Raw genomic sequence first — 66,855 nt, 5'->3', positions numbered from 1 at the left:
AGGCTCATAGCAGAGGAGCCTGATGTGGGGCGATCCCATAACGCCGGGATCACGCCCTGAGCCGAAGGCAGACGCTTAACCGCTCTGCCACCCAGGCGCCCCTTCTCCCACTCCTCTTGCTTGTGTTCCCTCTCTCGCTGGCTGTCTCTATCTCTGTTGAATAAATAAATAAAACCTTTAAAAAAAAAAAAGAAAAGAAAAAAGAAAAGAAAAGAAAAGAAAAGAAAAGAAAAGAAAAGACAAGACATATGTGTGTTTACTAGCCTGCATCGGGGTGGATTCCCATAAGTGAAATTTCTGGATCAGAGTGACTCCACATTAAACAAGTTGTTACTGCCTAATTGTCCTCCAAAAAGACTGGAGTGATTTTCGCTCTCCCCAGAGAACCTTAAAAGCACCTGTTTCCCCACAATCTCACCAATACTGAGTAGTAGCAATCGTTAACATCTTTACTAATCTGATGAGTGGAAAATGGAATCTCCCTGTTTGAATTTGAACTGACTTTTTTTTTTGAATTGTTGTTTCTAGTTTTCTCATTGTTCATCTGTTACTAGACTTTGAATTTCTTCTTTTATCTTGTGCAAGCATTTGCATCCTTCCTAATAATAATCTAAAATGACTCTTTAAAACTCTGCTGATCTCACCTTTGAGCTTAGGTAGATTTTGCTGAGAAATAGGAATTCTTTTTGCTGTCATTCTGCCAAAAGAACAGAGGACTCATTTTCCATATCTCCTTGTAGTCACCTCCTTATTCGTCCTTCCCAGCCCATCCTAGAACCCCTCCAGCGCTCCATTGTCGAAGACGAACCGTTCTAGAACACGTCATTAATGCCTGCCTGTTATGGACTTTCATCACAGTTTCCAGGGTGGCTGTGACTCAGCCCCAGTCCCTGAAGTCTGAGGCTGTCCACATGGACAGCACTCATTCCCTGGCACAAACCTGCCTGAGGCCAGCAAAAGTTCTGGCTGTGCCTTTCCCCCACTTCTCCTCTGCTTCTGGTTGCCCCTTTAACTCATAAAGCTCTTATACAAATGAAACATCCACCAACATGAACCATTCAAACTACAAAGTTATCCTGTGAAAATACAGTGTTTGTTTAAGCTCTGTGCCTCTTTAGAAATATCCACACATAAACATGTGTGTATTTGCTAATAGATTTTTTTCTTAAATTGCAACTGGCGGTCAATTATACACAGTGTTCTGGACCTTGCTATTATTTTTAATTAACAACATATTTCCAAGATCTTTCCATATCAGCATACACAGATCTGTATTTCGTTTTGCATGGCCACATAGTGCTCCATTGATGTGTTATTATTTATTAATCTATCTAGTCCCATATCAATAGAATTTGGGTTGTTTCCTCTTTTTTGCCACTACAAACAATGATCTATGGCTTACATCCTTGAACAAACACCCTTGTGGGTCTGTGGGGATAAGCCACAGTAAATTCCAAGAGCTGGAATTGCAGGTCAAAGAAAATATGTGCTTTAACTCTGATAGATATTGCCACCTTGCTGTCTGAAGGGGCTGTGCCAATTTACCCTCCTGGCAGTGACTGAAATAGGGTGTTCCCCTGTCCTCTTCCCCAACACCCAGCTTTGCTACACGTCTTAACCTCCTCCTGTCCGATAGGTGAAGATGGCATCTCACTGTAATCTTAACTGGCATTTCTGTCATTATGGTTGAGGGATGTATTTCAAACGTTCAGGCGTCATTTCTATTTTTCTGTGAACTACTTATGTCCTTTATGAACTATCCTATTGGTGGCCAGTCTTCATCTTACTGATTTCTAAGAGTTCTTCACATAGGAAGGAAATTAGTTTTACATAACTTGTTATGTATGATATCATAATTTCCCCCAGTTTATTGCGTCTTCTGTTTGTAGGCATTTATTATCTATGTATTGCCCTTATAGACTCTGCCTCCGCCTTATAGCCGGGTAGCATTTCCACACACAGCTGTGGGTGTGCAAGAGTTGATCTTGTTAATATGTCATCCTCATGTCTGCATTCAGTTCCCATCCCCCTACGGTCACAGACACTTCATCTCATCATCTCAGAGACCAGCTGGTCCTTTCATCCTCCCAAAATTCCTGGGATGGTCCTGGGTTCAGGGGGGCTTACTCAGTACATGAGGGGACGCTGGAGGCCCTACGACCCTCCAGGCCAGCTGTCCACGTGGCATCGACTGCGATTCCCTGTCTGGTCACTTTGGGCTGTCACTTCTTGTCCACCAGATCCCTCCACGGCTGCTCTGTCCTCCATGCTCTTGCTCTACCAAGGGCACGGGACCCTTTCCACCGCCCCCAGCGCTGCAGGCGCCCCTCTGCCTGACACACCACAGCCATTTCTAACCTAGACCGTTACCACTTCCTCTGGGCTCATCCTGGGAAACAGGCAAGGCTCCTTTCCCAGGACCCCACCGACATCCACATACATCTCAAGACACCCCCACCTCTGTCCTCTTCTCAGGCCCAGGGACTCTATCTGGTTGGCGAGGTTGACGAGCCTTGCTGTCCGTCGTCAAGGAGCGCCCACATCTATTCCTACGTCTTCCATTCCTCTAAGGACGAGTAATTCTGGAGCTCGGAGGTCAGCAAGACTTTCTTTCTATACTTTTTCTTCTCTTTCTGTTTTCACATCCCTTCCCTGAAGCAGGGCACTCTGAATGGCCAGAAATGGGTGTGTGTGGTTCCTGGGGAGGGAGAGGTCAAAGCTTCTCAGAAACCCCAGGAGGAGAGCAGCCAGGCCGTAAACTTTGTGACCTTCCCAAGCCTCTGGCAGCCAGGTCTCAGCCACGCCCCCCACTGCTGGGGGCCTGTCCTCTCTCAGGCCCTCCCTGATACCGTCTGAGGCTGCTATGGGTTGAGGGCCTGCCTGTGCCCCCTTTGCAGGTGGGGGCTGGTCCTTCTTGCTGTCCGCCGTGGCATCCGGCCCCATGGGCCTTGCACATCTGGGTGCTTCGTCAGGATGTATGGCTCTGCAGCGCCTGCTGGTTTTAACAAGCCAGCCTGTCCTTGTCCTTGGTGCTCTCCACGAAGGCCAGGAAGGTGGGCATCAGGGAGGGGGGTTCTTAGGATGTCCCCCAAATGGCCTCCTCGGCTTCTGCTTTCTCCTGAAAGCTTTCCTTAACTGACCCCAAGAAGCCAGGGGGAAAATGTCACCTCCAGAGAGCACTGTCTGCAATGGGGCCTCCCCACCCAAGGTGGTCTCCCCTGGCCTCCATCCCTGCTTTGCTGGTGCTCCTTCACGCTAGGGGCCTGGATAGCGTGAAATGACCTCAGACCTCGGGTCCTCAGGAGGCGATGCTGGAGGCAGGAGCGGGAGAGGAGGTGCCAGACCCCAGTCTTCAATTGAACACAACTGAATTCATTCCTCATGGGGTTTTCATCCCATCCCTACTGCACCCAGTTCCATCTTTACTTTGCCTCTTGCTAAATAAAAACTCTGCCTTTAAGCCCTCTGTTCATGAGGACAAGGTCCTTTCTGGGAGGTCCCACATTTCCTAGAAGTGGAGACGGCAATATAACCCAGTGAGCTGCACAGTGAGAGCGTCCTCCTTGCTCGGGACACTCTCACCCTGTTTCTCCTTCTCTTTGTCCTTCCCGGGCAGGGCCAACTCTCAGGACAGTTGCACACACACCTTTAGCTGGTCTCCAGTCCTCCAGCCATTTCTAATTGTCCCCTCCAACATCCTCCAGGGACTCAGCCTACAACCTGACCTGGTTTTACTCATGCTGTTACCCCACATCTCTCCCCATTACAGCCGGGCCTCGCTGCCTCTGGTCCTTCCATGTTCATTAATCTTTTCCTCGGTAGCATCTCCAAACAGCACCACCCACCAGCCAGCACGCCTGCGGACCACAGGCCGAACTCTGGGAAGTGTACGAAGTCAGGCAGATTTAGGGTTGGGAGGAGGGTCCAGCCAGCCCCACCTCTGGCATTGACTGGCTGGTCCCTTGACTTCCCTGAACCTCTTTCTTCATCAGGAAAATGGTGGGGAAAAACAAACAAACAAACAAACAAACAAACAAACAAACAAGCAATGCTTACCTCACAGGGTGGCAAGGGCTCCACAGGCATCATGTGTATATTTCTAAAACATGTGCTCTTAGTAGCAATGCGACGTGAAAAGCCCTTTTCTTAATTGACCCAGCCCCATCTAGCATCCATCTGGAGTCCTATATATATATATTTTTTTTTTTTGAGAGTGTGTTTCTCTACCATTTTCTTTTCCTTTTGTCTACAATTCCTTTTTTACCTGGAAGGTGGTGTTGGCGGAGGCAGGGTCAGGGAGGAGAAGCCACACAGCGTCGGGGTGGAAAGATAAATAGGCTAGCAGCGGCCACGCCTCCTAGAGCAGCTGCCAGCACATTCAGCTGGGACTGAATGGAGTTTGGAAACCTGGTGCTGAGCTCCTCACCTCTGAAGATGCCGGTCAGGTTCCCGGACCTGCAGGTGCAATGTGGGTGCCCCCCATGAGCCCGTGTTAGGAAGGCAACCCTACCTATAGATGCCACGGGTCCATCGACGCCCTCTTCCTTTACTTTGTGTCATTATGGTTTGTCACATCTGGAGCACAGGCCTCCAGGGTGGGTGCTGGGTCCCGAGGCATGAGCCGGTGTCACTGCAGAGCCAGAGGGGAAGGAACAGGTAGTCTCCAAAGAAGGGCAAGTCAGGAACCCAGAGGCCTAGAAGGCCCTGAAGTCACAGCGGTGGTTGGCACCCGTTTCAAGGATGCAGAGCGGGAGATGCAGGATAATGAGCTAGGAAAGGAAACAGGAGGTTAGAAGCAAACTGTAGCTATCTGTCCAGCAGAAGATTGAACACAGTTTCCATCACTGTGGGAAGGCCCGATTACATAGGGGTATCTGTACAAGGGAAAGCTGAACAGAAGGATGAGAATTGCATTATTTATTGATGTGAAATGATATCCAAGATCTATTATTAAGTGAAAAAAAGCAAGATGCAAACAGCGTACAAAATAAGCTACCATTCATGTTTTTAATTATATGTGTTTGCTTGAATATGCATACAATGTCTCTGGAGAAATTCACCAAGAAACCATTTCAAGGAGCTCATGTTTAATGGGTCTGGCATTTCAGTTGGGATAGATGAGAAAGTTCTGGAGATGGATGGTGGCGAAGATTGCACAACAACGTGAATATATTTAATGCCGCAGAACTGTACACTTAAACATGGTTAAAATGGCAAACTTTATATTATGTATATTTAACCACAATAAAAATACCCCCAAATATTTCATAAGTTGCCTGTGGGGAGAGCAGGGTGTTCAAGAGAGAGAGACAGAGAGACAGAGAGAGGAAGGGGACTTTTTACTATATCCTTTTGTACCCACTTAAATCTTTTCAAAAAATAAGAAAAATTAAAAATAAAAGCAGCAGCAGACTAATAAGGCCCAAAGACATTTTGGATACCTGTGAGGCAGTCCAGGGCTGTGGCTGGTTCATTTACAAAGGGAACGACTGACACAGATGTAAAGGCGGGAAAGAGAGCATGGGGCCGGGGCCACAGCTCGGGGTCCAAAGCAACAGCACTCATCCTACTTCCTGGAATCTGGAGGCAGAGAACCAGTGGAAGAGGCTGCCTGACCCTGGAAGGAAGGCCACGGCCAGCCTGGGGGGACCCGGTGGGAGAGGGTCAAGGAGTTAACCTGACTTCCATCTTTTCCCTCCCTTTCATCTCCCCTGGGCTCCCTGTGGGCCAATAGCTAAAGGCAGTCGGAGGGCAAGGGTGCCTGTCAGCATAGGGTCAGTCACGGGGCTCAGCTTCCTCTGGACACCGTGCGGGGGGCAAAGAGTGGGGAGAGGATCTGGTGAGACACAGGGACCGTCTCTGAGACTGCTTGCAAGCCGAGGGCCAGCCTGCTGGGACCCTGTGAGCCCAGCTCCATTACTACCTGGGTGTCCTTAGGTATCCTGATCTGTAACACGGGTAATAATGGTACCTCTCGGGGCGCCTGCGTGGCTCAGTTGGTAAAGTGTCCCCCTTCAGCTCAGGTCATCATCCCGGGGTCCTGGGATCGAGTCCCGCTTCCAGCCCAGTGGGGAGTCTGCTTCTCCCTCTCCCCCTGCTGGTGCTTGTTCTGTCTCTCTCTCTCTCTCTCTCTCGTGTTCACTCTCCCTCTCTCTCAAATAAATAAATAAAATCTTAAAAAAAAATAATGGTGCCTCTCTTAGAGGCTGTTAGAATTAAATTTGTTCATATCCATGTCAGGTGCTCAGAAGCGTGCCATGCACGTGGGAACCCCAGCCATGTGACTTGTGCCTGTTACTTATTACAGCCTGCTGTGTGAGGCCCAAAGCTTCCCTTGGTTCCTCCCGAGGCTGGAAGCGAGGGAGCAGGCCCGTCCTGAGAGCAGGAGGGGGAGGCCGCCCCTGCGAGTCTCAAATACCTACTAACCCAGCACCTCTCGCGGTCAGCCCTCTGCTGGGCCCACCGTGTCCACTGCCATGAACCCCTCAGCACACAGGGCAGCTGGATGGAATCTTCTTGCCTTACAGCTGAGGAGCCTGCAGCTCAGAAGGGGAAGCCCCAGCCCAAGGCCACACAGCTAAGGAGAGTGACTCCTAGCTGGCATTCACCACGACAGACTTCCCAGCGGCTAAGCCTTTCTTGAGAAACTCAGAGCCCAAGAAAAGGTTCACACATTGCAGTATAAAAAAAATCAGAATGAAAAGAAGCCTCTATTTACAGATATTCTCTGAGCTTCTCAGCACGTATAGAGAGGGCAAATTCTCACTTAAAAATATTATGGGCAGTGGAGAAGAGTCCATTAAAAGTGTCAAAAATGTTGAATTTATTAACTTTAAAATGCAACTTTAAAGGGGATTGTGGGTAATTTTATGAAAAAATAAAAATAATAAGCCTGGGTTGAAAGTAATGCATTTTTTCGGAAAAATATCAATGATATGGTATTTAGAGACCTAAAAAAGTGATTGAAGTACAAGAGAAATATTAAAGTGATTATAGCACCAAGAATAATATTTTCTTTTGTTATTTATTTTTTAAATATTGGGATAATCAATATAAGTTTTGTTTTTGCTCTAATGTACATGTTATCTTTTAAAATAATTTTATTTTTGAAAATTGTTTTGAAATGCATTACTTTGTAAGGGCACCAATATAATTAAAAAGTTTTTTAGTCAAACGATACTTTAAAAAATTTAAAGGTCCAAGGCCAACCCAGAAGTCAACATCTGTCAATGGACATATGGGTTACCTCCTTGCTCCTTGTCCCTGTCCCTTCACAAAATAAGAGATGATTTTCATCCCTATCACCCTCCATTCGTGGTAAATACAAATGAGTGAATGAGTGGATGGACAAATAGTATATTTGAAGGACAAATAGACCAATGAAAAGAAGTGCCGGCAATGAGCTTGAGAAGCCAGTTTGGGCTACGTGGGAAAAGCTTTGACACGAGGCTGGAGAGAGGATTTTACCCAAGAGGTGGTTCCGTGCCACTGGGGCTTGGGACAGGAAAGTGATGTGACTCAGGCTTTAAGGAGATTTATCTCAAGGAGGGGTGAGGGGGGTTTAGAGAAGCGACTGGTGTCAGGGTCACCATTTGGGGGCTCATGGTGACAGCATCTTTGGGAGGGCCTGGAGAGAAAAGGAAGGAAGGCTGAGAGGTGGTAAAGAGAACTGGTCAGTGCCCAAGCTGGGTGCCCAGGAGAGGGAGGGGCTGGAGAGAAGCTGGCCCCTTTGGCAGCACCAGGGAAGTCAGGCAGTGGGGAGGAAGGCTTTCTGTCTGCGTCACAGTTACACAACCTGCCTCCCAAGGGCAGGGGTGGTATTGGGATTCGTTCTTAAGTCAAGACCTACGTCTGAGGCTCAACGTCTCCCTCGTGCCCAGAATGGAGGACACCAAGGCCAGTGTCCCACACCTCCTCGGATTCTGGCCCTGTTTCTTTCTTTAAAAAAAAAAAAAAAAGATTGATGTATTTATTTGAGAGAGAGAGAGAGAGAACACACGCACACGTGGGGGGAGGGGGAGAGAGAATCTCAAGCAGACTCCACACTGAACACAGAGCCTGCCATGGGGCTTGATCTCACGCCCCCGAGATCATGACCTGAGCTGAAACCAAGAGTCGGACGCTCAGCCATCTGAGCCGCTCAGGCGGCCCTGGCCCCGTTTCTGAGGTGAGGTTCTGACCTCCCCAGTGGCTGATGGGAGGCACTGCATCCTTCATTACAGTCCCCGAGACTTCTCCCAAACAGGCAGACCCTGGCCAGAAAGTCCAACCGGACATGCTTGGATATCCCTCAGCCTATTTCCAGGATACCCAGTGGATAACTTCTCAACAACCTGAGACCATCTGTGCTGAATCCTGAGGGGCTGAGACAACACAAGAACAGAAGATTCTAAACCATCTCTCCCTTGCTCTCTCCAGTCCTGCCTTGAATGTTAAAGTTCAAACTGAACTGGACATAAGGGAGAAGTTAGACCAACCATAAGGGAAGTGCTAGCCCCTCCCATTCATGTGCGTAGAAAGGCGTGCTGGTAAGGAGGCCAAAGCGCCACAGACCGGAAGTTTCTGATTCTTGTCTGCAAAGGCCAGTGCTGGGCAGATGGGATCTTTATCAATAAGAATGTAGATCAAGGAGTCAGCGGACTCTTGCAGCGTCACAGGGACGACTTACGATGCCTATGATCCCCAGACTGTTCCTCACACCTGGGTAAGAGAAGGGGCAGGGGTCAAGTTCCTAGCCCAAAACAGCCTCGGTGGTAAGACCCTCTCTGGAATCAAATGGCCATTTTCAAATTTTCAAATGCAACTCCTGAGTGATCCCTGCCTGTTCCTGGTGGAGAAGACAGGGCTAGGCCAGAGGCTCAAAGACACATTGGCACCTCTGGCCTTTCCTTCATTCAACACCTATTTATTGGACATCCCCTGGCTCTGCCTGACTTCCAGAGTTCCAGCAGAGGCTGGAATCACTCCAGGGGCAAGGCTGATGGATTGTCAAATGTCTGTCCAGCTCACCTTGGCCACAGGAGCCCAGGACCAGCAGCAAGTAGGTGGAAGCCAGGCAGCTTGTGCGGAAGGGGGCGATGGCCAGTGGAGGCCTTGGGACATGCACGGGGCAGGGGGGGACCTTGAAGTCCTGGGCAGCAGGTTCCTCAAAAGCAGAAGTACTTGAAACACCATGTGGGACAGCTGAGGCCCTGTGGCCAGCCCCCGACAGCCCAGGACGTCTCTGTTGTGGAAAGCCCCGGCCAGCACGGGCAGCTGCTGACTGCAGATGCCCAGAGAGGCAGCTCCTGCCACAACCCTGCACAGTGCCCGGGATGGCTGGGGGCAAGGGGCTTAGGGACCAAGGGGGACAAGGAGGCGACTCTGGGGACACAGCCATTCCAAGGGCTCCCCTGTGCTCCGGGCCCCAACTCAAAGCTCAAGCCCCCCCATCCTGGCTCTGTTCCCCTCTTCTCCTTTCCTGGGCTCTGCCTTTCCCCCAGTGAGGGCAGGCTGGGAGGCTTGCCTGCCCCGAGGAGCTGCCAACAAGCTGGAGAAGACAAGGGCTTGGCAAACACACAGTGTCGCCTCTGTGGGAGCAGCAGGGCTAATTATGTTCAGCTGGCGGCAGCAGTGGCCGGGAGTTTCCCAGCTTGCTTGCCTCGCCTCCTTCTGTGTGGTAAACACTGGGGGAGGTGTGAGGACAGAGGGTGGGGGGGTGCGGGCGGGAGCCCAAGTCAGGCCTTGACGGGGAGCCAGGTGGGACAGCCCAGCCAATGCTGGCTCCAACTAGGACCTTGACTTAGAATCCCCCGATGCGGGGCCGGCTCAGTGCCCCCAGGGTCCAGGGGCCTCATGAGGGGCTCCAAGTTTTGCCCAGCTGGGATACGGTAGAGCCCAAACAGGATGGAATGCTCGGGGAAGGCCCAGAGAATGTACTTGTCTGTCTGGTGGAGAAGGTACTTGTCTTTCCTTTTCCTACAAATCTTGGGGACTTTCCTGGGGTCGAGGCTGCTGTGCACACCCGTGCAGGTGTCGGTCGAGGCATGAGTGGGGACTAACCCAGATGGTGTTGGGTTGTGTCCATCGAGACGATGGATCACCTTATTCCACCTCACACAAACGCCCCGTGCTGGCTGGTATCTGGTGCCCACCAGGCCAGGGTCAGAGGGAGCCGTTCATCAGAGATGAGCCCTGTACTTTGGGGTAGTTGCTGGCCTTGGGAGCCCTTCCCCTGAGGATGGGGTGCCACTGTCAGGACTGCGCATCTGACCTGGCACGTCAGGGCGTCGGGCAGCCCAGGAGGAGACCCGCAGTTCTGTGGAGTAGCCTGAGCCCCCCCACCCCCGCGGCTGAGAAAGCCCAGACCCCTCTCCTCCTCCCCAGACTGTTGGCTTCCACATCCTTCCCGGCCTGTGTTCCAACTTTTGCCTTCATGGCAGAGTCACCTCTAAACCAATCAGATTTCATCCCCAGGGGCTCGAGTCACGCAGAAGTGGTGTGAGCAGTGAGCCTGGGGAACGGAGGCCAAGAGTCAGCCTGGCACCTGCCCTTGATCTGAAAAACACAGACCAGGAGAGGAAATTACCTGTCAAGTGAGTACATGGGGGCAGGACCAATGATTAAATTTCACATCTGTTACATAATTCACAAGAATGTTCAGATTTACAAAAAGTGATGTCAAGGCCCTATGCACGAGGTTAGCAAACGTTACTGCAACACCTCCTGGGTCTCACTCAGCACTGTTTCTGAAGTCTCAGTAAGGAAGCAGTTGTGCTGTGTTGCCACTCACGTACGTCCTGGTGGGTAAAACAGACCAAAACATCGAGAAAACAATGAACAAAGTAATTGCAAGTTGCAGTAAGCACTCGGGAGCACTCAGCATGCCAAGTGGAGACCAACGGGCCCACCACGTGAGTGTCAACAGTGGGTGGACTGAGCTGGGCTCCCTTCACTTCTAAAGTAAGATCATAGAACAGCCACCCAAATCATCGTCGACGTAGAACAAGGCTGAACGACCTCCAGACCACAGAGCCAAATGCAGAAGCAGCGACTTGCGTGCACAGTGGCTCCAGGCTGCAGCTGCTCCCAGGGGAGAGGCTGCAGGGAGCCCGTGAGTGCTGAAAGGAGGCCTCACGCATGGGCCATGAGAGCCAGGCCACCACCTAAGGCCTCCCTCCGGGGGATCAGACAGCACCCAGGGAAAGGACACGTTCCCAGTGCTCCAGGGTACCCTCCCCCCCGCCCCCCCGCCGCCTCTGCGGCTCCCATGGGGTTTTCCCAGGCTGTTGGCCTGGCCAGAGTCCCGTAGGGCAAGGTCCAGGCAGGGTTACAGGGCGGGGGCTCTAGGGAGGGGCCCCCAGCAGGACAGGCTGCTTCTTCTCAGGCCCAGCCACTCATTCCTCTGCAGAGAGCTCCAGGATACGGAGAAATGCTGCTTATACTGAGTATCGGGCCGTTAACACAGAAATCCAGGGAGGAGGAGCTGGCTAGGGAAGAGGAAACAGTCTTCGGATAGAATTGTCCCTGGTCTGGGTCTGGCCTGAGTGTGCGGGGCAATGGTTCTCAAATTTGAGAGGCAGAGGGCCCTGTTAGCATGAAAACTCCATGTCCTTCTTCCTCTCCTTTGAGATCAGAATGTCTAGCATGGGACCTGTGAACATGCAATTTTAACAACCACCCAGGCAATTCTGATGTGGGCAGCCCTTGGGTCCAGAGCTCAGCCCTGCAAGTTGGGCCTGTATGGCACAGAAGCCACCAGGAAGGCTGGGAATTGGTGGCCTTCTATGTGGCGTGGCAGTTCCAGAGTGCCCAGGACTTTTCCTGTGGTCCGTACCAGTCCCCCCACCCTATTCCCCCACAAGGTCTCAGAAGGGGGTCTTCTTGCTGGTGTTCCCACGTGCTCAACCCGTGCTCCACCAAAGACACACTAAAGGCTCAAGGGCCCCCTCCCCCATATTTTCAATCATGCTTCTTCCACAAGAAAAACAGCCCTGAGCAAAGCAAACATGAGGATTTGGGGTGGCCTCGGTCTGGCACTCCAAACTTGAGATGCATTTTACCTTCCCGTAAGTCCTTGGCCCCCCAGCACTCACAGCTGATGGTGATGTTGTCCGTGGACAAAGACGAATATTCCACAAGAAAGGCTTGAAACCCGCAAGCAACAGAGAGAGCTCATAGCTGCTAAGAACCTGGAAGCATCAAGGCATTACTTCTCTGCTCACCCCCACAGCTGGCAGGGGTGAGCATCCCGGTTGGTGGGAAGATTAGGAGGGGATGGAGAGGCCCAAGGAGGACCTCAGGTAGGGCAAGGATACTGCCCTCAACTGGCCACCCCTCTCCAGTGTCGGAGGCTGACGGAGCAGAGGCACGTGGTGCATGCCTGAGAGCAGATGGGCCTCGTTGCACAAACTCTAGGGCCTCAATTAAGATTCTTACTCACCTGCAACCCACTGTTTCCTAAATCCTGAACTGCGGCCCTGGGGAGGGGGTGCTGACCTTAAGGCCCTTGCTGGGAGGCTAGGCAGAACGAGGCTTCTGTTAGGACTTAACCAAACTGTACCAGTATTTCAATAGCCTTTGTGGGAGGCATAGCTTTTGCCCTGATAATTCTCTCCCCTTCCCAGCCCCAATCCTGGCTCTGGCCTGTGGCTCTTCATCCCATGAGAGCTGCCAAGTTGGGGGTTAAGAGGGGCTGCCCTGCCCAAATAGGAGATAGGCTGCTAGAGTCCCAAACTCCTCCCTGGCTCCTGCCTGGTGAGATCCACATCGCTGACCACAATGAACACATTTAGCAGCCTAATACCATCCACATGAGCAAATTCCACCTTGAAATCATAAGGCAAGTTTACTTTGACTTGCTTCTTATTAGGCCTTATACCTCATTTGGTCTACACCCTAATTTGGAGGGCTCAGTGTGAAAATGGGGAAGCTTTGACTGCCTAATTATTCTTCTGTTTTAAAGGTGAATTCTGTACTTTATTTTTTAAACTTTATTTATTTGAGAGAGAGAGAAAGCATGAACAGGGAGAGGGAGAAGAAGAAGCCCCCCGCCCCCCGGCTGCTGAGCAGGGAGCTTGACGCAGGGGCTCCATCCCAGGACCCTGAGATCACGACCTGAGCTGAAGGCAGACACTTAACTGACTGAGCCACCCAGGTGCCCTTGCCTTATTATTCTTAACTGCCATTGTCTGCTCCCTCCCATCTGTCAGTTTTAGGCCATTCCAGAAAGCTGAGCCCTCTCATATCTATGTCTTCTACTGGCCTCAAGGGAGACTCTGGGCTCCATTTTGCAGGTGCCCGATGCTGTGAGACTTGAAATTGGGGGCTGGGTGAGAACAGGATGAACCGTGCTGGCTTTCACAAGACAAGGCTGCCTGCGTACCCAGGAAAGACTCCGTGGCCTTTGAATTCCAAACAGACCTGGCTTTGAATCATCATCTACCACCTGTGTGACCTTGAGGACGTCACTAATCATTCTGAGCCTCAGAATCCCATCTGTCAAATCGGCATGGCAGTATCTACCTCATAAGGCTGCTCTTGGGGCAGTCAGCGGAGGTGGCGTTTACCTGAAGCACCCATCTGAGGACCTGGCACACAGTCAGTGGGTACTCCTGCCACTTGGCCTTAATTCGGAGTGAGCGCCCCTAGAACCTCCATTCCTTTCCTGAGCACTCATGACCTGATCACGAGAGGCAGCAGCAGCGGCCAGAGGAGGAGGGTTGGCCGCTATGACTGTGTGGCCCACACCAGGGCCTGGTCCCCAGACAGCCAGACAGCCGGCCCTCCTGTGTGTCCCTGCATTAGCCACTAGCCGGGTCTGTGGGATGGACAGGTGTTTGTCCACAGGTCTTCACTTTCTGCACCGGACAGGACAGTTTAAATGAAACAGAGTTAGAAGCTAACCGGGAACACAAACTTTATACAAACCATTTTTATATATTAAACAGACAAAAAGGACCTCAGAGCATCTGAGGGTTTTGTGTGCCCTTCCTCTGGTTTGGGCTCTGTTCCCTTAGCAAAGCCAAGGCTTTGTCTGGTTCCCACGTGGCCCTGCTCAGAGTTGCTGGCCCCATGGGGGCGGCCGCAGAGGGCACTGGGGGACACAGGCCTGTCTCGTCCTCCTTTCCCAGGTCTCCTGGAGACACACTGCAGTTGCCTGAACCGTCCCAGGAACACATTTGCATTATTTTGTGGCAACAAGCAAATTTCCTGGAGGGGGTTTTTGGAAGAGCTGGGAGCCTTCCAGAGCGAAAGCTGAAGGAAACAGGAGAGCAGGAGGCCAGAAAGAAACAGGCCTGGGCAGAGGCAGAGGCCGCAGGCAGCCAGGGGGAAATGCAGCTTGGCCTGAGCACGGGGCTGAGGGATCTCAGGGGCTCTGAACCCCTCCTCCACCCTTCTGAGCTGCAGGGGGAAAAGAGGTCCTGAGCAGGCCCAGGCACCGCCTCTACCCCCCATGCTGACCTGCAGGAAGGCTTGCCCAACCCAGGCCTGTGTCAGTGGCAGGGTGGTGATCTAAGGAGGAGCCAACCAGGCGGTGAGATGGAAAATCCCCACAGTGCTCCCGCACGTGAGGCAGCAGCTGGGGTGGGGGCACAGGGTCCTCACTGCGAGAGGGGGGAATCCAACTTCGGGGGTTGGCAGGGCGGCCGAGGGGGCGATGGCAGCTGGACAACTTCAAGGAGAAGGGAATGGAGACCTGGCCTTTGACCTTCCCCTTTGTTCTTGCGTCCTGGGAACTGCCTGACTCTGGGCTTCAGGTTCCTGTGCGCTGGGTGGGACAGGGAGGCCATTAGGAAATGAGAGAAGACAAACCTGTTTTCTGAATATAAAGAAGGTCCGACCATGGTCCAAAATAGGCTGGGAATCTGAAAAAAAACCCAGGCCATATCGGTTTAAAGAAATCAAGCAGCCTTCCACAAGCATATAAGTCACTATTAAAGGTCAGATGCAGGCACTCTAAAGTTCAACCAATCCGTCAGGCGTCAGGCGTTGCTGGGCCTTGGGCCTTGAGGAACCCCCCCTATAGGACCCCTGCTGTGTGGTTCACAGTCACTCATTCAGTCCTTGGTCGGTAAGGGCCCGTAAGCAGGAGGAAATGCGTGATGCCGTACAGAGCCACGTCGAAATGCTCCTGACCGATGTGCTCTCTCAGTTTCCCCCAAGAAGCCAGGCTAGGCACGCTGTTCCAAAGCCCTGGGGATGCCGGTGTTTTCTGTCCAGTCAGTCTCCAGAGCGGGAGCCTCAAGGTCCCTCGACACCAGGAAGATGAGGAGGAACTGGGTGTCAGGGGGTGTGTCCCCACTGTGGGGAGGCTACAGGAGGCCCGACCAAGGGAAGAAGGAAGGAAGCCATACGAGCTAGGACTTCCCCACCTCAAGGCCTACAATCTGGCTCCAATCACCTGATAAGCAAGTTGCTTTGTTAGCTAACCTACAGTTGTCTATAGGTGATAAAGCCACGAGGAAGTTGCAAAATCCCTCCCACACGAGCGGGCTTCAAGAGGCCTTGTTCTTTCCACGAGGATGTGAAGAGAAGGTGGAAGAGCCCTGGATGTTCCGTAGGGGCCTGCTTGCTTCAGGACCCTGAGTGTGGCCCAGAGCTATAGGGAGGAACTTGGGAGCACAGGAGGATTTCCCGTCTCTCCTCCCCCTCTCCTGGCCTCCGAGGGCTTCTCCACCTCTGCCTCTCCCTCCATAACTGGCCTTGACTCACACACTCTCTGGGTGAGGCACCTGCCTTCTGGCCTCCCTCCATCTGTTCTGCTGTCATCCTCAGGCAACCCGGGGTGAGGAGCCCCTGGGAAGGCAGGCTCTGGGTAGGGGCCAGAGCCTGACAGCTCTGTGCTGGGGGCCAGCTAACCCAGGACCATCAGGGCTCTTGAGGACTCTGCAGGCCCCGAGGAGCGGAGGTGGGAGGAGATCCGAGCCCAGGTTCCCCTCAGTGCTCTGGGAGACTGCTTGGACTCACGCAAGGGTCAGAAGCTGCTTGCTTCCTGATGCCATCTTGTGTGCTCTTCCAGGACGAGAAGGTGCAAGCCAGGACAGGCCTGGCCCCAAAGACCAGGGACCCCCATGGGAAAAGTTAGAGCCTATGGATGTCATGATCAAGTGAGCAGTGGAGGTTCCCAGGAAGGAACCTCTTCACCCGGAAGGAACCTCTTCACCCGGAAAGAAGTGGGAGGTTGGCTCCCAGCCTGAGCCATGAGCCTTGTGCTAGTGACATAGGCTGCATCTGCTCGGCTCTGGCTGGGGAGAGAGACTTTTTAACAGCAGGCTGGCTCCTGCCCTACCCACCGCACTACTTGGGTGAAAACATTCCCAGGAAATCGTATTTTGGAAGGTCGGGATGTCTAGAAACTTGAAAGCACGTAAGAGCCATTCTGGAAGAGCTACACTATCCCCTGCTGATAGATGGCACCCACCGTCCCTCTAGCACTTCAAATGCATGATGTCGCTTATCCTCACAGCGTCCCTTCTGAGATGGATCCCATGATTACATCATTTTACAGAAGAGAAAACTGAGGCTGTAAATCACTGTGTAGCCATCAGGGGCTGTTGGCCACATTTTCAGCGGGACCCTCCCCACGCCCAGTTTTGCTCTGTTGTCTGGGGTCGGGTTCCTGTGACCCCCTCCATGGAAAGCACCCCCCCAAGGCCATCAGCTCCACCCCCCCACACACACACACTTTGGGTAAGGGAGGCCTGGTACTGGGGTTTTTCAGAAATGTGAAATCAGCCGTGAGCACCTGCAGCCCTTCCTGCTTTAGAAGAAACTGCACAATGTTCTGTTTTACAACGACGTTTTGTTTTTTAAGAAGACAGAGAAAAAGGAAAGAAAAAAAACCCAGAAGGGATCTCCACGTAGTTTGTGGTAGGAAAGGAGCGCACTAAGCTTATGACAAATGAGAGTTTTTCAATGCGTCTTCTCACCAATCATGGGCAGGTTGGGGCTGGTCCTGGGGTGGGGGAGGTGCCCCAACAAAGCCCATCTGGAAGGGGGCCCGGCGGCTGGCTTGGCACAAATGCCTTCATGCCCGATCTGCTTCTGCGAAGGGGCAAACCCCTACCCTGCTGGATGGAGACGGGCTGCGAAGCTGCCACAAATATCTCCACGACAGTTCTCTTGCAGGAGCTGCTCTCCGAGAGAGAAGGGAGGGACCAAAGCCTGAGCCCTTGGAGAGAGTTAGCATGTTGCTTTGATCCTCACTGTGTCCCCAGGCCCTAAAGCTGGGTCTGGCTTGTAGAAGGGGTCAAAAATAGTTGCTGATAAATAAGAAGAACTAAGAGAACTTTCCCTGCATTGACAGGAGACGGTGCAATGTCATGACCCCGGGCCCCTCCTGAAGCAGAGTTCTCAGGGGGCTGCTGGGCACAGAGGCACAGAGAAGACGGTAGGCCACTCAAGTCACTCCAAAAGTCTCTACAGCCATTCTAGTAGGATCGATGAGCTACTTCTCTGGAGGGGGTGATTTTGTCCCGTTGCGTCCTTCTAAGACTTAGAGCTTGACTGCCGTCACTTAAGAAATGCCAGCATGGCCATCCTCAGAGAAGCTTTTTTGCCTTCGCTCTTGGTGAGAACTTCTATAAGCTCCCCAAAACATGGGCCCACCAGGCCTCTGGAGGCAACCCAAGCGGGATGGCCCTAGTTATACCGACCCAGGCAAACCCAGCTCTGATGGTGCTTATCAACTTGAGAGCTAGGACCCGTTGACAGCCAAGGTTCTGCCTCGATCCCTGGAAAACCCCAGCTTGGCCAGGCCCTCTGCGGCTGTTAGCTGGGGCTCCCCCCGATGCATCCCTACTCTGCCCAGGGAAACCAGGTCTTTCCTGTTCTGCTGCTTCTCCTTTTTGTCTTCATTCCAGTCCCGAGTAGAGGCTTAATCACTGTAGCTCTGGGTAAAAGCGACACGACTGGGTTCACGCTCTGAGCTTGGCAGGTCAGCTCGTGCAGTAAGGCCCGATGCCGATGTCTGCGTGAGAGCTGTCTAATGCAGTCTTCTTGTGGGGACTTCTCCGAAGGGGCCTCAAAAGTGTCACCAGAGTTTCTGCAGCACCACTTGCCTTCTGGGACAAGGGCACGTTCTCCTCCCCTACGTGTGCATTTCCCCGTATTCCCTTCATGTCCCGGTGGATCTTGACCCCTTCCCCGGGGAGCCCCAGGATGTGGCGGCAAGCTGGACTGCCGAGACGGCTTATTGTTAGACATTTGCATTTTTGGTCCCCTTGCCTGGCTTTCGGACCCAAGGATGAGGTCAGCAGAAGCACAAATGACATGAACCTAAGGCACGGGGGTCACTTCCTGGACACCCTCTTGACTCCCCAGCACACTCGTAAGCTGCCCACTGACCAGGAAAGGAGTCGAGAGGAGATGAGCCCCAAATACATTGGCCCTGTGATCATGCCTCCTGCGATATATAAATGCACCACACGAATGCAACAGCCTACAGCTGCTTCCTGACCCGTGGCAGCCACTGGGCCTACCGGGGAGTGCCGCAAAATACACACGTCCAGAGCAGCATCCCGGGAACCCCGGATTTGATCGATCGAGGTTGGCGGCCAGGCTTGCGTCCTTCAAAAAAGTTCCCCTGGTGTTTCTGATGTGAAACCTGGGCTAAGAATGGCTAAATCAGACACTGCAGTTTAAAAATGTCCAGTGCTCCCCCTCATGAGGTACGGACATAGGAAAGTGGTAATACAGAGAATTCAACACCACCCTGAGCACAGTGATTTCCTTCTGGCAGAAGGGTCAGTGGGCAAATGGGTGTTTTTTGTTACCCAGGTGGTTCTTCCTGAGTCAGAAGCATGAGTTGGCCCCGTGCTTCAGCCAAGGCTAAGGTGAGGCAAATTCCTGGGGCTAGAGGGGAGGTCTGATGGGCAAAAGGCGAGCAGGGTGAGATTGGGCACCAGGGAGATGTAGGTTGCTTTCCCCTGCGTGTGTTGTGTGTAGCAGCGATGACTGCCCAGGAAATGTGAACACATTTCATGCATGCTCAGAATTTGGGCCACCCGGGGTAGGGCTTATCTGTGGCCCCGAACTGAGGAAAGCAAGTGCCTCACATAAAGTTTAAACAAGGGCCTTGACCAGTACGTGACTAGCTGAGCAAGGCCCATCTCCGGGTGGTGCTACTATAGGCTGTGCAAACACTTCTAAAAGGGGTAAGACTATCCATACCCTCACCTTGGGTCTCTCATTGGAAAAATTGGGGCCTATTTGCTCATTAAAAAACTGAAAACTTTAATCAGTTTACTTTAAAAATCCATGCTTTCCAGGATTGGTGTTTAGAATTCAGAAGTTAATTTTTGCCTGGTTCTGTAAGTAATACATAATCCATTTAAAAAATGTGGAAAATAACATTGAAGTATAAGAAATGAGAAAAATTATTCATAACCGGTATGAACATTTTGGAATCTCTCTTGAAATTTTCTCCATGCATTTAAAAAAATCAATAGACTTTATTTTTTAGAACAATTTTAGATTTACAGAAAGATTCAGTGATTGTGCTGAGAGTTCCCATATAACCCCGTCTCCAACCACACGCATACCGGCTTTCCCTATTATGAATATCTTGCATTAGCGTGGTACATTTATTACAATTAATAAACTAATCTCTTCAAAAAGCCAACTGGTAATGAGGACCAGCTGAAAAAAGACACTACCTACGCCAAAGAATTTCCTTTAATAGGAGCTATAATAAAAACCCCTTATCAAGTTGCTTTATATATTCACCTTCTGTGTTGTACATTTCTATGGGTTTTGACAAATTCATAATGTCATGCATTCGCCATTACTGTATCAAACTAGTTTGACCACCCTAAACCTGTCACTGATCCTTACCCTCCTCCACTCTCCCTCACCCCTGTTCCAAATTCCCAGTAACCACTGATATTTTTACTGCCTCTACAGCTTTGCCTGTTCCAGAATGTCTTATAGTTGGAATCATACAGTATGTAGTCTTTCCGAATTGGCTTCTTTGACTTAAAATATGCACTTAATGTTCCTCCACGTCTTTTCATCACTTGATAGCTCGTTTCTTTTTACAGCTGAATAATATTCCATTGTCGGGATGTACCACAGTTTGTTTTCCATCCACTTACTGAAGGACATCTTGCTTCCAGTTTTGGGTAATTACAAATAAAGCTGCTAAAAACATTTGTGTGTAGGTTTTTGTGTGGGCATAAGCTGGATCTTACAGTAAGACGGTATTTACTTTTATAAGAACCTGCCAAACTGTCTTCCAAACAGTCTCACCAGTTCCTGCTGCCCTGTATCCTCACCAGCATTTCATATTGTTAATTTGTTTCAAACCATTCTAATAGATATGTAGTGGTATCACATTCTTGTTTTAATTTGCAACTCCTGATGATATATGGCGTTGGACAACCTTTCATATGCTTATTTGCCATCTGTATTTCTTCTTTGGTGAGATGTCTGTTAAGATCTTTTGTCAATTTTTAAACTGGGTGCTTTCCTATGGTTGAGTTGTGGCGTTTTTTGGGGGGCAGAGTGGTGCTGAGCCAATTTGGGGCTCAACCTCACAACTCTGTGATCATGACCTGAGCCGAAACCAAGAGTCGGAGGCTTAATGGACTGAGCCACGCAGGTGCCCTGGTTATTGTTGAGTTTTAAGAATTCTTTATATATTTTGGATTTAAGTTTTTTACCATATGTGAGTGTGCAAATATTTTCTCCCAGTTTGTGGCTTGTCTTTTCATTCTCTTAAGTGTCTTCACAGAGCAGAACATTTCAATTGTAATGAAGTTTAGTTTATCAATTTTTCCTTTCATGAATTATGCTTTTGGTGTTGTATCCAAAGGCTCGTTGACAAACCCAAAGTTACCTAGATTTTCTCTTATGTTATTGTGTAAAAATGTTATAGTTTGGTGTTTTACATCAAGTCTATGATCCATTTGGAGTTAGTTTTGGTGATAGGTGAAGATCTGTGTCTAGATTCATGTTTTGCATGTGAATGTCCAGTTATTACAGCACCATTTGTCAAAAAGACTACTTTTTCTCCATTGAATTGCTGTTGCTCCTTTTTCCAAAGATCAGTTGGTTATATATATGTGGGGTTCGATTTCTGGGATTTCCATTCTGTTCTATTAATCGATTTATCTATTCTTTCACCAATATCATACTGTCTTGACTACTGCAGGTAGTAAGTACTTTTTCTTTAATAAAAAAGATTTTATTTATTGAGAGACAGACTGAGCGAGAGAGAGAGCACACAAGCAGGGTCAGAGGGAGAGGGAGAAGCAGGCTCCCCTGCTAAGCAGGGGGCCCACGCAGGGCTTGATCCCAGGATCCTGGGATCATGACCTGAACTGAAGGCAGATGCTTAATCGACTAAGCCACCCAGGTGCCCCTGTAGGTAGCAAGTCTTGAAGTCAGGTAGTATCAGTCCTTTGACTTTGTTCTTCTCTGGTATTGTTGGATATTTTGGGTCTTTTGACTCTCCATATAAGCTTTAGAATCAGTTTGTCAATATCCACAAAATTACTTGCTGGGATTTTGATTGGGATTGTGTGGAATCTATAGATTAAGTTGGGAAGAATTGACATCTTGACAATATTGACTCTTCCTTTCCATTTATTTAAACCTTTCATCAAAGTTTTATGGTTATGGATCTAGTACACATTTTATTAGATTTCTAAGTATTTCATTTTTGAGGTTGTTCGTGTAAGTGGTAGTGTTGTGGTTTTGTTTTGTTTTTTGTTTTGTATTGTTTTAAGTAGGCTCCACGCCCAGTGTGGAGCCCAATGCAGGGCTTGAACTCAAACCCTGAGATTGAGACTTGAGCTGAAATCGAGTCAGGCACTTAACTGACTGAGCCACCCAGGCACCCTTTGTGTTGTGCTTTTAATTTCAAATTCCATTTTTCATTGCTGGTGTATAGGAAAGCAACTGACTTTTGTATATTAACCCATATCTGCAACATTCCTATAAACACTTACTAGTACCAGGAGTTTTTTCTCCATTCATTGTTCATACTATTGTCATAGACTTTGTAAACAATCTTATACCCTGTTTTTTTCTCAATTATGTCATAAACATTTTTCAATGTCATTAAAATTTTTTTCAAAAGATATTATTTATTAGAGAGAGAGAGAGCATGAGCGGGGAGGAGAGGGAGAAGCAGGCTCAGCAGGGAGCCTGATTCGGGGCTCGATCCCTGGGACCCAGGATCATGACCTGAGCCAAAGGCAAATACTTAACCAACTGAGCCACTCAGGCACCCCTAAAATTTTTTAAACACTTTTAATGCCAGCAAAATAGTTTATGAGCTATGATTAGTTAACACGTTAGTTAACAGATCCAACTTTAACCTCTTCATGCATGTTCCTTATTAAACATACAGAAGAGTATAAAGAAAAAAATGCAATGTGCTCATAATTCTACCATAAATAACCAAATTATTTTCCACCAGACATAACTACAGTTCACGTTCTATTATTTTCCTTCTCCTGTTTTTTTTCTGCCACTGGTTCTCCTTTCTTGGGAAATAGCCTTCTTTGAATATCTGATGAAACTATGGGTCTCTCCCAGGAAATTAAGACATGCGCTAAATTTTGCATAGTTTCAGAGTTCTAGAGGCCTCTATGGTCCACCCCAGAAATGCCCCACAAGAGGCTGAGACAGGGCTATGCTTATGGCTGCCCTAGGTATTGGATGGTTACATGTACCAAGTGTGCATCCCTTCTGGTAACACCCCTACCTGCTTGCCTGCCTCCGGTGGCACCAGGGTGAGGGCTATCCTCCCGCTTCCTCCTACTCATCCTTCTCTGCTGGGGTGGCCTCCTCATCTCTCCTTAGCTACAGGCGTTTTGACAGCCACCAGCGGATGCAGCTCGTGGCTCTCCTGTTGCAGGTGAGTCGGGCCTTGTCCCCCGCTCCGGCCCTGCAATTAACAACAACGACAAAAAGGCTGTGACATTTATCAACCAGCTTCAGCTGGCATTATTTACACCACACTTCCAGGCCGTGTTAGGCCTGCAGACCCAGCAGGCTTTCCTGACCTTGCAGAAGGCCTGAGGCTTCAGAGAAGCCCCTGAGACAGAGAGAGAAGCGGTGAGGGGGGATATTGTCGGCAGGAGTCATAACACTTTTTGGTCACAAGAAGTGTCTGCTGTAGGGATCACACTGGATATTTTGTGTCCTATTTCTTATATAATACTACATTATAATTGTTTTCCATATCATTAAACATTCACCACAAGAGGGATTTTAATATTCCACAATATTGGATGCAATGTTATTTATTGTTATACATAAAAATAACTGTAACGTAATCCTGCATCTCTAAAAAACACCCCAGGATAAATTCTTACAAATAGAACTTTGTTGTTGTTGTTGCATATTCCCAAGTTGCACTCCAGAAAGATTGAATGTTTATCCTTCCACCAGCAGAAGGAATAACTTGATGATAATATACTATCATCATTCCTTCAGGCAACAAAAAATTTTTGTGTACTTGAAATGTACCAAGTACATTACGTATTTTAGTTTTAATGTAAACATTTTACTAATTTGATAGAAAACATAGTATCCTGTAATTTGCATCTTAAAATTACTGAGATTAACCATTTTTTCAAGTCTATTGACTAGAACATTTTCATGACCTGTGTTGTTACTATTATACTGTTGTTGGTATTTTCTTACTATTTGAACTTTGTTTATGGTGGATGTTTTGTTGTTGGTAAAACTTTAAATTTGTATGTGGCAAATATATAGATTTTTTTCCCTTCATGATTTTATTTCTTAGAAAGTACTTCACCATCTGGAGATCCTTTTAAACCTAAAAATCCCCCCTCACTTTTTCGTTTTTTTTCTCTCTTTAAAAGATTTTTAAAAATGATCTCTGGACACCTGGCTGGCTCATTGAGTATGCAATGACTCTTGGTCTTGGGGTCATGAGTTCAAGTCCCATACTGGGTGTAGTTTGCTTAAAAAGTGTGTGTGTGTGTGTGTGTGTGTGTGTGATTTCTCTCTAAGCCACCTGGATTTTATTCTGATGTAAGATGAGGAACATTTTTTTCCCCAATATAGTCATTCCTCATCCCCAAACCCCCAGTTTCCCCATCAACCTGTGGTGCTAATTTTATCATATATTAAATTCTCATATATGCTAAAGTCTGTTTCTGGGCAATTACAAGTTTCAAAAAACTTTCCTCTAGCATTCTGACTCAAATTACTTAAAACCTATATATTACTTTGGAAAAAGAACCGACTTTACAATACTCAGTACTCCAATTCAGGAGCAGGAGGTCTCTCAGCCAAGTTTTTTAGTTCCATCATATAAGTTCAGTATTTCCAGTGAGAATTACTCCTAGAGACTTTAATTTTTTTTGTTGCTGATGTGACTACAACTATCCCTGAGAAAGTTATAGTCACAATAGCAGCAGCAACAAAATATATACAGAATATAGAGAATATTCCCTCCGTTAAACTGGGTGTATTTGATGTATTATATAATTACTTTATAGGGAAGATATATATATATATATATATATATATATACACACACACACACATATAGATACATGTATATATATGTATACATGTGTGTATATATATATATATATATATCCTATTTTTGAAGCAGTTATTCTTGGTATAGAGTAATAATATTTTTTAGTATTCTGAATCTAGCTACCTTACTGATAGTGGGGAGGAGAGAACTTGACAAAAGTGATTGTAGATTTCACCTAATGCCCTAACAGAAGATGTCCCGAGGTCAGAGTTGTGGGTCTACTCCTGTCACCAATGCTTGTTGATCCTGGACAAATTAATTTACTGAGCTCAGTTTCTTCATTTGCAGTAGGGAACTATTGATAGTATAGGTCTATGATCCTTTATCCAGAAGCCTTGGGGCATTCAATTTGGAATTTACTGTTTTGGATTTTAGGAAGGTAATAAGGTAATGAATTACATAACTCTTCCACTGGAGTCTAGTAGCACCTTATAATTAAACAACTTAACATTTCTGCAGAGATAAAGTGATATAAACAAAGAGTATATATAAATGGCTTCACAATAGTTCAGGCCACATTTTGAGGCTAAATGAGTTTTAACAGCTTCCTAAATTTGTGGGCACATGATTAGGGGCCTGAACTCAACTTAACTTTAAACTCAGAACAGTTCAAAGGTTATTGTATGGAAGATAGGGCCTGCCTCAACACAGGCTAATACTTCATCAGGCAATTCTCTTGCCTTCTTTTTAGGTGAACAGTCTAAACAGCAAATTATAATTCTTCTTTCTGATAACTTTTAATTCACTTTGTTTTAGCTGATTTTCTGAAATGTAAAATAAATGGAAGAGTCATTCTGGGATCACATCTGATTTCAGTGGAACTGCCTCACATGAATTCACCATTATTTTAGCTGTTAAGATTCTTCTTCTGTTTTGGAAATGCAGTAGAGGGTCAGAACATATTTAATTCTAGCATTACGTTTTAAGGGAGATCCTGAATATCCTTAACATGGTAATTTGGTTGTGGCACAAATCTGAACCTTAGATTTGGGATCTAATGAAGGAGAAAAGTACCTGGTTTGTTGTTCCCTTACAGCCTAAATGGTCCAAAGCAGTTTCTTCATTGAAAATGGGTACCAAGAGAAGCTGGGTGTCTATCCAAATAGCTTCACATTCATGAGTGTCTCAACATATGCCTTTAAATGCCAATATTCACCTGTATTCTTTTATTTCTTACTAGTTTTCCCAAATGCCTTTTGAGTTTTAACATTTTTTTCTTAGCATTTGTGCAAGATTTCTGCATTAACTCTTAAGTATCCTAGACTGTGTTAAAAACACACATAAAAACAGAATTAGAGTGATTTATAATGGTCATACTTAAATTATTTCCATTTCTTCCAGTACTTTTTTTTTCTTTTTTAAGATTTTACTCATTTGACAGAGAGCAAAAGCAAGGGGTGCAGGGAGGGAGAGGGAGAAGCAGGCTCCCTGCTGAGCAGAGAGCCCGATGTGGGGCTCGACCCCAGGATCATGACCTGAGCCGAGGGCAGACACCCAACTGACTGAGCCACCCAGGAGTCCCTCTTCCAGTACTTTTAAGCATAGTTTATCCAATCTAATACACTTACTTAGAACTATTTTATATTTCAGGTGCCCGGCTGGCTCAGTCAGTAACAGCATGACTCTTGATTTCGGGGTTGTGAGTTCGAGCCCCATGTTGAGTGTAGAGATTAAAAATAAAATCTCTCAAAAAACCCATTAATTCATCTAGATCTTGCAAAATGTAGAAACTTATTTTTCTAACAAATGAAGTAATTTTCATTTTCTATCACTAGAAGGTATTTTCTTGCAGAAAAACCAAGTTATTTGCTAATCTCTCATCTATGACTCCACAGTGGTAAAATCACTCAAGGCTCCAAGGGTATAGATGTCTATTCAGGGGAGTAGGGCCGGAGTCTACGCAGACCCTACTTTCAAAATGGCAATACCTTTACAGAGTCTAGTGGATATGGATGGGTAATCTGACCAGCAGCCCCTGAACTGGAAGAACCTTGCTTCCCCTTTAGGACACTTTACAACCAATGACTCAGCTCTGAAGAGGATGTGGTTGGTGAAGTTTCCTGCTTTTAGTGGTCACAAGTTCACACGGCCTTCCTTTTGTTGGGCTGGTGGCTATAGAAACAGGAGCAAGTGACTCCAGGGATTTGTATTAGACCAGCAGCCACATTTACCTGTGTGAGGTCAGCCCATCTCACCCAGGGCAAATGAGGACATGAAATGTATCAAACTTAGAAATTCCAAGATTTATGGATCATCTATAACAATTAGTGGTTCAGGTCAACACTCTCTAAAATAAATAACTAAATCTTTAAAAAAATATTTTAAAACCTTAATTCTGTTCATTAATAATTACTTGGAATATACTCTTTTTCCCTGACCATTGTTTATAGTGGCATCACTACTACAGACCAATTCCTTAAAGTCTGCTTTAAATAATCTTCAGGCAGCATAGAAAATACATATATCCTACTTTTCAAGCCCTATTGTTTCTCAAAGGTAACTGCAATTTTTGCTCTTAAAAATACTGGATCTTATGGAGCACAGATTAAATGTGTATCTCAAAACCACTGAATAATAATAATGCCAATCTTTTCACTATAGTTAAAACCTCTGACAGCACTTGGAGTCAGGAATATCCCATTTAAATGAACGAAGAATTGCAAAATAAAGGACTTGCCTTACACACCAGCTTACAGTCAGAGCAAGTTTTGAAACCAGGGTTTTTCACGTGCCATTTATTAGTTAGGCCATATAGCTATAGTTTAAACTTCTGCCTGTCAGTTCCTGAAGCCAAGGAAGCTTGGATCTCTGTCAACAAAATGAGTAAAGCTACAATGGGGGGATGGTGAAGATTTAACAGTCTGCATGCACCAGAGGCTTACTACTCAAAACTAGAGGTGAAATTAAGACAGGATGCGATTATTTTCCAAAAGCACTGTTTTTATTTATACAGAGTCCTAACCACTTCAGCGGCAGGGCAGGAGTGGGAGAGGTTCCTTTTTCAATCCAGGGGCCTCCATAATGTTGGTCTGTTGTTACCAAACACACAGGCAAGTGGCGTCATGGATTTGGTAAACTAACTACAATGTTTAGTCTCTCTCTGCTAGGGCAACAAGGTGAGCATCAATCTCTGCTTCTGAAAGAATCCTAGAAAGCAAGGGGGAAAAACCCACAACCATTTTACTTTTTGAAAATGTTTTATTATGTAAAATTGCAAACACACACGAAAGTAGAATAGATAGTAATGAATTCCTGCGTACTTAACACCCAATTTCAACAATTATCAATAATTTATAGCTACTATTTTAAAAATCTGTATACCCACCACTCATCCCTTCATATTATTTTGAAAGAATTCCCCAATATGTTATCAACTTCATCTATACAAAAAAACATTACTTCTTTGACATCAGATCAAAAATTAGGTCTTCTGAAAATAAGCCCTTTTAGTTGCCGCTATGATAGAAAATAATTAAATATAAAGCCAACTATACACAATGTATTCTATTTTAGCTCCTATGTCAAAATGCCTTTACACCTCGTATAACTCAAGTTTCTATCGGTTGAGACAAGAACGCACTTCATAATGAACACGTGACATTTTCTCCAAAGAAATCAAATGCTCGGCAACCTTTAATGTGACCTACCACTGCTGGACTTCTAACAGTGAAATTTGTCAAAGTGACATTTTTTAGTGCAGACTGGGGCAATGTAAGTAGTTTATACAGTAGTTGTTGATGCTTATGTTATATATTATAGTTATTATTTAAGCATACTTATTATCACCAAATTTATAAATGATACCAGAACTTTTTGAAGATACAGGTTCTTTGGTTTTTTACCTAATTTAACGAATAGATGGAAATAAAAATGTTAAAAGCTATCAGAGGGTCTCAGAATAGAAAAGAAAAAAGAATCTGCAAGTCCTTTAAGCATATTTATAAACTGCTCCTGCTAAAATAGTGCTGCTAAAACAAAAAATACAACTATTTTCTACAGGGGAAAAAGAAAAAAAGAGGATTCACAATTTTTTTTTAATTCTATGAATTTTTCTTACATTGTTCATATTTACATCACTCACCTGCAGGCAACAAAAAGAGTATATTGGGGGGGAAAAAGCATAGTAACAAAAAACTCTTCAAGCCCCAGTTAAGCTTAGTTTACCACCTTTCCGCCCACCTCTAACCAGGACCAAGTGTCTGTCTAACTGTGACCTAGGAGCAGATACAAATAATAGTTAACATGCCTTCCAGCACTTCCCTGCATCTATGGATTTAACTGCAGTATTTTTCACAAGCACATCCAGGTTTCTGGTAAGTAAACTGCCTTGAAGGGTTCTGGGAGGATTAAGTGAGATGGTATATGTTAAGCACCCCATACAGACTTGACTCATGGGAGGTACAAGGTTGATTCGCAGGAGTTAGTCACTTAGTGAGAACAGACAAACATCCAGCATCTGCAATTCAATTAGCTGTATTCAAAATTTGGGGTTTCCAAAGATCTCCAAATAGGGTCTGATGTAGGTCAGTATTTCATACTGCTCTTCAAAGCTCCACTTAACCACTAAATAATCAAAGCTCCGCCTCAAAAAACTAAAAACTACTACTCTGGGAGATGAGTTTCTCTTGGCCTTTGGCTAGTAAAGGGAAAACACTTAGGTTTCCTTTACTCCTAACGTAGAAAAGCTTATTTTATGTTGCCTTTGATATAGATATAAAATCACTCTGAAATGAGAAGAAAAGCAGTTGTCTGTCTTAAAGGGACTTGCAGTTAAGTTTTAAAACGGATTTCTCCGGTGTTGAAGGAAAAAACTGTAAATGTAGTTCAAAAAAATACTTTCCCCCCAAATTGTAGGACAAATGGACCCACACACCTATACCTTTCTAGGCTGCAATATATCTCTTGGCAAACTTCTTTAAGCACTTGGCCGATAATATAACTCACCTGAATTTAGGGTTTTCAACTGTAACTACTCCAACTTCTATTTCTGAAGGTTTGAAATCAATTGATAGAACAGTAGATAGGCATGTAATTGCAGTCTGAAAAAAGTACCAACATTAAAATTGTATTTTTCAGAGATTCCAAGATTTTCTCATTCCAAGCTTATTCAAATCATGAGTTAACCATAAGCTATTCATTTCTGCTTCATGTTTCAGCGATGCACTTCTATAGTCACGTGTTACTAGCAGATTGCTTAATTCTAGTATGTTGCCTGCCAATGAGAAGAAACTTGCTTGTATGAATTCAAGTCATAGAATGAAAGGGGTCCATCAAACAAAACAGGATGATTTACAAACAACAGTCTGTTTGCTTGATGACTACTACATGCTAGGGACTATGCTAAGCACTTGGGGTGAGAAGGGGGAGAGGATCAACACGAATGACACAGTTTTCCTCCAAGGAAAATTCACAGTAATAACAATTTAAGAATGTATTTAAGTGGCTTTGTATCTGATGTGATCAATTACTTATGTAATTATGAACTGCAAGTAAAAAAGACCTTTTAGAAACATTTAACCAGGGCACAGTACCTCCCAGATGAGAACTAGCTCTATATCTCCTGTTAGTATAAATAATACTGCCAACCAAACATAAAAGTACTAGATAGCATTTTTCTTTTGTCATTTATCAGAATCACGTTGTTAGTCTTTAAATGGCTGTATCTCAGATCCCCCTTTCCAAAATCCACTAAAATTTTTGTTTTTAACTTCTTGGCAGTAAATAAGAGGCTTTCTTAGTCTAAGGTTACTAAATATTTGTGTAAGAATTTTAGTTTGTTGTGTCTATTTAAAATGTCCCAATCGTAATGAATAATCCCCTTAAGATCCCTGCATTAAGGGAGCTCTACTTTTCATCCTAGACAGAATTTCTCTGCCAAGTTATCCTATGAGCATATACTCTTTCACCCAGATGTTTGTTTCTCTGAGAATTTGTTATGTGGCTGTTTTTCCTTTAGGGCTATAAGGGTAACATTACTGAATTCTTTTCACTTTTGCTACCAGGAAGCATAAGCCTATTTTGAGTCACAACCATGCAGGTCTTAGGCCCTAGTCTTGATTCTTCTTTGTGGTTACATCTTCCCATTTTGTATGTGTTTTGTTGAAGGCAATCTCAAATACATTATGAAATGAGATAGGGAATTAAGTGAATAAAAACAGTCTTCATTGTTCCCATGTCAGCTGAATGACACCAATTCTACTATGAAGCTGACAAACCTGGTTCATTTGATAAAACCCAGGAATAGCCTTTATAAATTTTCAATTATACAATAATCTTCACTATTCTATATAGTATTAAAAAAAAAAGTCAGCTCCTTTTGGCTAACTTACTTCCACTGTCTGTTCAAATGTCCAATCAAATTTCTTCTTCACTTTTTTTTCAAGGAAGCTGGTTGACTCCGTTTGTTTAACTCCTGCTGCAGTGGCTTTAAATCCACAGTAGTAACCTGCAGGATCACACTTGTACACCTGAGGGCCTTGTTCTTCATCTATACCAATTAAAATCATACCTAAAAAGAAAGAACCTCAATAAATATTTTATACTTTTGTACAACACAATTTCTTCTCTCTTAGTATTGTCATAAAGCTGTTGTTAATCATTATTCTGGCCATATATTTTAGGATATGTATTTGGCTTTAAAAGAAAGTGATGAAATACAGGTTATTACTACAGAAAAATTGGGTAAACAAGAAACTTCCATTTCACCAAAGGTTTATCACAGGTATTTTTAAAATTTGAACTATCATAAGTATAATTTACAATTTTCTAATCCTTACTACTACCCACAGCATGTTCCTTTGATCCCTTGAGATACTACCAAATAAATATGGAAAGCATATTTTTCATACATTTATTTTATTTGACAGAGATAGAGACAGCCAGCGAGAGAGGGAACACAAGCAGGGGGAGTGGGAGAGGAAGAAGCAGGCTCATAACGGAGGAGCCTGACGCGGGGCTCGATCCCATAACACCGGGATCACGCCCTGAGCCGAAGGCAGACGCTTAACCGCTGTGCCACCCAGGCGCCCCCATACATTTATTTTAGAAAAAATAATATATAATAGCATGTTAAATATTCTGTTGTAGGTTGACTTACTTTAGAACCTCAGTAATTCTTTAATTTATTTGACCATGGAAGACTTTTTTCCTTTTTAAATTTAAGAGCCTACGGTTCTTAAGAATTTAGAGTTCCAGGGAACTAAAAGTGTATGGAATACACCTTGGGAATACTGGCACCAAGTGAAATACAGAGGCTACTTCCCTAACTTCACACTGCCCATCTCTGATACTGCTGGTATACAGTCCCCCAGTAGTCAAGAGAAACCAAATTCTAAATTCTATACATATAATTTTGTTATTACAAGTCTAATCATTTGTTATAATGATATATAATTAAAATAAATACCACCACCAAACTTCTTTCTACTCAGCAAAGCAGGTAGTAAAGTATTTAAAGAATGGCTTAACTCCTGCTTTCTTCTATTTCTAGACTGAACCTTTTACATAAAGGCATGCATCATTTTATAGCGTGTTGCACTCCAAGGATACTGTTTGTTGCTGTTTTTTTTAAACAAAGGTTTGTAACCACCCTGTGTTGAGCAAGTCTATTTTTCCAATAGTGTTTGCTCACTTTGTGTCTGTGTCACATTTTGGTAATTCCTAGAATATTTCAAACTTTTTCATTATTATTATACATGTTATGGTGATCTATGATCAGTGATTATGACGTGCTGAAAGCTTAGATATTAGCATCTTTAGCAATAAAGTATTTCAAAATTAAGGTATGTATGTTACTTTTTTTGATATAATGCTATTGCGCACTTAATAGATTATACTGTAAACCTAACTTTTATATGCACTGGGAAACCAAAAAATTCATTTGGCTCACTATAGTGTGACATTAGCATTATCGCAGCAGTCTCTACTGAACCTTCAATATCTCCAAGATACGCTTGTAGTGTCCCCTCTTTAAAGATTCAGTATTAACCAAACCAAATACTTAATGCACTTTTATAGATGTTTTATAGAGTCTACTAATGAGGAATTTTCAACCTTATTTAACTGACAAACACTATGATAGTGATCAGGTATCTGTATTTTATTCAAAAGGTTATGTCACCCTGTAATTTTCTTTACATGTTTTTCTTGATACACACAAAGTACATGGCAACACAAAAGAGGTATCTATTTACTGCTTGGGGAGAACAAACACTTCTCTACTTTGGGTCTTGCAAGATGAATAGGTTTCATAGGTGATAAAGACATGAAGGGTAATCAAGGCAAAAGGAACAACATGTACAAAGGCATCAAGACATGAAAGGTAATGGTACAGCCAGGCGATGACAAAAGACCCACATACTACTGGCACTCCGGGTGAGGAAGGAAAGCAGGACTTGAAAGAGGCTGCTTGGGAATAAGCTATCAGGGGCCCTGCACATCATATTAAGGAGTTTGGAATTTACATTATATCCGATGAGGAATCAGTTTTTCTAGGGAGCAACAATCAAAATTTTATTTAAAAATGTTAACTCATGAGCAACACGGAAGACTGACGAGTAAACAGTGAGAAGAGAGAGAAGAGACAAATAAATTAGGTGGCAAAGGTAAGATACGATGAAGAAGGAAGAGATTCTGAAGTCAGGCTCAATGACTAACCAGGTGACCAGGGAAGATGGGGTGAGCACAGGAAAGAGAAATTGAGGATGAAAGTAGGAAATTAGCAAAGATTTCAAGTCTGAAGTATCTGCAGGATGTGGAGGAAGGGATTGGGCTAATGCTAATGTGGCAGCGACTGGCCGTATATAGGTAGTAAATGAAAGCATGAACTCGAGGGGGAGATCACCCAGACAGAACCAAGAGGGAGAGAATGACCACAGAGAAAACCTGGTGAGCAAAAACATTTAAAGGAAAAGCAGAAGAGGATGAGAGTGAGGAAGAAAATCACTGAAGAAACTGAGGGAGCATTCTTATATGGGAGTTCAAAAATAGGGTCAGATGCTGAAGAAAATTCATTACATTGATTGCTTTAATTCTCATAAATGACATGACACAGAAACAAATGTGCTGAATTTTTTTAGGCTAATGTACTACATTAAATCTAAAAGCAGTAAATCTCATCTCTCTCCCAAGAGAATTTTACTTTTTTTTTTTTAAAAGATTTTATTTATTTACTTGACAGAGAGAGACAGCCAGCAAGAGAGGGAACACAAGCAGGAGGAGTGGGAGAGGAAGAATCAGGCTTATAGCGGGGGAGCCTGATGTGGGGCTCGATCCCATAACGCTGGGATCACGCCCTGAGCCGAAGGCAGACGCTTAACGACTGCGCCACCCAGGCACCCCAAGAGAATTTTACTTATTTTTAAAAATGTAATGTATTCTAGAAATATGAATCATAGGAATGTGTGTGAGCCTGATTCTTTAGGGTGGTCAAAAAGAAAAAAAAAAAGCTACATTGTTAAGATGCCTAATTTAGGCATTTCCATTGAAAGTGTAATCTGGAATTGCAGTAAAACCCCCATTACAACAGCCTAACATTAACAGTGACTTGGATCTTTCAAATCACCCATCCTTAAAAGAAATATTTTGATGACAAGTCTAATAGCATCTAAATCTTAAAAGATAATGCCTAAAATACTATTGTGAAACCTACCCTTCATTGCTGATTATAAAGAGTTCCTCACCTTAATTTCCAAACCACATGTTCAGAACCCAAGTGTTATTGCAATAACTTTATTCATGTTCTCTAAAAAAAAAAACAAAACCATCTAATTCATCAATTCTTTGGGAGCCTTCTTAGCATACTTACAACAACCAAGAGGCCTCATTTCAGCATTCTGTGTGTAGACCTGAGAAATATCAGCAATTCTTTTGCACAGCATGTCCACAGGAATCTCATAGCCATACTTGTATTTCCAATTAGCTGCCTCATAGCGTGCCCTCTGTACCTGGGATCTGCTGTCAGCTTACAGCATAAAAAACACAAGTTTATTACTTTAGAGGAAAGAGTGAACCTCAAAATCAGACAATTTTCAATTTTCCATATATATATATTTATATAAATATATAAAATCTCCACTACGACTTAACAAAAGCGGAAGTGGTCCACTATAGCTTTTTCAATCACTAATGAATAGTCAATGACTCAGCAATAAGTACATGACAAAAAAGGAGAACATTTTTAAAAGATGGAGTTCTACACACAGCACTGTACTTTCATGCTGAGCCCTGTATCAGCTGCCAAAATAGTTTCTGCAGGTGTCTAATAATTCCCAAAAGAACAAGTTTTAAGGAGAGAGAATAACGTTTCTCTTGATCTTTTCTGTAGGCTTGAATTTTCCCTTGATTTCAGAAAATAGAAACCCAAAGAAATTTTCATAATTCTCATTTACTTTTAACAGTGTCATTATTACCAGGTTTGAAATATACTGACTTACATCTCCTTAAACTATTAACTATATGTGAAATAAATGTCTACGAGAGGGGCCTCAGCCCAGTTTCCCTGACAGCAGCACAGAGATCTAATTCTATTACACTTATGATTTCAAAAAAGCTTAAAATACTCTGAATATACTGATATCAGCCTTTGAAGACTACAAATCTACTCCTATTATCTGCAAATCAGGCTCTAAAGAGAGCCTCTTAAAATTAATACTAAACTCAAAAATAATTTGAAGAAAATAATAAATCTAAGCAGACATCGAGCCAATTACCTGTCATTCCTGTCATCACACAGCCAATGTTTTCAGTTATCTTGAATAAGTGAGTCACTGTGCTGGAGTCCAATAATTTGTCCTAATGAACAAAATAAATCCAGATAACTTATTAAAAATCAGAGGTCCCTGGTGCAAGGATTAAAAAATACTATAAAATTATAGCAATAAACTATATAATAAATGTTTTCTGTTCATTTTATAGGTAAAACCAGTTTTTAAAAAAGGCAGGGAGGAGACTCTGTCTTCTTTTTAGATGACAGGTTTCCTGTGGGCAAGAACTATAGCTCACCAAAGCCTGTTTCAAGGTCCCTGAAGACAAAAGACCTAGAATTCCCATTGTGCTTTTTTTTTTTTTTAAAGATTTTATTTATTTATTCAACAGAGATAGAGACAGCCAGCGAAAGAGGGGACACAAGCAGGGGGAGTGGGAGAGGAAGAAGCAGGCTCATAGCAGAAGAGCCTGATGTGGGGCTCGATCCCATAACGCCGGGATCACGCCCTGAGCCGAAGGCAGACGCTTAACCGCTGTGCCACCCAGGCGCCCCAAAAAAGACTGAATTTTTTTTTTTTTAAAGATTTTATTTTATTTATGTGACAGAGAGACAGCCAGTGAGAGAAGGTACACAGTGGGGAGTGGGAGAGGAAGAAGCAGGCTCCCAGCGGAGGAGCCCGATGTGGGACTCGATCCCGGAACGCCGGGACCACGCCCTGAGCCGAAGGCAGACACTTAACGACTGCGCTACCCAGGCGCCCCCCCCATTGTGCTTTTAATCATATCACAGAGTTTAATATATTAACTCTGTCTACTCAGCTAAACCGTCCATAGCTGCTCAGTAAATACCTGTTGAATGAAACAGGAAAGCAGAGGCAAAGCAAGAATAATGTCAATGTATATAGGTAGTCATATATCTTTGTACAAACTCGTAAAAAAATCCTTGCATTATATTCCATAACAACTGGCTATCTGGCAGTATTACTTACAGGTACTTTCTTCTGTGTGACAATTACCGCACAGTCTTTCCCTCTGACAGCTACCGATGTAAGGCCACCCTGGTTAATAGCCTTAAAAGCATATTCTGGAAAACAGAATAGTGTTTTTAAAAGGTGGAATAGATTATTAGATTCATGCAACGGCATAAAAGCAGTCATTAAAAAGAATGAGCTAGAGCTGTATGAACCAATATGGAATGTGGTCCAAGACACGCAAAGTCAAAATAATAATAATAATGACAATAATAAATCATAGTTAAACTAACTCCATTTCTTTCCATTTTAGTATACTGTAATCATTTTCATCAGGCTCAAGTATCAAATTTCCAATAAAGTTTTAATTAATTTATCATATCAAATCTTTATCAATTACATCTTATCATTTTAAAAGTCTGTTTTGCGGCCAGTATTTCTACCAAATCTGGTTTTCCTGGGTCAAATTTAGTTGCTCTGAATTTTCACAAGATTTACTACTTCTGTTAATTTTGGCCAGTAACTAGTTTGACTATATGCGATTTTAAATGATGTTAGATTATTGTGCATTGTTTTTTTTCTCCCTACCAAGTTGAAATTTTCTGGATCATGGTCTTTCCAATCTTCATGATACCTAAAACAAGGATCCTTGAGTTTGTCTATGACAAACTTCAGCTTGTGCACTTCTAGCTGCTGTCAGACCGCGCCCTAGGTTAAAACAGATGAATCAAAGTGCTAGCATGCAAACAAACTCCTTTGGCACCATGCAGTTTAGCTGACAATGACTGGCTCTGGAGAGCAGAATTACAGATGAGACTACTCCTTTCTATGCCATGTATTTCTATACTATTTACATCTAATATAAACATATATTTTGTAATTATAAAAACAGGAGCAGAAATTAATATATACTCACTACAGAAAATATGGGGAATATAGAAGATGATGTAAAAGAAAAAAATGCTCATAACTCCAATCACTATCTACATTTTGACAAAACAGACGTTTAAAAAATTCTGTCAAGTATTACTCTGGGCATTGGGTCCAAAGCCTGGCCTCATAATCTCTTCAAAAAGCCAACTGGTAATGAGGACCAGCTGAAAAAAGATACTACCTACGTCAAAGAATTTCCTTTAATAGGAGCTATAATAAAAACCCCTTATCAAGTATTTCTAAAATACAGCCATATTTTGAAGACAGAAAAGTAGAGTAAAACGACTCTACTGTAAGGGAAATCCTCAAATTTAGCTTAGATTTAACTAGATTATAATAGCTTATTTTTACCATGCCCTCACATCAAAGATAACTTCTAAAATATAATGTTTCAAAATGCTTCTCAGTTCTGTTTCTCATATGGCCAAAAAGCCTCTACTAGATCAAACCTCCACAGCTAAAATCTGTAAACTCTAAACAAAACAACTACCTGAAGGCACCAGAAAGTGGCCAAAGGTAGGTAGATTCTAGAGGGGAGACTACACTTGGAAGTGCAGGCCCTTGTCAGGGCTAAACACCCATAGAAAATTGACTCTCTTTGGCATGAAGAACTAGAAAACAGTTTGGGGGTAACTACAGCTGCAGGAAAATAAGGGAAGGAAAGGAGAGAGCCAGAGACGGAGAGCTCCAACCTATATATAATATCTGGGTGATTCCATAACTATCATGCACACATGCACAAGACAGACTCCAGGCAGCTTAGCTAAGGATAAGAGAAAGTGAGATTTGAGCTGCCACCCAAATTAACTGCCTGCTAGAATAAATCAACACTCTTTGGAGGAATATAGCAGAATCCAAGGCAACAACTTTGTTAAATATCAATGGACAAAATATTCTAATTAAAAGCAGAAACTGTCAGAATAGATAAAAAAGCAAGACTCAAACATATGGTATCTATCACAGACACAGTTTAATAAATGGATGGAATAAAGAGTACCATATAAACAGTAAGCATCAGAAAGTTGAAGGGACTATATTAATATCAGACAAAGTATAAACTTCAAGGCAATATATCAGAGATAAAGAAGGACATTTCAAAAGTAGAAAAATCAATTCATAAGGAAGATATAACAATCACAAATGTATATGCACTTTTTAAGAGTGCTTCAAAATACATAAAAGGAAAATTGACAAAATTAAAAAGGGAAATGGCCAAACCCATCCACAGTTAAAGATTTTACCACCACACACAACAAGTGACACAGACATAGATACACACACACAAAGTAGACAAACACTATATGGACTACACTATCAACCACCTCGACCTCACTGCTATCTGTAGAATACGACTGATGACAACCGAAGAATATATATGCACATGGTATAATACAAATGCACATGGTACCTTTACTAAGACAGAGCATATGCTAAAGGCCATAAAACAAGTCTCAATTAATTTTAAAGTCCCAAAATCCCTAAATATTTGAAAATTTTAAAACCCCTTCTAAGTAACCCATGGATCAAAGAAATAATCCTAAGAGAAATTTAAAAATATTTTGAACTGACTGGTAATAATATACCAAAATTTGTAGGATGCAGCAGCTAAAAGAAGGAATTTTATGGCTATGGTGGACAGACCCTAAGGTGGCCTGCTCTCTACAATCCCTGCCTCCTGGTGTTCACACCTTTGTGTAATCCCTTCCTCTTGAGTGTGGGCAGGACCTGTAAGTGAATATGGCAAAGGTGATGGGATGTCATTAACCTGATTACATTATAGAAGACTGCCTTAAAAACAAAAGTAGTATGTCATCTTTCATAGCATGATATTTCTCCTACCATCATCTTTTTTTTTTCTTTAAAGATTTTATTTATTTATTTGACAGCAAGAGAGACAGCCAGCGAGAGAGGGAACACAAGCAGTGGGAGAGGAAGAAGCAGGTTCCCAGCAGAGCAGGGAGCCCGATGTGGGGCTCGATCCCAGTACCCTGGGATCATGCCCTGAGCCAAAGACAGACACTTAACGACTGAGCCACCTAGGAGCCCCTCCTACCATCATCTTTTTGTAACAACACATTGTTTTTTGTCTTACAAAGGTAATAAATGCCTGCCCCAAATATAAATATGCAGAAATTTAAAAATAAAAATGTTTAGCTAATACAATGTAATGCTTTTGAGAAAACCCAAAGTAATTCCAATTCCTTCATAAATGTAAGTGAAAAGGCAGGCAGATAGCATTGGATCTAAAATATTACCAGCAGTAACAATTATGGCATTTACAGATATTAAGTGAATTTACAAATTGATTTACCTGTGAAATGAGTCTAATTTCAGTCCTTAACTGTACTGTATGTGCCTCATTTATCAATAAAACTACACATATGTATAATGAGACTCGGTCTTGCTAGCAGACTAACTCTAGGGATTCCCTCTTGCTGGCTTGCTAAGTGGCTGTATGGCAAGGAACCATGGATGTCTTCCAGTGCACAGCCAGCAAGCAGCTGGGGCCCTCAGTTTTATACTGAAAGGAAATTATTTCTGCCAAAATCCTCAGTGAGCTTGAAAGCAGAGTCTTCTCCAGTTGAGCCTCCAGATGGGAACACAACCCGGACAACACTATGATTATAGCCTTGTGATATTCTAAGCAGACTACTCCTGACCCACAGAAATTGTTGGGAGTTAATAAATGTGTGTTACTTTAAGCTGCTGATTGGAGTAATTTTTATGCATCATAGAAAACTAATATGCTAGCCTTGTTTATATTAGAAAAGGTCTAAAATCAAGGACCTAAGTTTCGACTTCAAGAAGTTAGTAAAAGGTAAAATAAACTCAGATTTGAAAAAAGATCAGAAATCAATGAAATAAAAAGAGAAAGTCAGGAAAGTGAAAAATTGATTCTTCGGGGGAAAAAAAACTTGAGATGGGGAGATTATCCCAGTGGGTCCCAAATGCAATCATATATATCCTCAGACAACAGATGGTGAGAGAGATTTTATATGGAGAAGGCTCTGTGAAGAGGGAGCAGAGATTTGAAGATGCTGTCTTGAAGATTAGAGTGATGCAGTCCCAACCCAAGGAATGCCAGTAGCCTCCAGAAGAGGAGGAGGCAAGAAATGTATTCTCCTAAGGTCCTGCCTAACACCTTGATTTTGGTCGAGGGAAACTGATTTTAGCCTCCTGGTCCCCAGAACTGTGACAGAGTAAATTTCTTTTTTAAGCCACCAAATGTGGTAATGTGTTACAAGAGCCACAGGAAACTAATAAAACCCCCTATCCAGACTAATCAAGAAAATGAGAATACAAACTGCCAGTATTGGGAATAGAAAAGGGGCTATCATTACAGAGATAAGGCAATATGTTAAGGATAGTCATTTATATACAGATGATTCTTTTATCTGGGTCATTATCCTTGATCTTGCCTAATTTCAGCACCACGTTTCCAAATGTCTGCTGTCTGTTATATTACCCAATTGCTCAGAACATGATTTTGGCCTAAAAAATAATCCATCTATGGCTGTAGAGGGATATTAGTTTGCAACATTTACTAACTCTCCTCCTGTATTATATTTTTCATTTACAGACCCAATCTTTCCCATACCCACATCTTTGCTTCTTCAGGTCCTGCCCGAAGTGCCCTCTCACTCTTACCTCCACTTAGCCAGCGCTTGCCCTTCCCCCTCAAGCCTCTTCCAGCTCCCAAAGATACTTTCTGATTATCCCAGATGGGATTCTTCAACCCCTTTTCTGAATTTCTATAGCATTTCTTATTTCATCGCTAGTTTTAGCATTTAGAAGTGTGTATTTTGCCTTTCCACATCCAGATTGGACAGTGAAAGAGAGTAAGAACCAAGAAAATTTAAAATTACATTTGCAACCAATAAATACTAAATCAATAAATGGGCCCAATCCAGCTTACTCAAGTTGGTTTATTTTTTTTTAGGTGTATGTATGTATGTATGTACTGTAAAAGATTTTATTTTATTTATTTGAGAGAGAGAGCATGCACAAGCTGGGGGAGAGGTAGGCTCCCTGCTGAGCAGAGAGCCCAATGCGGGGCTTGATCCCAAGACCCTGGGAATCATGACCTGAGCAGAGGGCAGACACATAACTGACTGAGTCACCCAGGCACCCCTTAAGTCGGTTTAAAATGCACAGTTTTCTAGGAAGGTTTTAAAAGTCAGATAAAATCAGGACTTAGTTTTTCTCAGGAAAAAAAAATTGGGGTAACACTTGACCCTCACTTTTTTTTTTCTTTTTAAGATTTGTTTATTTATTTGAGAGAGAAAGTGAGACAGCATGCATGTGCACTCAAGTGCACACAAGCTGGGAGGAAGGGGCAGAGGCAAAGGGATGGGGGAGAGAAGCAGACTCCCCGCTGACTGCGGAGCCTCTGGGGGGCTCATCTCATGACCCTGAGATCATGAAGACCTGAGCCAAAACCAAGTCAGACGCTCAACCGACTGAGCCACCCACGCACCCTGACCCTCATCCTCACATAGTGAACATCAGTAGGGCCGACACATGTTTTGCAGTTTTTCAGTTTCCACCACTCCTTGTCATATCTCATCTAGCCTCTTTCACTCACTCACACTACTTACCTGACACACTTAAATAATGCAAAAGATTTAAGAAAATAATGAAGATAAAAGTCATAAAAGATATAGCTACTCCCATCACCACATAATAAAATTTTGTCCCACAAAATAAAAAATATTTTACATATAAAAAATGCTTCTCAGTAGAGAATACACCTGTGAATTTGCCAGGATTCATTAAAGGAGTCCTTTACCTCCCTCTCTACATGGATTAGTGCTGTCAAATAAAATAGTCATCAGCCACATGTAGCTAATGAGCATTTGAAATGTGGCTAATGCAACTGAGGAACTGAATTTTTAACTTAAAGTTCTTAGTTAAAAGTATCTTTATCTTTCCTGCTGTTCATCTTCTATTTCTCTGAACTTCCCTTCTCAGTCTCCTTCACTGCTTTTACCTCCTCAGCCAGGCCCTTAAATATCGGTATTCCCCAAGAAGACTTTATCCTATATAATCACTACCAACTGCGTCATCTTTAGCTCTGAACCCACACTTGCAAATGACTATTTCTCCCACGGGCATTTCTGAAAATTACTCTTCTCTATAAACCTGCTTCTTTACAGTTTTTATCTCAAGTAAGTTTTACTAACTGCTCGAGCTACAAACCTGGGTACCATCCTTGACGACTCCTCTTCGCTCTCAACAGAAAAATGTTCATTCATATCTAGGAATTGCTTTAAAGTACTCTAACAGAGAGGGGGCAAGCATATGGGAAAGGGAATAAAGAGAAAATAAGACTGACAAAATGTTCACAACCGATGAAGCTGGGTGATGGGTGTATGAGGGTCATCCTACTATCCTATGTACTTTTGTTTCGAATTTTCCATAATCAAAATTTTAAAAATAAAACTCAAGAGTCTCCTTTTCTCCATCCTTTCTCAGTACCTTAGTTCACTCATTAAGGCTTATACGGATTACGGAACAAGTCTCTCCCAATTGGTCTTCCTGTCATCAGTCCCTTTCTACTCTAATTCTACTCAACTCTCCTGCTACCTTACTTAAATAATCTTGTCATTATTCTTCCAGCTCTGTCAAAAATTCAAGTAGCAAAGTCCAAACTCTACCACGGCACCCAGATCTCTTCAAAACTTGCTATAATCTGCTCTTCCAGGTGTCACTGTCTATCCTCCAGCTACACTGACTGACCTATGCACTGGTTCCCCTCAAATTCCTTTATCTAATTAACTTACCTTCTCTGAGGAATCTTTCTTGGCTGTGTCGTTTTCTTCTTTCTTTCTTTCCTTCTTTCTCCTTTTTTTTTTTTTAGTAATCTCTATACACAACATGGGGATCAAGAACTACAGACTTCCCCCTGACTGGGCCAGCTGGGCACCCCATTTCTCACCTTCCATAGTAACCTTCTTGTATTGTTATTTTAGCATTCACCATGCTGCACAGTAATTTTCAATAAAATTTTGTATAAAGAAATCCCCATTATAACATTACCACCATAAAATATTGTGTAATAATTTCCAGAAAAATGGAAACTGCTGGAGTAAAGAATCTTGAGACAGCATAATGAGAGTATCTTCTAAAGAAACACTGGTAGGGTAAAAATATGATAATTTACAGAAGAGGTGAGCAAGAAGTTCAATTAAGAAAAAACAGAGTAGCATAAGGGGAGCATTTAAAGGTGTATTTATTCTTTAAAGCCAGAATTCAAATGTCGGAAATATTAACTAAACACTTTACTTCCAATACTAAAGACCGGGGCTGGGGTTCACTGGGTAAAATTTCAAACACTTACAAACTAGAAAACACTATTACATTAATCTCGGTAATCTGTTCTTCAATGTCCAAAATTATGCAAGACAATGATAACTGAAAGCCCATTTCCCATTTTTTAAATGGAAAGTTATAATGAATCACACTCAATCCCAAGCCTCCAATTTCTTAAACTGTAACTTAAATATATAGTAAAATACCTATTTGTATTGGGTTGAACCACGAAGCAGCCATTTTTATAGGTTACGAAAAAAGTCAAAAGTCAGCAGTTTCATATGGTTCAACCTAACAATAAATCATTAGATGAGAATGTACACTGCCTCTGTGACCACAAACAAAATGGTAAATAAATCACTGTTTTGTATAGAGACTTCTCTTTCCCAGTAATCTCTTATTCACTTTGTTTCTTTCCTTATACGTTTCCCCAACACTTTCCCAGCTTTTCTGGGAGTCATTTGTATAACACCAGGAAAAAACAGGGGCTCAGTATAAAAAATACTGAGAAAAAATGTTGAGGACAAGCACAATGCCAGACAATGGCTCAAAGTATGACCTGCTCAGTGTGACATTAGCAACAGCAGAAATCCACATCCCCTTATGGACACTGGCTTTGCAAGGCCTCTACCGGTGATGCTGAGGTTCTGCCAATTACAGGACTAGAACTCAAGAGTTTTCCTGCCCATAATTTTGTTTGAAATGCCGTACTAAGTTTTGGAAGAGAAATGTTTTTTTCCCCACATAAATTTAGGCTGGAAAAATGAAAGTGAACTGACAGATCTATACATTCTATGCAGTTTGGTTATTAGAAAGAAGCAGGGTTGTTCTACTGGGGCAAGGCAGGTATTCTACAGAATATGTCTGTATTTAATTTCAAAGCTGTGTGCTAGAAACTTTTTGTTATTAAGATTTTTGGTAGCTGTTCATTCTTTAGTCTTTCCTTTACCTTGTAACCTAAATGGAAAGTGCATCTCATTTCATAGTGCCACCTAATATTACCCTCTTTAAAACCATGATCTTGGGGAAACTGGGTGGCTCTGCCAGTTAAGTGTCCAACTTTTGGTTTTGGCTCGGGTCATGATCTGAGGGTTGTGAGACCGAGCCCCACAACAGGCCCCATGCTCAGCGCAGAGTCAGCCTGAGTCTCTGCCCCCCCCAACCCCGCTCATGTGCTCACTCTCTCTCTCTCTCAAATAAATACAATCTTAAAAAAACAAAAATACCATGACATTTAAGCAGGTGGGGTCATTAGAAATTTTGGCACTGGCATGGGGGTAGGGGGGATGAATATGAGGTCTGAAAACATAGTGTTTGATCTCATTACTTTTTTTGTGTAGCTATAATACATGTGTATTTATGTATACGCACATATTTAATTTCAAATCTAATTCAAAGAGGGCATGAGAAGTCTGGGTTCAGAAATACCACTTTAAAACGAGTATTTTTTTTTTTATTTTTAAATAGGATATTACCCATTTTATTTTTTTTTTAAAGATTTTATTTATTTATTTGACAGAGATAGAGACAGCCAGTGAGAGAGGGAACACAAGCAGGGGAAGTGGGAAAGGAAGAAGCAGGCTCACAGCAGAGGAGCCTGATGTGGGGCTCGATCCCACAACGTCGGGATCACACCCTGGGCCGAAGGCAGATGCTTAACCGCTGTGCCACCCAGGCGCCCCAGTATTTTTTTTTTTAATAGCAAAAGATGCAAACAGTAAATACTTCTCAGTCCATTTATTTATAAACTCTTGATTCCATTTTTATCAGCCACTGAGCACTTACTATGTGACAGCCCTGTAAGCCCTATTATTTTTATTTTACAAATGAAGAAAGTTCTCATAGTTGGTGTGGAGCAGGGACTTGAACCCTGGAATCCTGGCTACAATACCAATATCAGATTGGTATTTCTAGATCAAAAAACTGTCCTCTCCAGTCTTCTTCTACTAGCCCATTTCTTTCCTGTTCCTTATCAGTATGCTCCCTTAGATGCAACTAGTCAACACTCATATCCACCTGGCAGGCAAATTCAAATGCCACTCCTCTCCCCTCCCTAGCCAGACCTATCCAGCAAAGGATCGGAAGCAGAAGAGAAAAGCCTGAAAGTAACCAGGTTTGTTTTGTCCCACCTGGGCCTTAGTTTCCGTACTGATACCTTGGGTAATCTGTGAAGTCAGATTTCAAAGCTAGGTGCTCTGTGTATAGTTCTACAGTTTTTCTACACACACACACACACACACACACACACACACACACACACACACACACCAACCCAGACCTTGAATGCATTCATTAAAGAAATTTTTCCATAGTTACTTAAGAGTACAAATGCACAAATGACAATAAAAAATCTTTCTCTTACTCCCTGGGAGCAAACACCGTCCACAGTTTGTTTATAATTATGGTTAGCATTGTTAACTTTAAATTTATGTATTTTTTATTTATCAACTTTAGATTACATTTATCTTTTAAGTACCAGCTCTGGTAGATGAGGAGCATGCACTCACCTTTCCATTAACCTTACCTTCCTTGTTATCTCCCCATTTTTGCTATATCATTTTCCCATTATCAAGGTTAACGATTTGTACTCGTAATTCTTTTTTTTTTTTTTAAGATTTTATTTATTTATTTGACAGAGAGAGAGAGACAGCCAGCGAGAGAGGGAACACAAGCAGAGGGAGTGGGAGAGGAAGAAGCAGGCTCCCAGCAGAGGAGCCTGATGTGGGGCTCGATCCCAGAACACAGGGATCACGCCCTGAGCCGAAGGCAGACGCCCAACCGCTGTGCCACCCAGGCGCCCCTGTACTCGTAATTCTTATATGCTTTATCTTTGGTGGATTCTGAAGTTTATAAACTCATAAACAGCATTTACAATATTATCATGATGTACAAATATTTCACTAGAGAACCAAGCATGGATGGACCGTAAAAAAAAAAATACTCCATGTCTACAAAGCTACTAATCTAATGGGGGGAAAAAAGCCAAATAATCGAACAGGCATCTAATAACATTTAATGATCACTTAATACTGTGCTAAGCACCCTACATATATCATCTTATTTAATCCTCAAAACAACCACACAAGAAGGAATTACTAACTCAACTCTGCAACAGAAACTAAGGCTAATGTTATATATTACTTGCCCAAGTTGGCTAGTATGGAGCATGCAGGTATCTGAATCCAGGTATGGCTCCAGGGCCTGAACGCTTCACCACTATACTGCTTGCTCATACTGACTATTCTTTCACTTTCCTTTTCCTAGCAATGTCTAATTAGTGCTCTGAATAGCAGAGACAATGTGTTATTCAACAAGGCAAAACTTAAAGCCATCCTGTCTATACATTAAGCTTGTTTTGGACATGTTTTATTCCAAAATTTAAAAAATTATTTAACTGACACTATATCCAGCCTTTCTACTCACCTAATCTGGGAAGCATTAAAGACTATGCTTTATGGTTGGATTTCACAATATGGTATAGAAACACAAAGTGTAGGTTTGACTTTTCCTGTTCACATATTAAAAACCACAAAACAGAACATTCAAAGGACTGACCCAACATGAAAAATTCTTTAAAACTCGGGAAAGAAACTAAAGATGAAACTTTCTTAGGATACAGTTATCTCTCTTGCTTGATCCTATTTTTCAACTGGGGATGAGTTAAAAGGATTACTGAATTACCCTTGTTTCTTGCTACATTATATACAGTATGTAGCAACACACTGGATAAGTTTCATTCCAAGTTATCTTTAACTCTATTTATAAAATTTACAGGTGAAGAGAACCTCATTTATAGGCCAACTCTCTCCTTATGATTTCCAAGCACAGACGATACTACTGTCCTCCCCAAAGCACTCAGGCGCTGAACTCACTCAAAAATCAAAGGATCAGGGGGCCAGATAAAATCAGATTCTCCAGATGCTAAATTCTCTATGGCAAGAGGTTAAGGATCCCGGTTATAATTATAATCTAAACCCTGACACCACTTCGATCCAACAAAATATACTGTTATATTGAATCAATGTAACTAGTTTAGGGTTTATTTCCACTAAAGCTTTTCTTCAGGAAACAGCCAGTTCACCGTACGTCACCTATAATTCAGAACCAGCTTTTAAACGATTTAGAAACATTCAGATGTGGGGTAAAAGGGGATGCTAGTTTCTCTAGAATTGACAACCACTCACTCTACCTGCCAGTTTTCCAAAGATGTCCTGAACCCTGTAGATACTTGTAATTTGGCACTTTTTCTTTTTCTTTTTTATTCGTTTGTTAACGTATCTATCACTCCCTTTCAGCTGTGAGCTTTAGTACAGGACAGACTATGACACCTTTGCATTCCCTAGGACCAGCACAGCGTCTGGCACATAAAAGGTTCTAAATGCCCGTGTGGAATTAACTAAGGAAGTGCACGTTGCAAACAAAGAAAAACGGGGAGGAGCGTTTCAATGGCAAGGTTGAGGAGCCAATTATTTTAGAGAAGTACAAACGCTGGGCCCACCCAGGCCAAAATGTAACAAGTGAAGAAGCGTCAGGAAGCGAGAGTCAGGAATTGCAGTCCTCCCTTCCTTAACTCTTTATTGTGTCCAGGCGGTACGGCCGCTCACCCTGAAGAGCCCGAGGCCTTCTGCCATCGGCCCCCGATCCGTGCCTCCAGACCGGGGTGGGAACACCATGGGACTGGACCCTGCCTCGGCCTTTCTCCCGCCCCAGGTCCGGCCATGCCTCAGCCGCGGACTACACTCCGGCCGCGTCTGCCTGCTCCAGGCCATACCGTGACAGAGCAATTCGAGTGGACCAAAGACAGACTCGGTTCACTCACCTACTTGGTACAGCCGGCCCTCGGGTGAAAAAATGGTAATGTGGCGGTCAAAACCAGCGCTGGAACCACGGGACATGTTGGCGCACCCACTACTTCAAGCAGTCTCTCAGCCCCGTAGCTCCCGCACCAGGCGTACAAATCCCCCCGGAAGTTCCAACGACTGCTTCCGGGGCACCGGCGGGCTTCATCCGCTCTTGCGCGCCAAACTCACGACTCTAGCGTCCGTTCGGGCGCGGAGAGAGCTCCGAGGCCCCACCCCTAGTTGNCGTACAAATCCCCCCGGAAGTTCCAACGACTGCTTCCGGGGCACCGGCGGGCTTCATCCGCTCTTGCGCGCCGAACTCACGACTCTAGCGTCCGTTCGGGCGCGGAGAGAGCTCCGAGGCCCCACCCCTAGTTGGGGGTGGGGAGGCCTTCCGTGTGCGCTTGCGCCAGCCCCACGTCGGAGCGCTATAAAGACGCCGGCTGAAACTCGGGTTTTGGACGTTTAGAGCTTTCATCTGGAAAATGAATTGACCGTAGCAAGGACGAAAAAGTTTTCTGGGGGCCCAGAGTAATGATCTACCTACCGGCGGGACCTAAATGGATGGTGTATTTAAGTCCCTCGTTAGTTTTGGGACGTGTATATCCAGCTTGTGTCTAGATTGTTGGCGTTGTTCTAATCTATACCCACCCACTTTCCTTCCTACTACAGGGGAAAATGGGTCGCAGTCGCTGCGGCAGTAACGGTTAATTTTAGGTACATAAGGGAGCGGGTTCTGGTAGCCACTGGAAAGAGCAGAATTTTCTGGCCAGGCAAGATCCTTTTGGCCAGCAACCCCGACATTGTCATAGAGGTGGAACAGGAAATACAGGAGTAACGGAGGAATCATGAGGTTAAGTTGCCGTGATTGGTGATTGAAGAACAGAAAGGACAGGGCGTATAGCAGGCTGTTGTTGAATAAACTGATGGCAGTCATTCCAAGCGAACTGGGGAGCTACGGGGGAACAGTAGATGGTCTGTCAAATTGTAAAATTGTGCGTATTTTGACTTCCCCCAGGCACACTCCTATTTAACCAATATAAAACGCAAAACACGACGTTAGGCTAGTGTCGTTCACCTCTCCCCCCATATAGGTTGTGCGCTAGGAAGGCCTGTTAAGGTTTCTGGCACTTCAGTGCCTGCTGTAAGTAATATTAAAGTAGGGATTCTTACCTCCTTAATGTGTTTTCTCCTAAACTCACTTTGCATTTAAAGGGAAAAAAAGGTATAAGAACCTCTTAAGGAGTTTCTTAAGGAGGCTCCAATTCCCAAGAATGTTTTTAAAAAATAAACTTCTATTTTATTAACCTGAAAAAAATTCAAAACTGAAACATGATTAAGAAAATACTAAACGCAGACAGCATCTCTGGCACACAGGGTACTTTCCAGCTCTGGCTAATTTCCAAGTGTACCGATAAAAGTTGTGCCTTGCTTCTGGTTCCGGTCCCTACCCTCAGGACCAACTCCTCCTGACCTTTTTTCAGTGCTTTTTTCCCCTCACACTCTGAGCAACCTTAGTGTACTGTAATTCCCAAACTACCCGAATGGTCATAAAGAGTTTTCTGTAAGGCTGCTAAGGAGGGTGAATTCATTTAGTCCCACAGCCCCCTCTATGTTGATGTCTCCCAAACCTAGGTCTCCAGCTGGAGCCTTGTCTGGAGAGCAGTCTCTTTCTCTCTTTTTAAGATTTATTTGTTTATTTGAGAGAGAGAGAGAGAGAGAGAGAGAGAGAGAGGATGTGGGGGGAGGGGCAGGGGGAGAGTGAGAATCCCAAACAGACTCCCTGCTGAGGGTGGAGCCAGACTCAGGGCTCGATCCCAGCACCCCAGAAACCCTGGGATCATGACCTAAGCTGAAATTAAAAGTTGGATGCTCAACTGACTGAGCCACCCAGGCGCCCCATGGAGCACAATCTTATCTAATTGCCTGTGGGATGTTTTTTACATTGAGACACACACCTTAAAACCCAGTGTGTTTAAAAAAGAGCTCATCATCTTATCTCTTCCCCCACCAAGCCAGTTCCTGCCCCATGTACCACACTTTACAAGTCCTCAGAGCCAAAACCTTGATGCAGTCTTCAATTCCCCAAAACTTCTTACTGTGTCCCTATATAATCCTGATCATTCTTCATTCTGCTTTTTTTCTGCTCTGTATTTTGTAATTTTGTTCACTATTGTCTTCCCCCCCTCCCACTAAGCTCCATGAGGGCAAAAATCTTTCTGTTATTCACTAGCATAGCGCAGGCAACTTGAATGATGCTGAGCATAAATATTAGTCTAACGAACAAATCCCTTACAGCGTAAGGGTTAGAAGTGCATCCTTTTCTATTTAAACCTGAATTTAAATGCCATTTGTGACAGTGACCTTATGCAAACTCCCTAAGCTGGATTCCCTTATCTATTAAATTTGGATAAGATTCACTTTATGGATGCTGCTGTGAGCATTACATGAGAGAAGGCAAGTGAAGCACTAACAAAGTACCTAGCGCATAACAAGCGCTCATGAAACAGTTGCCGTTATTGTTGCTTTCCTGTCTGGTCAGTTACTAAATTCCTGTTGATTATTACTATGGGATAGCATAGATCTGCTTTTCATTCCCATGCCACTGTCTGAATTTAGACCCTTTTCAACAGTTTGCCTGGTCTGGCACAGTAGAGTCTCTTCTTGTTGGTCCATACTCTTTGAAATCATTTTTTTCTGGAACGAGATCTCATTGGGTTGCTTCTCTGCCTTGATTTCTTTGTGCTACTGAATAAAATAGTCTATTGCTTCAAGTTCAGGGTTTTCTACAAGTTGACCTGTACCTATGTTTCCAGCCTTCTATTTCTACTTCATCTGCCTATTTCTATCGCAGGGATACACTCCACAGCACTGCCCTGAGCAGCACTGCCTAAACACTCCTCCAGCTCTCCCAGTTCCCCCATACACTATTCCTTCTGCAAGGACCACTCATTCCCACCTCCTCTTTGAAGAAGTTCAGATCTGCCATTCTATCTCTTCCCCCCTGCATGTCCAGTGCATGTAATTAATTTGAATCCTTTATTAGCCTGAACCAAATGGAATGGCCATTTTTGTAGGTCAAAATGGTCAAATAGTGGTAATTATATGATTTAACTTAAAAAGTTGTGTGTCTAGACTTCACCAAAGATTGGCAGAACAGAGGCTGGGTGCTTTTCATCTCTATATCTTCTAACACCTCTGGCAAGGGGCTTGGCTCATTCAAGTTCAATAAATCACTGTTAAATTGAACTGAAAACAGTAGAAAGAAAGGGAATAACTGAGGAATGTTTTCATAGCTGCAATCCTTCCCTTCCCAAGTAGACATGACTGCTCTATGGCACCTCTGAGTATTCACTGCCATGCAGTGATGGGATATTTAAAATCACACGCACTGTAGACCATGAGAATTTCACACATTCAAAGAAATCCTGATCCCCTCTTGATATTGCATTTAAGCTGCCCTGAAAGAGGCATTGGATTTTGGGTGGTATATACATTTTAATACTCTTAAGGATATTTCCTGGAAGGAATCAACCTCATTTTCCACACAAACACAAACTGAAAGCTACGATGAAAACATCCTTGAGGGCAGTGGTCACATCTGTTTTGCTGCCCAGTGTATCCTCAATGCCAAACAATGTCTAGCATGCAGTAAGCATTCAGATTGTTCAGTGAATATGTATGCTCACTCTCTGAGTTTTCTTTATGTTTAATTGTCTGTCTTTATTTGAAGAGATTTATGAATAAATGAGAAATCCAAATTTCAAAACCCTAAAAGGTCAGAGATTCTATGTTAGAATTTGAGATGTTTCCACCGAGGCAAATGAATTCCTCTGGGAAATCTTTCAGAAAGACAAACCCCTTGCTGATTCCACCACTGAGGGAAATCCCCTGGAAGCAGACTGAATATGTGCCACTGGGTACCAAGCAGCAGCTAACCTACTCACCCAGGTGGACTTCCCCCTGGGTGGGGAAGCTTTCACCAAAGTCGTCAGTGCTCTTGCAGCTTTCGTACAGGCCTATGGGGGCAGACTTGCTGTATCTGTGTGGAAAGTTTGATCTTCCTCTCTGTGGGGCCACCAAGTTAGACTTTTTGAAATGACTTTCTGGTTTTTTGAAAAATTTTAGAGATGACTTGACATCTTGTGAGTCTTGGAAAATCTCCTGGGGGCCTCCATTTGGCAAGGCCCACATTCTCCCCTGGGGGTGGAGGTAGGTGGAAGGTTGGGGTTACCCACAAGGCAAAGGTAAAATTGGCAGCGTAGATTCCCAGTGACTGCAGACCTGCTGAATCACATGGTGTTTAAAGGCAACATAAGAATTCAGCCCTCAGCTTAAGGTGCTCTGCTGGTAGTTCAGTGAGCCAGGGAATATAAAAATGAAGCTTATCTCTATTTCCGTGTGATATTAGCAGATGCTGAAACACAATGTGAGTTAGTTGTAAGCACTCGTAATAGGGTACTTTCAGAGAGTTAGGATTTCTTGATGTTAGGGTGCCCCAAAGATCAACAGCAGCCAGGACAGAGAGATGTAGCAGCTTGGGTGAACAGTAGGAGGGGGGTAGAGCTCTGCCCAGCTCCCTGGCCACACTTACCAATCTGGTGCTCCTCGGGGGACTGAGGGCAAGAACCTGGCTGTAACTGTAGCTTTACCTATTTGTTATCTTTCTCACAGCAGTCTCAGTCCTGCAGCTCTTCCTGCACCCCAGTAGCTACGGTTGGCTGCCTGAGAGTTGTCATTCTGGCTGAGTCTCCGAGGAGGAGAAACATTATTTCTCTGTACCTCAGTTCTATAATTTATGGGCAAAAGAGGACAAATGAAGCACCAAACATGGGGTGAAGTGTGTTTCTGTGACTTTCATGAGGTACTTGTGAAAGCTCTTCAAATCCTTTACCTGACCAGATGCCAATAAAGGAACACTCCCCTGCCCCCGTGTCCATAACATCTAGTGTGGTTCTCTCATCCTCCAGTACCAATGGTGGGTACAGTATGATGGCTATCAACATAGCAGTCACACGGCTGTCATTTCCCTTATGCTCCAGCCTTTCCTTACCAGTCAATATCATTCTGTGCCTGGATTCTCTTAGTCATCACCAATAATGAGAATTTTGATTTGAAAGGGAATTAACTTGCATCAGCCTAACCCAAAGGACATTTAACTAAAACTACCCAGGAACCACCCCCGCTTCTATAGAGCAAAAACTTTTTTGTTTTTTTTACAGCCAAAACCTTTAGTTTTCAGTTCACCCTTGATTTTTAGCTGTAACAACTTCAGTAGAATCCTGTTGCAACTTTTGATGTTTGTCTTGTTTTCCCAAACTCCCCTTAAATGAAGACCAAACACTCGACTGATCTCTTGTTTCCGGAAGCCAAAGATCTTGAGAAACACTGAGCATTCTCATGGGTCTCCCCAGAATACTGGAAGAAGCAATGGAAGACCCCAGCTGGCTTGGGCTTAACCGTTGGTGGTTTTTAACATATAACTTCCCCTTAGGCATGATAACACAGGAAGCCCTTCACAGCTTGAGAGAACAGCAAATGTCCCAGTGAAAAATCAGAAGGGGAAGGGAGGGGCCAGAGTCTTGAACATGGTCAGGCTCTGCTCTGAGTGTCAGAAGCACTGAATTACAATCTGAGCCTTGCCACAGACTACCTGATGACCATGACCTTGGTTTCTTCTCTCAAACAGGTAAGCATGTTGTACCCACCTTAAAGCGATAGAGAAAAAAACAAAACAAAACAAAACCCACTACAGTGAAAATAAGCCACCTAATAGACTTGAACTCAGCTTAGGGCTCTCTTTGTGAAGGGGGAGGCACTGGTGAATAAGGACTGGACTGTTGGCTATTGCTTTGATCTCTCCCTAGTACAGCAGGAAACCAAGTACTGCACCAACCTGCACTGCACGCTGCTATTGTTCAGAAGTGAAAGTCTGTTTTCTTAGCTTGGAAAGCAGCCAGTTCTTACCCACCGTATCCCACACACATGCAGCCTCACCCACGGCTGTGGACAGGGATGGGAACTATAAGCATCAATCAGTTTCACTGATAAGATTTTCATGCCTATCCTCTTGGGGTCTTTGTGAATGTTATTTAACTGTATTCACTCTGCTCACCACCCTCATTCCAGCCCCCTGGTCAGGTGGGGAAATGGAGGTACAAAAGTTGGCCAGGCACCAAGAGAGTGAGTTAAGAACAGAGAGAAAATAAGACTCAACAGCCTTCCCTTTAGCCTAGAGACACTTCCTCTTCCTTGAGGTTTCCTAATTGGCTTCCTCTAATTCCTGTTCTCTTACCACAAAATTAAGTCATCTCTGGTGCTCAGAATGAGCCAGGCTCTCTTGGGGTAATGGGGGAGAGAACAAATGAGTAAGATTTCTGATCATTATAATGAATATCTTCAGTCACTAATTCAGGAACTAGTTTTTGAGAAGCTAATTATTGATGGGAAAGCAAGAGAGTGCTCCAATCTTATTTTCTCCTTGCTTTGAAATGACATGCTGGACCTCAGCTAAGGTCCCCAAACTTCACCCAGAGTGCATTTCGTCCACAGTGGGGAAACAAAGGCAACTTTCAAAAATCAACCAGACAACAGATCTGAAACATTTCCAAGATAAAAAAAATAATCTAGGGGCGCCTGGGTGGCACAGCGGTTAAGCGTCTGCCTTCGGCCCAGGGCGTGATCCCAGCGTTATGGGATCGAGCCCCACATCAGGCTCCTCCGCTATGAGCCTGCTTCTTCCTCTCTCACTCCTCCTGCTTGTGTTCCCTCTCTCGCTGGCTGTCTCTATCTCTGCCGAATAAATAAATAAAATCTTTGAAAAAAAATCTAGAATGGTGTCTTACAGGTATAGTATAGCAAACTTCATTCCAGTTATCACAGTGCCATATACATTGTAGATGCCTAGTAAATACTGCATTCATTTAAGACTGAGGGGGTTTAAATGGTAATGATTACAGAGGGTGGCATTGAGAAATTATCATTTCCTGAGGATCAGTCAAAGCATCACACGCCAGAGACTATATTCTTGAGTTAGCCAGCTCACACACAAATTACCATGGAGCAAGAGGGGAATTCACTCAAAGGAGAAGTGGGAACTGGAGGTAAAAATCAGGAAGACATTTTCAGACAACTTCCCCAAAGTCATTCAACAAACATCTACCGAGCCCCTTTCATGGGTAAGAAGCTGGACTGGCTGCTCTGGGAGACACGCAGATGGACCAGATGGGGGCCGCACTCTGGTGGGGAAGATGAAACACGAATGAAAGCAACACTAGCACGAGGCAGTTCATCACACATAAGGTCAAGTCCAACAGAGCACTGTAAACAGGACATCACCTTGGGCCGTAGGGAACGTAAGCTGCCTGCTGGAGGAAGTGTATCTGAGCTCAGCTTAGGAGCACGAGAACTCTGACAGGCGTGTTCGTTGTGGGGAGCAGTGTGGGGGGCACCAGGATGCAACATGGGGTGGGAGTGGCTGAAAACAGAAGCAGGGGAAGAAGAGCCTGTGTTTAGGATATGGGAATGGCCTAGGTTGACTAGGACTCACAAGTGTTCTAGATTAGGATACAAATGCAGGGAGGAGGCCCTGATTGCCTAAGCTAAGGAATTTAGAGGCTCTGGTTGGAAGGCAATGGAGAGACATTCAATGGTTTTGAGTTAGGGAAGCAGCATGACTAGAATTATGCTCTGGGACTATAAATCTGGTGGCAGTGTTTATGATGAACTATACATGGGGATTTCAATCAAGAGGCTATTGCTAATAGTCCAAGTGAAAGTTTCTGAAGTCATGAACTGGGGTAGCAGTCATGAGACTGGAAGGGAAACAATATTGCAAGAGATTTTTTAATTGCTCTCCGCCCATTGTGAAAAGTGATATACTATTCAAAGCAGTGCTATTTGTAATAGGCAAAAACTGGGAGCTATTTAAATACCCATCAACAGTACAATCAATAATTTGTGATGCATTCACAGTACAAACATTGTATAATAACAAAAACGAATGAAATACAATTACATGCAATATGATGGATGGACCTCACCTATGACTGAAAGGAAGAAGCCAGCCACAAAAGGGCGCATCCTGAATGATTCCATTTATATAAAGTACAAAACCAGGCAAAACGAATCTATACTGTTAGAGGATTAGATAGTGGTTACCATTGTGGGGGGCAAGAAATGATGGAAGCAGGAATCTGGGTTCTGGTAACAGGCATGATGAACAGACCGTGATAAACTACAATGTGATTCTTCCTTTCGTACTCTTTCTTGCCTCTACTTGAAAACTGGCAGGTCCCATTACTTCTCTGTTCCTTAGACAGTATGCAGTGCTATGGTCACTTTAAGTAACAAATGCAGTCTCAATCCAAAAATTAGAATATCCAGTTCCAGAACAATAAAAACTCCAAATAGCACTGCATCATTTCTCACCTGCCAGCTTAGGTTGGTTTCAGATCAAAGCCTCCAGTGGAAAGGGGTAGGGAGGATGGTTGGCTTTTCCTCCCTAATCACTCCTGGCTCAAAATTGTCCCTAGCCAAGGTGGAGGATGGACAGTGGAGGGCTAGAATGGGGAGGGTAGGTAAGAATGGGTGGCTTAATACTTTTAGGCCTAGCAGATCTTTAAAGCCGGTGTTTTTGGTGAGCCTGACAGATGTTAAAGCTGATGCTCTTCTCTAGGCCACTCTTCTAGGCCCTTCAGTGATTCACTGCTGGGCCCATATATCTTTACATGTAGGCAGGCACTTGCAGCTCCTTCTTCAATCCCCTGGGCATCCAGAAGTTCCCCTCCAGCCTAAGACAACCCTCCCCGCTCCTACATCTGGCCCCCAGCAGACCTTTCAAGGCAGAGCCCTCTCTGGTTCTCTTTCCAATGCCCCTGTCAGCCCTTCTGCCATCTTCCATATTTGCCAGCAGACTCAGAACCATCCACAGAAGCTTCAGTGTTCTCAGACGCCAGCACTCGGGGTCACCCATACTGCAGGACGATCTCCAAGTCCTCCTACTGAGTCATCTTTCTTGGGGTCCTGGGGTCAGAGGACACCCAAGGAACTCAGAGCCTGGCAACGGCTCTCTCCAGACTTCTTTATCTTTTTCCTTCCTCTGACTCTTTTTTTTTTTTAAAGATTTTATTTATTCATTTGACAGAGAGAGAGACAGCCAGCGAGAGAGGGAACACAAGCAGGGGGAGTGGGAGAGGAAGAAGCAGGCTCACAGCGGAGGAGCCTGATGTGGGGCTCGATCCCATAATGCCGGGATCACGCCCTGAGCCGAAGGCAGACGCTTAACCGCTGTGCCACCCAGGCGCCCCTCCTCTGACTCTTTCACATCTTTGGCCTGGCTAAGGGGCCAGAGGTTGTGAGGCAGGTTCTCCTTTATTCTTTTTGTAAAATCTGCTTCTGTGGTGTGTGCCTCACACTCACCTGGGAATCTTAGTATCTACTATATCTGTGCCTCAGTGGAATATGGCACATACGCTGTAACACTTTCAGACTATGTGGACGATGAAAAGAAGAAAGTAAAAATCATCCACAATTCTAACACCCAGAGATACCTACTAACATTTTGTAATCAACAAAATGTTATTTCTTTAAGATACTTTTCTCCAGGTGTTTCCTTCCTTTCCCTTTCCCCTTTCCTTTCCTTTCCTTTCCTTTCCCTTTCTTTCCTTCCTTCCTTCCTTCCTTCTTCCCTCCCTCCCTCCCTATTTAAAAAATGGGATCATAGTAGACATACCATTTTGTAGATGCTTTTTGATTTAATCCATGCCAACACACAAAGAATCATTTTAATCCCTGTAACATTTAAAATTATACCTACTTCTTCATTCCCTTGTTTTGAGCATTTAGTTATTTATAATTTATTATTGTTATTGTTATTATTATTATCATCAGTAACACTATTATGAATATATTCATGTACAAAGCTTTTTTTAAAAAGAAATTTTCTTTTGGAAACTTAGTCAAGAGTTGATTAGCTCACAACAGACATTTTGAAGGTAAAAATCAACACAATTTGCTAATTGTAATTGCTAATTGAATAAGTATGCAAGTAAGGGGGAAGGAACAAGAAAAAATAACAAAGTAGGGCAGGAAGTCCCTCTGTTGGGGTGAAGATGAGTGGTTTCCAAAGTGGTTGAGTTTGAGGGTCCGCAGGCCACCCAGGTAGAAATGCCTAACTGGAAAGAAGCCAGGGGTAGAGATGGCACCTTCCTTTGAGACACCTGTCTATTAAACTAACCCCAGCAAGGCATGGTTTTGTTGGGGTACAAACCTACAGGTGTTTGCAATTAGAATGGAAGAGAGCCAGTGGAAAGGGATTTATTGAAGAGAACAAGGTCTCAAGTCACCAAGAAGGGAGAGAATGAAGGCAAGTAGAAAAAGTAACCTAGAAAAGAAAAGGGAGAAAGGGTCAGAGTAGCAACATTATTGGAAAGGGCAAAATTGCTAAAGAGGCTCATAACAGAAGGCATGTAGATTCTGGTTAAGTCACCTGCTGACGGTGAGAATGGCGTGGTTATGACTCACGACTTAGACTCACAAGTGTTGTTGTATTATTGTTTTAATGTAAGCTTGAGCTCATTTGCCGCTACTCAAAACACTATTCAAAATACGGTCTGCGGCACTGCATCACTAAGTACACCAGACCCAAATCAGAATTTGTGTTTTAAACGAGATCCCAGATGATTCTATGCCCATTGAAGTTTGAGAAGGCTGCAGCTCATCTTCTCCGCTTAACGGAAAAGGAAATGGAAGTTGCAGGAGATGAGCTATTTTTCAAGTTAAGATCGCAAAGGTTGAGAGAACACCTTCAGGAAATTAATGGGAATTCAATGAAAGATGAAAACAAGAATCTTCAAATGGGAGTGAGGTTCCAGCTGTCTAATTTCCTGACTTTTCTAGCAATGCTGGTGTGTAGGAATGAGGTGGAGTGGCTTGGGGCTATCCAAAATGAGGTTTATATAAGGCACTACAGGAGGTGAAAGGAATGAAAGAATCAGCAGTGTTACTGAAACCATCTCTAAGATAAATGCTTTAAGAGTGGGATGTGGGGGTGGGCGGCGCCTGAAAGGCTCTGTCAGTGAAGCGACGGACCCTTGATTTCAGCTCAGGTCATGATCTCAGGGTTGTGAGATTGAGCCCTCCATTGGGCTCCTTGCTCAATGCAGAGTCTGCTTGAGATTGTCTTCCTCTGCCCTCCCTCCGCTTTCTCTCTCTCTCAAATAAATAAATAAATAAATCTTATAAAAAAAAAAAGTGGGATGGGGAAGAAGGCAAGCACACCCAAATGGGGATTGACAGTCGAGGCCTTTAAAGTAAGGAAGGGATGGGCCTCAGAACACACCAGTGAGCTGGTTGTTGGGATGAAGGAGTGGGACGGGTAAAGAGTTGTGGTCAAAACAAAGAACTTGAAAGTTTGCAATTCTGAAGCTGGAACAGTTTTAAGTAATGTAAAAGGCCCAGGTTGGCCATCTCACAGGAAGCCCAAATGACCCAAGTTTAAGAGATTAAGAAACGAGACCAAAATATGGGTGGTGTTGGAATCTCTGAGGGTAACAGCAGTGGGTGGGAATAAAAAAATCTAGTGACACTTAAAAAGCACAAACTGTTCGACACTGATTTCCTCATATATACTTCCTTTGGTGTGTCAATGAACAAAAAGAGCCATGTGATTTGTTTTAAAAGATAAAAAGCTCTTTATCTGTGTAAAGCAGCAATCCTTCCTGAGACTCTCTTCAAAAACTTGGTCTGACTAGAGTTTATTTCTTTAGTAGTTGGACATTAGAGGGCCTAAGTTGGAAAAGACCCATTTCTTCAAAGATTTGACCACGCCTGCCAGAACAAGACTCAATGCCAAAGGACATGACCCTTCATTTGAGCCAATAGATAGTATCAGAGTGACAGCTTCCTGGAATGCAAGTTTCCTTCAGAACACAAGGAAGCCTTGAGGAGTGTGTGAGCACACAGCTCTGCAAGTAGTATGTTAGGGTATACAACAATGCCCTAGCTTAACTTGGCTGCCCCTCTTCAGAAATTTATATTATTATGATTAGAGTACACAAGGAAGAAGTGGCAGAAGACTATACAAACAAAGAGGTTTTTATTTTCTCTCAAGGGAAAACAAAGATAGAAGAGTTTATAGAGAATGATCCTTTAAAAATTATATATATGCAATAGGCATGCATATATATATATATATCAACTTAACAGCAATTCAGCTCAGCTTTGGAGCAAAGGATAGAAAAAATACAGCTTTGGATTCTAAGACAAGGTCACTGAAGAGAGGAAAAAACTATAAGAATAATTTATTTTTAAAGACTTAGTAATAGGGGCGCCTGGGTGGCACAGCGGTTAAGCGTCTGCCTTCGGCTCAGGGCGTGATCCCGGCGTTATGGGATCGAGCCCCACATCAGGCTCCTCTGCTATGAGCCTGCTTCTTCCTCTCCCACTCCCCCTGCTTGTGTTCCCTCTCTCGCTGGCTGTCTCTATCTCTGTCGAATAAATAAATAAAAAATCTTTAAAAAAAAAAATAAAGACTTAGTAATAGGGGCGCTGGCTGGCTCAGTCGGTAGAGCATGTGTCTTGATCTTGGGGTAAAAAAAAAAAAAGACTTGGTAGTACAGTACATCTTAAGCAATTCTGGGAACGGGACTTACCTTTGGGAAGACCTGCCATAACCACTTTCAAAGGAACCTATTTCACGGAGGTGTGGAGGCCCATTCTCTTCTCCCAGGCTGGGACACCGCTCTGCCCGAGACAGCCAAATGAACAGCAGAATTGTCACAGAATTCCATTGGCACCTGTCAGAACACTGACATTCTCTGTTCTAATGTAGCCATAGAAAGCAAAAGAAACCTGTTTTAATAATCGATTTTAAATATTTTGACGTGAACTAAACTTGATATCAAGTAATGTTCTAGCCCAGCTGAGAGTGACAGGGCAATCTGACCTGGTCTCTTCAAAAATGAATTTATGTCTCTACCATATTAGAAATGAAAGTCCCTAGCAGTGATTTCTCAAGTATTTGCTGTTTGGAGCTGGATTTTAACTAACACAAAGAGAAGACAGGGGTTGATTATTTATTTTTTAAAAAGATTTTAATTATTTGACAGCGAGAGAGAGTGAGCGTGCGAGCACAAGTAGCCAGAGGGCAAAGGAGAAGCAGGCTCCCTGCTGAGCAGAGAGCCCGATGTGGGGCTTGATTCCAGGACCCTGGGATCATGACCTGAGCCAAAGGCAGACACTTAATCAGCTGAGCCACACAGGTGCCCCAGGGATAATTATTTTAATGCGGTTGAAATTTATGTCACATTTCTTTTCAGAAACTACCAAAAACCCTTCATATGACACTGCTATTTACAACAAATTATGGTTACATTAATAACTTAATCCATTTGATAAGAATGTACTGAGTGTCTCTAGTAGCAACACAAACTATTTTTAGCTGCCATCAGTGACTAGATAATTGTCTTCCTGTTTATTTCAATTCCCAGTTGAATGAAAGTTGTGTACGTGAGGTCTCTGGAAGCACCCGTCAGATCGAATATTGCTAACAAAGACCAAACCTCGGGAGAAAGAGCTTGAGGGAATTTTGAAACAACATGAAATAGACATGATAAGAGAAAATTAAAGATTATTTCTCAAGATTTACTGCATTAACTCATTGGTATTCTCTTGTGTTTTTTCATCTCACTGTTTTCTACAGCTTTCTCTAAGTAGATCTCTAAATGGAAGTCCCGTTGCTTACAGAGTATACATTCAAGCAGACTACTTGTCATTGGCTGGGACAAAGCAGGGAAAAGCTGGTCTTCTCACCTGTCTTTCCCCACCCAGGTGCTTTTTACTCACCTCCTTGTTCCCCTCCTGCCTCCCGTAGGACTGCTGGACTATTTCGATGCTTCATTCCCCACTACTGCTCCCCCTCCCATGTAATTCTCACCGAGGGTTGTCAGATGTAGCAAATAAAAATACAGGGTGGGGCGCCTGGGTGGCACAGCGGTTAAGCGTCTGCCTCGGCTCAGGGCGTGATCCTGGCGTTATGGGATCGAGCCCCACATCAAGCTCCTCCGCTATGAGCCTGCTTCTTCCTCTCCCACTCCCCCTGCTTGTGTTCCCTCTCTCGCTGGCTGTCTCTATCTCTGTCAAATAAATAAATAAAAAATTAAAAAAAAATACAGGGTGACCTGTTAAATGTGAATTTCAGATAGACAATATTTCTAGTATAAGTCTGTCCCTGCAATACTTGAGACATATTTACAGTAAAAAAAAATGTTATTTATCTGAAATTCAAATTTCAGATAACTCATAGTCCTGTATTTTACCTGGGAACCCTACTCAATCCTGTGGATTACAGGGGGCTGTAACAGCTGCCTGGTCCCTTTTACTGAGAGCTCTCTCTGGTTAAGTCCCAGCCTGAAAGAATACCTAAATCAAAATATCACCATTTCATCACAGTGGTCTATGTTCCTACACTCCCAGCCGTTCCCACAAGAGCACCCTTACATGTTTTGCACTCTAGGAATTCCAAATCACTGAAGGACAGCTGAAATACCAGATCTGAACTCCACTTAGCATTGCCCTCAATTACCCTGGTAATATTAATTTTTAGCCAATGAATATAAGACTCACCATGATGGACCAGAATTCAGGTGCCCAGATAACACACTCTTCCTTTCCATTCTTGCTTTAGAATGAAACTATTAGGGGAAAAAAGAAATCTAACATGAACATAATGATGCATTTTATGGTGCATTCAGACAATTTTTTTAAAAGTGACAAACCTGTTAAAGGACCAGAGAGCAAGTCATTCTATTGAAGTGCAAACTTGAAGACAAAAGTTAATTTAAGGTGAAGAACAAGACACCAGAGGTGAGGCAGTCCCCATGTAGTCCTGAGAGAATCATTAACTCAGCCTTCCCCTTCGAGATCTTCTCGTTTTGGGGTCTAGAGAATAGCAATAAGGAAGAGTATAAATTCAGGAGCATGTCAGAGTGAAGTTCAAAGCACTTAAGTATTTTCACTGGCAGAGTCAATGCCCTTTCAGAGCCTTCATTTGTTCGTAGCTGACCTGAAAGATGCTATCAATCCAGAGGACAACCTTTGTTGTTGTTGTTGTTTTTCAGAGCACAACTTTTAAAAGAATTCTTCTTCCCATTGTCTCGCACCTTGCTTCACAGGTAGCTTTTTCTTTTCCACTCAGGTGATCAGAACAGCTGTCTTCCTTTTTCAGATCTCTGCATTTGCCAGGGTCCTGCATCAGTGTGATTTACCCTAAACAGTCCTAGAATACCCCTACTCCTGGGCAAATAACACATGTACCTCAATTCCTGTCAGGCAGAAATTAGGATTTTACTTTTTAAAATTTTTATTCTTTAGTTATCTCTACACTTAATGTGGGGCTTGAATTCACGACCCTGAGATCAAGAGTCACATCTTACTCAGACTGAGCCAGCCAGGAGCCCCAGGGTTTTATTTATTTATTTATTTATTTATTTATTTATTTATTTATGGTTTATTTGTTTGAGAGAAAGAGAGAGCACAACTGGGAGGGGCTGAGGAAGAGGGGAGAGAGAATCTCAAGCAGACCCCTTGCTGAGCGTGGAGCTCTGTGCAGGACTCCATCTCAGGATCTCAGGATCATGACCTGAGCCAAAACTGAGTCAGAGGCTTAACCAACTGTGCCACCCAGGAGCCCCACCCCCCAGGGTTTTATTTTTTGTTTTTTTTAAAGATTTTATTTATTTATTCGACAGAGATAGAGACAGCCAGTGAGAGAGGGAACACAAGCAGGGGGAGTGGGAGAGGAAGAAGCAGGCTCATAGCGGAGGAGCCTGACATGGGGCTCGATCCCATAACGCCGGGATCACGCCCTGAGCCGAAGGCAGACGCTTAACCGCTGTGCCACCCAGGCACCCCTCAGGGTTTTATTTTTGAATAGTATTAAAGAGTTCAAAAATAACATAATTTCCCTACCCGATTTTCTACATTGATGAGCCATTTTACAAATGTGGGCCCTTTATAGAGGTACTCCCTTGTTTCTTTGCTCTCGTTCCACCCCCTTTCTTCTATGTGGCTAACAAAGGTCCTAAATCTAAATACTGGATGCTCTACCATTCAGGCCGTCTGAGTTTTTATGAACTACTTTAGCCTACATCAGTGTACAGAAGAAAGACTATTTGGCTGGGTATCAGGGAGGTGGGTTATAGCTGAAATGTCTCCCCTAACTAGCTGTGGGATCCAAAGAAGCCCTTTCATCTTTCTGGGTCTGTCCTTCTATAAAATGCTACTGTTGGACTTTATGTTCTTCAAGGTTCAGGCCTACTCTAAAGTTCTAGGATTCCTTTTGTATCCTCCCCCATTCTCCACATGCTCCTTGTGAGGTATTTGCATTAAGCTTTTCGATAAGCTTATTTAACAAATGCCTTTTTCTTTTTAAAAAAGGGTGGCACAGCGGTTAAGCCGTCTGCCTTCGGCTCAGGGCGTGATCCCGGCGTTATGGGATCGAACCCCACGTCAGGCTCCTCCGCTATGAGCCTGCTTCTTCCTCTCCCACTCCCCCTGCTTGTGTTCCCTCTCTCGCTGGCTGTCTCTATCTCTGTCAAATAAATAAATTATCTTTAAAAAAAAAATAAAAAAAATAAAAAATTTTCTTAAAAGTAGGATAGTCCTTTAGAAGAAGTTTAATTCACTGAAAGCACAGTTTCTAAGTATGCAGTTAATGAAATTTAGAAAATAAGCAGATGGGATTTATGAGAACTTTCTGATCCTCAGCATCTTTAATACTATCGATTTATCAAACACTTTCCTGGAGGGCTCTTTTGTCTAGGCATGCAGCAGGGTAGGATCCTGTAAATGGATAACGAGATGAAACATCCCCTCCTGTGTTTTTCCTGGATAGTCTCTCTCCGCATACTACACACCCTATTACATTTGCATACATGGTTTTATGTAAATGAGGTAATTTACTTGTTTATTTCATGTAATAATTTTTTTTTTAAAGATTTATTTAGGGGCGTCTGGGTGGCTCAGTTGCTAAGCGGCTGTCTTCGGCTCAGGGCGTGATCCTAGAGTCCTGGGATCGAGCCCCACATCAGGCTCCTCCGCTGGGAGCCTTTCTTCCTCTCCCACTCCCCCTGCCTGTGTTCCCTCTCTCACTGGCTGTCTCTCTCTCTGTCAAATAAATAAAATCTTAAAAAAAAAAAAAGATTTATCTATTTATGAGAGCTCTAAAGAGAGAGTGTATGTGCAAGTGGGGGGGGCAGAATCTTCAAGCAGACTCCCTGCTGAGAGAGGAGCCCCAAGCAGAGCTCAATCCCACGACCCATGAGATCATGACCTGAGCCAAAAACAAGAGCCAGAAGCTCAACTGACTGAGCCACCCGGGCATTTCTAGATAATTATCTGCTTAATGTTAACATTTTTTGATATGTTGTTGTAAATGCATCCATTTTAAGTATTTAGTGTGATAAATTTTGACTAATATACACATATACCTAAATTATCATCATCCAGATCAATACGTAGAACTTTCTATCACCCTCCAGAAAGTTCTCTTGTGACCTTGCCTCAGGCAACTACTGTGATTTTTTTATCACCATAGATTGGTTTGGCCTATTCTTGAATATTAAACCATACAGTATGTATGACTAAGTAAAGAACATAAAGTATTGGGACACGAATATTTCCAGTTAAAATCAAGGTCCAGTAAGGTGTAAGGTGGCTGGCAAGCAGGTAAAACAGAGGCAAATATGAAAAGTTATGACTTGTTAAACTAAGTCAAACTTGATTAAATGAAAAAAAAAATCTGTATCCTTTAAAAAGCTCTCATATACTGAGTGACCGAACTAATAGAGTTCACAAAATATTGAACCAATTTGAAAAAGGCATTGCAGAATGAAGAACAAATGACCACAGGCTAAAGAGAATGAACTCCTCCTTTTCCTCCAACCCAAATCATTGGTTGATAAGTAAAAGTTGCTAATAAGCATCTGATATCTTGGCCAGTTTATCACAAAGGACATTAAGTGATTCAGTGTGAGTAGGAGATAATCTTTTTTTTTTTAAAGATTTTATTTATTTATTCGACAGAGATAGAGACAGCCAGCGAGAGAGCGAACACAAGCAGGGGGAGTGGGAGAGGAAGAAGCAGGCTCATAGCGGAGGAGCCTGATGTGGGGCTTGATCCCATAATGCTGGGATCACGCCCTGAGCTGAAGGCAGACGCTCAACCGCTGTGCCACCCAGGCCCCCCGAGTAGGAGATAATCTGTACAGGATGAGATAATATCGGAAATGAGAGAAGGGGTTTAGAAACAACATGAGCAGCCTAGGCCTAGATGGATTGATTCTGCTATTGGAGAACCTGGAAGGTGAGGTCAGGAGTAGCAAAATGGATATCGGAAGCACTTGTTGCCCAAGTAAGTGGGGTAGCTGGCCCACCAGCAGAAACGTAGGCTTCACTCTGCCTTGAGTTCCCCAAGTCTGCATAAGTCTCCAAAAACAAATGCAACTGGTTATGAAGAGATATTATATTTTATTTAATTAATAAAAAATCAATTTGTTGACATGCAAACCAACTGGACCAAACAGGA

The 66,855-nt window shown here is 43.5% G+C and overlaps 2 protein-coding genes and 1 long non-coding RNA gene across 3 annotated transcripts in view; all 3 read right to left on the bottom strand.

Moving 5' to 3' along the window:
- Positions 1 to 14,601: 14,601 nt before the first annotated feature.
- LOC117797264 lies at positions 14,602 to 22,879 on the bottom strand. Its single transcript, XR_004622209.1, has 2 exons — positions 22,694 to 22,879; positions 14,602 to 14,846 (listed from the first exon to the last, which is right to left on the bottom strand). It is a non-coding gene; the product is annotated as an uncharacterized LOC117797264 (long non-coding RNA).
- A 4,551-nt stretch (positions 22,880 to 27,430) lies between these two features.
- Positions 27,431 to 48,415, bottom strand: PSMA6 (proteasome 20S subunit alpha 6). The gene is made up of 7 exons (XM_002922816.4): positions 48,248 to 48,415; positions 36,202 to 36,296; positions 35,218 to 35,299; positions 34,314 to 34,469; positions 30,838 to 31,016; positions 29,453 to 29,547; positions 27,431 to 27,655 (listed from the first exon to the last, which is right to left on the bottom strand). The coding sequence occupies exons 1-7, from the start codon at positions 48,321 to 48,323 to the stop codon at positions 27,598 to 27,600; spliced, it is 741 nt and encodes a 246-aa protein (XP_002922862.1). The 5' UTR covers positions 48,324 to 48,415; the 3' UTR covers positions 27,431 to 27,597.
- An 18,362-nt stretch (positions 48,416 to 66,777) lies between these two features.
- The window catches only part of PRORP (protein only RNase P catalytic subunit), a 127,769-nt gene continuing 127,691 nt past the window's right edge, over positions 66,778 to 66,855 (bottom strand). The window contains exon 8 of the mRNA XM_002922815.4: positions 66,778 to 66,855. This exon is cut by the window's right edge and continues 235 nt beyond it. The gene's annotated coding sequence lies outside the window, so the exon portion shown is untranslated.

This window comes from Ailuropoda melanoleuca, chromosome 20, assembly GCF_002007445.2.
Source record: "Ailuropoda melanoleuca isolate Jingjing chromosome 20, ASM200744v2, whole genome shotgun sequence".
Classification (NCBI taxonomy): Eukaryota; Metazoa; Chordata; class Mammalia; order Carnivora; family Ursidae; genus Ailuropoda; species Ailuropoda melanoleuca.
This window is presented reverse-complemented; position numbering and strand designations above follow the sequence as displayed.

Bases quoted from the DNA above. Each gene is read 5' to 3' on its own strand.
- PSMA6 (XM_002922816.4), bottom strand. From the start codon at position 48,323: ATGTCCCGTGGTTCCAGCGCTGGTTTTGACCGCCACATTACCATTTTT. The intron at 35,300-36,201 runs GTAAGTAATACT...TTTGTTCATTAG, and splicing joins TCACACAGAAGAAAGTACCT to GACAAATTATTGGACTCCAG. The intron at 27,656-29,452 runs GTGAGTTATATT...CTTGCTTTCTAG, and splicing joins GTTGAAAACCCTAAATTCAG to GATTCTTTCAGAAGCAGAGA.